This window comes from Elaeis guineensis, chromosome 8 (assembly GCF_000442705.2).
Source record: "Elaeis guineensis isolate ETL-2024a chromosome 8, EG11, whole genome shotgun sequence".
Taxonomy (NCBI): Eukaryota; Viridiplantae; Streptophyta; class Magnoliopsida; order Arecales; family Arecaceae; genus Elaeis; species Elaeis guineensis.
The window spans coordinates 50,757,469-50,829,557 of record NC_026000.2 but is presented as its reverse complement, the minus strand read 5'-3'; the positions used below and the strand labels follow the sequence as shown (position 1 = coordinate 50,829,557).

The following is a 72,089-nucleotide window of genomic DNA, read 5'->3' as shown; positions in this document are numbered from 1 at the left end:
CTCTAAACTGTCTTACTCTTTGTGAGTAATTGTTCTTGTTTTTGGAGGATTTCCAAAACAAGGGAAGGTTGATCCGAACCTGAAATTGGAGTGTTTTGGGTTGGCTTGTACCCGAGAAACAAGTGGACTAGCTTGGGATAGCTAGTGTCGGAGGTTCCGACGTTTGTATTCGGGTTGAATACAAGTATAGTGGATTGGAATTCCCAAGTAGGAGCTTGGGGAGTGGATGTAGGTGCAAGGTTGGCACCGAACCACTATAAATCCTTGTGTTTGTGGTGTGCTTTATTGTTTCTCTTTATTTCTTTATTATATCCTTGCATTCTTGCTTTAGGTAATTAATCTTGAACTAAAGTCTTTCTCCTCATTCATCAAGCTTTTAATAAATACTTTTCATAAGTAATTAGTTAAGCTTAAATTTTTTAAAAACCCAATTCATCCCCCCCTCTTGGATTGCATAGCTGGGCAACAAGTGGTATCAGAGCTCGGTGCTCTAGCCCTTCTTTGATCTAACAATCAAAGAGCCAAAGATCTATGGCAACCCATGTCGGTACTTCTCTAGCCAAGGGGCAATCTACCAACCGACCTCCACTTTTCAATGGGTCAAATTACACCTATTGGAAAGCTCGGATGAAGATATTCATACAAGCACTCGACTATGATATGTGGAGTATCATAGTGAACGGTCCTCACACACCCACCAAGATTATAGATGGTGAGGAGTCAACCAAACTCGAGAAAGAATGGGATGAGGTTGATAAGAAATTGGCACAATTAAATGCTAAAGCTATGAATGTTCTTTATTGTACACTTGATGCAAATGAATTTAATCGCATTTCTACTTGTGCATCTGCTAAAGAAATATGGGATAGGTTAGAAGTAACCCATGAGGGAACAAATCAAGTAAAAGAGTCTAAAATAAACATGCTTGTGCATAAATATGAATTGTTTAAAATGGAGCATGATGAGTCCATAACTGCTATGTTTACTCGTTTTACTGATATAATTAATGGTTTGAAGAGTCTTGGCAAATCTTATACTAACAGTGAGCTTGTAAGGAAGATTCTCAGGTCATTACCAAGAACTTGGGAAGCCAAGGTGACTGCCATCCAAGAAGCAAAGGACTTGAACATTCTACCTCTAGAAGAGCTTCTTGGATCCTTGATGACTCATGAACTTAGCATGAAGCAACATCAAGAGGATGAAGTCAAAAAGAAAAGAACCATTGCCCTCAAATCTACAGCTTCGCCTGATGATGAAATGGATGACGCTGAAGATGAAGAACAGGATGAAGAGATGGCTCTCATCACCCGGAGATTTAAGAAGTTTCTAAGAAAAAGGAAACAGGGGATGAGAAAGAAGTCATTCACAAAAGGGGAACAAAGCAAAGAGAAAGAGAAAGATCAACCTCTTATATGCTACGAGTGCAAGAAGCCGAGACATTTCAAATCCGAATGTCCACAACTGAAGAAAGGTCCCAAAAAGTTCAAAAAGAAAGCAATGATGGCGACTTGGAGTGCGAGTGATGACTCAAGCTCCGATGAGGAAACCTCAACAGAACAAGCCAACCTGTGCCTTATGGCACACGAAAATGAGGTAACTTCTGAATCTCCTAGTGAATTTACTTTTGAAGAATTGCATGAAGCATTCTATGATTTAATTGATGAATTAAAGAAACTAGGGATGAAAAACAAAGAACTGAAATTGAAAAATCAGTCCTTAGTGAAACAAGCTGAAAACCTTTCAATTGAAAAATCTACCTTGATTCAAGAAAATCAAAGCTTAAAGAATGAAATTAACAAGCTGAAACCTATAGTAGATAAGTTCACCTTAAGTTCAAACAAACTAAATATGATTCTTGATAATCAAAAAGCTGTATATGATAAGGCTGGACTTGGCTATAACCCCTTGAAGAAACAAAAATTTCTGAAGAATATTTATGTAAATTATTCAAGTAACAAGTCTACAAATATTACTTATTTCAAATGTGGTAGAATAGGACATAAATCATACACATGCCTTATTAACAAATCTGCAAACACAACTATAAAGAAAATATGGGTTCCAAAAGGAACCATTTTGACTAACCTAAAAGGACCCAAGAAAGCTTGGGTACCTAAGATAGAAACTTGACTTTTGCTTGCAGGTGTGTCTAGCATCCCAAGGAGGAAACAGGAAATGGTATCTTGACAGTGGATGCTCGAGACACATGACTGGTGATGAATCACAATTCATCACACTTGATGCTAAGGATGGAGGGATGGTCACCTTTGGAGATAATGGCAAAGGAAAGATCATCGGGATAGGTAACATTGGTATCACTCCCTCCAAATACATTAAAAATATTTTGTTAGTTAAATGTTTAAAGCATAACTTACTTAGCATTAGTCAATTTTGTGATAAAGGGTATAAAGTTATTTTTAAATCATCTGTTTGCATTGTGACTAGTCCTATTAACGATGGCATTAAATTTATAGGACATAGGCATGGCAATATTTATATGGTAGATTTGAATGATTTAGCCAAATTAGACATGCAATGCCTGGTTTCCTTGAATGCTAAAGTTAATGAGACTAGTTGGCTTTGGCATCGTAGACTTGCACATATTAGCATGCATTCTCTTTCAAAATTAATTAAGAAAGAATTAGTTCTTGGTTTGCCAAAACTGAATTTTGAAAAGGATAGAATTTGTAATGCATGCCAATTAGGTAAACAAACTAGAGTTTCATTTAAATCCAAAAATACTGTTTCAACTTCTAGACCTTTAGAGCTCTTGCATATGGACTTATTTGGACCAACTAGAACCACTAGTCTAGGAGGAAAACGATATGGCTTTGTAATTATAGATGATTACTCTCGTTTTACTTGGGTTTTCTTTTTGGCACACAAAGATGAAACTTTTCATATTTTCACTAAATTTCACCGAAAAGTCACTAATGAAAAAGGGTTTTCAATTCAAAATATTAGAAGTGATCATGGAACTGAATTTGAAAATCAAGATTTTGAAAATTTTTGTGATGAAAATGGAATTGGCCATAACTTCTCTGCTCCTAGGACACCCCAACAGAATGGGGTAGTTGAAAGGAAAAACAGAACCTTAGAAGAAATGGCCCGTACCATGCTTTGTGAAAGCAACCTTCCAAGATATTTTTGGGCGGAAGCAATTAACACAGCATGTTACATTTTAAATCGTGCTTTGATTAGACAATTTTTAAAGAAAACCCCCTATGAACTTTGGAAAGGAAGAAAACCAAATATTGCATATTTTTATGTTTTTGGTTGCCGATGTTTTGTATTAAACAATGGCAAAAAAAGACTTGGTAAATTTGACGCAAAATCAGATGAAGCAATCTTTCTAGGTTACTCCTCCACTAGTAAAATATTTAGAGTTTTCAACAAAAGAACTTTAGTAGTTGAGGAGTCCATACATGTTGTTTTTGATGAATCTAACGATTTTCCTTCAAGGAAGAATGAGGGTGTTGATGATGCAGATCCACTAATAGAAGGTATGAAGGAGATCTCTCTGAAAGATTCAGCAACTCCAGAAGACAAGGATCAAGAAGACAAACAAGATGAGAGAGGTGAAGAAATTCAAGAACAACCTCAAGGTACAAATGACCTACCCAAGGAATGGAGGTATGTTCACAACCACCCTAAGGAGTTAATTATTGGTGATCCTATGCATGGGGTAAAAATCCATTCTTCACTTAGAGATGTAGTTAATCATTGTGCTTTTGTATCTCATCTTGAACCTAAAACTTTTGAAGAAGCTGAAAATGATCATAATTGGATTAATGCAATGCAAGAGGAACTTAATCAATTTGAAAGAAATAATGTTTGGACCTTAGTATCAAGACCTAAAAATTATTCAATAATTGGCACAAAATGGGTCTTTAGAAACAAATTAGATGAGCATGGTAATGTAATTAGAAATAAAGCAAGACTGGTTGCTAAGAGATATAATCAAGAAGAAGGAATTGATTTTGATGAAACCTTTGCACCTGTTGCTAGATTAGAAGCTATTAGACTTCTACTTGCATATGCTTGCTTTATGAAATTCAAATTATTTCAAATGAATGTTAAAAGTGCATTTTTAAATGGATATATTGCTGAAGAAGTATATGTAGAACAACTCTCTGGATTTGAAAATCATGCTTTTCCTAATCATGTCTTTAGATTAAATAAAGCTTTATATGGATTAAAACAAGCACCTAGAGCATGGTATGATAGGCTAAGCAAATTTCTACTAAATAATGGTTTTTCAAGAGGTAATGTAGATACAACCCTCTTTATTAAAAGAAATCAAAATGATATGCTAGTTATACAAATTTATGTTGATGACATAATCCTTGGGTCTACTAATGAATCCCTTTGTCAAGACTTTGCTAAGCTTATGCAGGGGGAGTTCGAGATGAGCATGATGGGAGAACTCACCTTCTTCCTCGGACTCCAAATCAAACAATCAAAAGAGGGAATCTCCATCACCCAAAGCAAGTACATCAAAGAACTACTCAAAAGATTTGGAATGGAGAACTGCAAACCAATTGGCACACCAATGAGTCCCTCATGTAAGCTTGACAAGGATGATGAAGGTAAATGTGTAGACTTAAAATACTATAGAGGTATGATTGGCTCATTATTATATTTAACTGCAAGTAGGCCTGATATCATGTTTAGTGTTTATTTATGTGCTAGATATCAATCAAATCCTAAAGAATCTCATTTGAATGCTGTTAAAAGAATCCTTAGATACTTAAATGATACTCAAACTCTAGGGTTATGGTACTCTAAGGACTCACAAATTGATTTATTAGGATATTCAGATGCTGATTTTGCTGGATGTAAATTAGATAGAAAAAGCACAAGTGGAACTTGCCAATTTCTTGGAGTTAACCTAATCTCATGGTTTAGCAAGAAACAAAATTCGGTGGCATTATCTACGGCTGAGGCCGAATACATTGCAGCTGAAAGTTGTTGTGCTCAAATCTTGTGGATTAAGCAACAACTCGAAGACTTTGAAATCAAACTTAATGAAACACCAATAAGATGTGACAACACAAGTGCCATAAATCTATCTAAAAATCCAATTCAACACTCAAAATCCAAACATATTGAAATAAGACATCATTTTATAAGAGAACATGTTCAAAACAAAAATATAATTCTTGAATATGTTTGCACTGAAAATTAATTAGCTGATATCTTTACAAAGGCCCTTAGTGAGAATAGATTCTGTGAAATTAGGAGAAATCTAGGAATTCTAGATCCATATGCCTAAATTTTTCTCAATTTCTAAGAATTGATGTCAAAAATTCTTAGAGCTCAATTTTCAACATCTATCCTGGTCCCAAAAGCTCAAGTTTATCATTCTAAAAACTTATCTTTGAGCAAAACTCCTTCTCCCAAAATTTCAATTTTTTTTGGAATTTATTCACATTTTTTCTGAATTTCTGAACTTCATGAGTCGACCCCCATGAGTCGATTCAATGGCAAACTTGTTATTTCCTCAAACTTCCCACGGGCTCATTGTTTTTATATGGGATCCTGTTCGTGAGCCGACCCATCCTTTCATCTTCCTCCGTCCAAAAGCCGACTTCTCCATTTCCTTTTACTCCAAATCCAAGGATCTAGCTCGAAGCATTTCTCCCTCCTCCTCTCCACCAAAAATCGCCACCTTGGAAAGGGATTTTTGTGCTTTCTTCCATTGTTTGGCACGGTTGGAGCGTGCCCTAGCACTCTACCGTTCTTCCCAAATCCACCTCTTTTCTCCACCAAAATCCCTCTTCACTCTCTTGTGGTCCCTCTTCCACTCATTCACTTGTTCCTCCAAGTCTCCTTGCTTGCTACTGTAGTGAATATGGCTCCGAAGATGAAGCTTCCCCAGAGAAGAAAGTCAGTCTGTGAGCTTGAAGAAAATGTCCGAAAGAAAAGGCAAGCTGCTCAGTCTTCCACTGCTCGCACTCCAGCTTCAGTATCTGCTCAAGGTCCCCCTCAATCCTCCCTAAGCCCCAGTAAGAATCCTCTTTCTGATAGAAAAGTTGAAACCGGGAAGAATATAGATTTTCGGTTCTTTGAAAAAGAGGGTTTTACATTTGCAACTAAGATTAAAAATCAAGGATGGGGTTTCTACTGCTCCCTTAAGGAAGTCACCTATGTTGACCTAGTTAGAGAATTCTATCAGAATCTACATTATGGAAATGGGTCAGTGACTTCAACAGTCAAGGGTATTGATATTTGCTTGGATTCTAGTATATTGGGAGAAATACTTGATTTGCCTAGTGAGGGTTACTCTTATATGGAACTCCCAGTAAAAGAAGAGGGGATCAGTGTTATACTAGGGAGAACTTATTCAGGGAGTTTAAAGAAATTGGAAGCAAAGATTTTGTCCATTGAGATGAGGATCCTGCATCAGATGGTAACGAAGCTCTTCTTTCCTAGGAGTGGTAGGCATGATTTACTTTCCAGCAGAGATGTTTGTATCATGTTCCATGTCATCACTCAGACCCCCCTGAACCTCCCTGCACTTATGATAGAGGCCATGAGAGAGACTTTGAACAGATCCAAGGCACACTTGCCTTTTGGTATGGCCCTTACTCGAGTATTTAGGAGGTTTGGAGTTAGCTGTGAGGGGGAGGCATCTACTAAGCTCTCTCATGTGGACACTTTCAACCAACACACCCTGCACCGAATGGGATTTACAAAGACTGATGGTGGTTGGATCAAGGGATCTGAGGAGAGAGCTGAGGATAGAGCTGAAGAGAGAGTTGAAGACAGAGCTGAAGAAGAAGGTCCATCATCTCCTATCCATGACTTCAGGGCAGCATCACCAAATATCCAGTTCATTCCTGATACAGAGGCTGGCCCTTCAGAGTTCACTAGGATGCCCACACCAGTGTATCAGCCAGAGAGCAGAGCACCTCAATCAGAGTTCAGACTGACTGACGATCAGATCGAGCAGATATCACAGCGTGTGGCTTCTTTGCTGTCTAGTCAGTGGAGCAGTACTACTTTTGCACCGAACCACTATAAATCCTTGTGTTTGTGGTGTGCTTTATTGTTTTTCTCTATTTCTTTATTATATCCTTGCATTCTTACTTTAGGTAATTAATCTTGAACTAAAGTCCTTCTCCTCATTCATCAAGCTTTTAACAAATACTTTTTATAAGTAATTAGTTAAGCTTAAATTTTTTAAAATCTAATTCACCCCCCCTCTTGGGTTGCATAGCTGGGCAACACTTACTTATTATTACTTAATCCTTGTGGTTCTAAATTAACTTTAAAATTTCAAAAACTCAATTCACCCCCCCCTCTTGGGTTGCATAGCTGGGCAACATCTAGCATCCTACTAAATAAAAGATCTTTGTTAGTAAGCTTGCCATTTTTTTGAAAAATGACTTCATCTAAGAAGGAGACAGTGGGAGAAATATTAAACTTGATGAAATTCAAGACCTACAAACTAATTCAGAAATACCTGTGGTTGGATCACAAGAAAATCCTCAGCCAGAAGCACCCAAGGATGAGATAGATCCACTATGCACACCTCCTCTCTGAATATCAAATAGAGTGCATTAAGCACCTCTTAGATATGATTTTGTTATTGAGAATGATAATTCGATCAACATCATTTAAGATGATGATGCACTGACCTATTCAGAAGCTGTCATTGTTAGAATTCAGGGTTTGGTGCATGCATATGTATTTCAAAATTTTATTTTTTAAATACCACAGTAGAGAATAAGATTAAAATATTTTTAATCTGAATTATGCATGTATAAAAATATAAAACCATATGGATCTATTTCATATGCTAAAATTAATGTATGTTAAAATTCAGATTGTGATCAAATCACATACCTGTTTTGTAAACATTTTCTTCAAATCTGGATCTGAAAGAGAAGAGGTTCTCTCTTAGTCGCATAAGTATATAGCCTCTATGAGTATCTACTCGGGATCAGCCTAAAACAGCCCTCTTTAATCTGAATTTTTTTCTCCAAAAATTCAGCCTCCTGAATCTGAACGAAGCCTGGATCGCAATCAACACTTGATCTCTTTCCTTGAACTTCTTCTCCTCCTCTTCTCTAGAGTTTCTCCTTACTATATGCTGCTACTAGATACTAAAAACCAGCAAGAAAGAGTCACCCAACAGCCTTAGCTGTGGAACACTTTGGGATGCGCGTCCCAAGAGAAGGGGTGTGTAGAACACCCAAGAGAGAAGAGAAAAGGGGAGGAAGAGAGGGCATGGAGACCTATGGGCATGGGGGCTGCTAGTTTGGATGTCGTAGGAAATTTAGGGAAGGTCCCTTTAAATAGGCACAAGGATTGAATCCTATTCAATTTGATAATACAAGTCCTACTTGCATTAGGTTTCCTATTAACTCAAGTTATCCAACTTACTTTAGAAGATCCTTTTGTGGGAAAAATTTCAGTACAGGGGTAAAACAATAATTTTAAAATTTTTTTAAAATTATAATTTTACAGTAAAAATTATTAATTAATCTAATTAATTAACATGTATTGACCCTATATAAGGATCTAAATATGATATATATAGAATGCATTTAAATTTAAAATTTCGAATTCTACAGTAAATATTTTACTATTATGTATTTAGAACACATTACCTTCGTGCGGATAGTCAATCGCTGCAGTCTAATCACTGTCGAAAAGGTCTGATCATCATGATATAGCCACACAGTATGTCTGGTCTCTGTGGATCATCCACACGAAGCTTCCGATCTAATCGGCTCCTCAGAATGCTAGTTCGTTGCAGAACCCTTTCGACGGTTGATGCTGATCGAACTCCTTCGATCGATGTCTGTCGACTCTTTGAATACTCTGGATCATCAGTAAAGGTGCTTGAGAGGTTGATGAAGCTCTCCTTGAAGTTTGGTGGGCTCACGACACTCGTAGCTCACCTTCTCACCTCCCGAACTCTAGGCAGTAACCCTAGGGTACACACAGAAAACCCTGTGCCCAAAATCTTTATTTTCTTTTCTCTCAAAATTTTTTGAACTCTCAATCTCACGCACAAGGCCTTCTCATGCAACCTCTCTCTCTAAGAAAGTCGTGTGCACGCCCCACCTCCTCTTTCTTTTTTAAAATAGTGCAAGACCGCGTATTTACAGCATTTTCATCGCGTGAGAGGATAAAGCAAGGTGGTTGCTCACTTGAATTCAAATCGAATTTGAATTCAAATGCCAACCAACCAATCTTTATCCACTCTTGGCATGAGAAGAAGGGGGCGTGGGTTCTTTGTGCGTAGAGAATTTACACGAGAAATTTTTTCTCGTGTAGAGTAAATGGCGCACAAGTGGATAAGGTGGCGCATGAGATTAGTTGCCCATTCAAATTCAAACATCATTTGAATTTGAATGGCCAACCAACCATCTTTATCCATACAAAATGGTGCACATAGGAGGGGTGTGGGAAGGCTTCTGCATGGGAGAAAATTCACGAGAACTTGTTTCTCGTGAATTCAAATAGGCACAGGTGAGGTGAGGTGGCGCAGGGAGATAAGTCAAAGGTGGTTTTAAACCTAATTGAACCAACCTTATTAAAATAGGTTAGGCACAATTAGACTAAATTAAATCCAACACAATTAGGCTTAATTAGACTCAATAAAATTCTAATCAAATCAAGAATTGACTAAGCCCAACCCCTGATCAAATCAGGGATCAAACCACCTCGGGGATTAGGTCAACTCTTAACCTAATCGGGTCAAATCCAACTGAATCTAATTTAATTTGACTTCATCCAAAAATAATTACTTAATCAAATTAAGTTAATTAGCGATCAAATCACTAATTAAACCTCTCATAAATATTGAGTCCAAATTCGATGGGCAATCGGGCATCAAAATCCATTGATATGAAACCTTGATCGAAGAGTCCCAAACCAGTGGGACTCTTGACCTCGGTACCCAAAATGTGTGGAACTGTGATCAGAGAATCTGATTCTCAATCACAGAGTCCCAGACACGTAGGACTCAGAGTTTTCGAGCATTAGGACTCTTGGTCGAAGAGTCTCAGTCCAGTGGGACTCTTCACCAGCCATCAGATCAGATAGGAACTCTAATGTGTGTGACTCCGCAAGTTCGAACCTAAACCGGTAGCACAGAAACCAATTCCTGTACCAATCGAAGTGATCATCTAGCAATGATACCCGACGTCTGAATAGATCGAATAGTCGCAATCGCAACATTCAGAACCTATGCGAATATGGTTACTGTATAATTTATCCCTTTTGACCCCTATGTATAGGATGACTCAGGTTAAATTGTCAATCCTGATTAGATCATCCGAATCGTGCTCAACTCAAATAGTCCTGTGACTCCTCACTAAGACTACCCTGGCCAAGGTTTTGCTAAATTAAAATATGACTATACATAGCTCCTGAATTGGAGTGGTCAATCTCATCTTGACACACGCACCGATAAGTCAAGTACTTGACTACACCCAGCAGCCTTCCGTCACTGAATTAGAAATTCAGGTAGTCCAGTGCCTAAGTGTAGTGAGTTGCTTGCAAGTCACGTGGTGGTCTCAGATCGGAGGGACAGTTATACCCATATCCCATCGGAGCAAATCTTGACAGCAGAAAAAGCTCCGGAGTCGGTCACATTCAGTGCAGATGTACCCTTACATCTCACCTATATGCCATACCAGTATCTCCACACTCCTTGGTTAAGAGGACAACCAACCCATATGGCACACAACGACCTTTGCTTGATAAACGTTGTTGTCCTTGGTAACAACGTATCATTTGATCGCGAACAGGTTTCAGGACTAAATGATAAATCCTCCTTTGTCGAGTCTAAATAGTCCTAGGGACTTCACCACAACATAGGAGTTCATTAGAAGATGAAACAATTTATGATGAAAAATATCAAAATAATTTTTTATTAATTTATAATTCATATACTAATACAAGAAAGAGCACAACCGTCAACAGACTGACGATTGGCTTTGGGATACTATTCCCAACAATCTCCACTTGGCCTAAAGCCAATCGGTGCAGTATCTAATACCCATCTTCGACTTGAAGTCGTCGAACTCCTTCACCGCAATGGCTTTAGTGAATGGGTCGGCCAGGTTCTCCTTCCCATCGATCTTCTGAAGGTCGACGTCACCTCTATCACGATTTTTCGGATAAGATGGTAGCAGCGCAGAATATGTTTCGTCCGCTAGTGTGCCTTCAGTTCTTCGTCTGAGCAATGGCTCCAGAGCTGTCACAATATAGCAGAACTGGACCAACAAGGGAGGGTGCTACTCTGAGCTCGATGATAAATTTTCTCAGCACACCGCTTCTTTGGCAGCATCTGATGCAGCGACATACTTTGCCTCGCAAACTGAATCAGCCACAGTGTGCTGCTTGGAACTCTTCAGCAGACAGTCCCACCATTAAGGGTAGAAACAAATCCCGACACATTCTTGCTGTCATGATGATTAGACTGAAAATTGGAGTCTGTAAACCCTATAAGTCTCAAGTCTGATTCACCATAAACAAGCCACTGGTCCTTAGTATTTCTTAAATACTTCAGGATGGTTTTAACAACCTTCCAGTGATTCTCCTTGGATCAGATTGGTATCTACTCACTACCCCTAGTGAGTATGCCACATCTGATCGTGTACATGTCATGGCGTACATGATAAATCCACTGCCGAAGCATATGAAATTCTATCCATACGCTCTCTCTTAAGGTGTTGTCGGACAATCCCTCTTCGAGAGAGAAATTCCATGGCCTATCGGTAGATAGTCTTTTTTGAAATTCTCCATGCTGAACCTCTTCAGCATAGTATCAATGTACGTGGATTGGGATAAGCCAAGCAACCTTTTAGATCTATCCCTATAGATCCTCATCCTAGGATGTAGGAAGCTTCTCTCAGATCCTTCATGGAGAACTGTGACGACAGCCAAATCTTTATTCCTTGTAATGTAGGGACATCATTCTCGATTAAGAGAATGTCATCCACATACAATACAAGAAATACCACTACTGGACCATTAGCCCACTTATAAATGTAGGGCTCTTCTCCGTTCTTAACAAGCCATACGTTTTGATCGTCTTATCAAAACGTATGTTCCAACTCCGGGATGCCTGCTTAAGTCCATAAATGGACCTCTGTAGCCTACACACCTTAGACTCATCTGTGGATGTGAACCCTTCAGGTTGTATCATATACACCTCTTCATCCAGCTCTTCATTTAGGAAAATTGTCTTCACATCCATCTGCCAGATTTCATAATCCAGATGGGTAGCTATCGCAAGCATAATCCGAATGGATTTGAGCATTGCCACAGGAGAAAATATCTCGTCATAGTCCATACCATAACATTGACGATATCCTTTAGCAACTAGACGGCTTTATAGGTCTTTACCTTTCTGTCTGCCCCCTCTTCCTCTTGAAGACCCACTTACACCCTATGGATTTTACTCCTTCGGATGGGTCAACCAATGTCCACACATCGTTGACCTTCATGGACTCCATTTCGGATTTCATGGCCTCTAACCATCTCTTAGAGTCAGGTCTCTGCATTGCATCCATGTAGGTGATCGGATCCTAATCATTTTCATCAAGTTCGACAGGATCTCCGTTCGGACCAAGAAATCATAGTATCTGTCCGGTTGACGTGGTACTCTACCAGACCATCTTAAGGATGCAGGAACAATGGACTCCGGATCTGATCTAACCAAATCCGGTTCAGGTTCAGCAACTTGTGTGGTTTTTCCACCTGCCGAACTTCCTCAAGTTCGACCTTAGAGGCAACAGCTCCTTCACCAAGGAACTCCTTTAACAAAAAGATTGCTTAAAGCTGACAAACACCTTATGCTCATCAGCTAGGTAGAAATAATATCTTTTGGTTTCTTTTCAGTACCCTATGAAATAACACTTGTCAGACCTAGGTCCAATTTGTCCGTAATTAAACGTTTAACATAAATCGGACACCCCCAAACCTAATGTGTGAGAGTATTGATTTACGTCTTATCCATATCTCATATGGCATTTTGGTTACAGACTTACTCGGAACCCAATTTAGAAGGTAACAAGCCAATTCGAGCGCATATCCCAGAGGAGATCGACAGACCAGCAAACCCATCATGGTCGAACCATATCCAACAATGTTCGATTCCTCCTTTCAGACACACCATTATGCTGTGGTGTTCCAAGAGGAGTCCACTGAGAGAGAATCCATTCTCTCCAAGATATGTCAGAAACTCATTGGAAAGGTATTCACCTCCTCGATTAGATTGAAGAGTTTTAATACACTTCTTAGTTTATTTTTCTACCTCATTTCGAATAGTTTGAACATTTCAAACGACTCCGACTTATGCTTTATTAAGTAGACATATCCATACCTTGATAGGTCGTCTGTGAAGGTTATGAAGTAAAAATATCCACCTCTTGCACTTGAGCTCATGGGTCCACATACATCAGAATGTATCAGACCCAAGAGTTCACTGGCTCGCTCACCTTTTCTAGTAAAAGGTGATTTGGTCATCTTCTCAAGAAGATAGGACTCACAGGTTGGAAGTGATTCACAATCACCAACTTCAAGAATTCTTTCTTGAGCCAACCTGTTTATCCTGTTCTTATTGATATGACCTAGCCTATAGTGCCAAAGGTAGACTTCTGACATATTATCCATTCTAGGCATTTATCGGAGGTTTGAACCATATTAACAGGCTGTGATAGTAAGTAAATTCCATCATTTAGTTGTCCAACAAATATTGTAACACCATTCAAAATGATATTAAAATATTTTTTTTATTAAAATTTATAACTATACATGGCCAAAAGGCCTACAGAAATAATATTTAATAAAAAATTTAAACAATAGTGCATTCACTCAGAATTACATTACGAGAGTTGATTACAAGGTTCATGATTCCTAAAGCTAGAATTGGAACTTTGTTTCTATCTCCAACGTTCAGGAACCTCTCGCCTTCATCAAATCTCCTACTGACCTGCAGACCCTGTATCGAATTACAGATATGATAAGGATTTCGGTATCCAATACCCAGGCATAGTATCATAAATGAAAAAGTTGCAAGGTGTTATCATATAATTACCTTGCTTCTTCTTCGACCGATTCGGATCCAGGGAGGCAATGTATAGAGGACAGTTTCTCTTCCAGTGCCCCTACTTCTTGCAAAAGAAGCACTCCACCTGGCTTAAGTCAGGCTTGCGCTTCTTGGTTTGACCCTGTGCAGACGTCCCAGCATACAGCCGCACCTTCTTATTCTTCTTCTTCTTATTCTTCTTCCCTTTCTTAAAGGGTCGACGATCAGAAGAAGACCCTCCCACAACATTCACCAACTCCTTATGGAGCTGGTGGTCCTTCTCAAAGTTCTGCAGCAACCCAAACAAGCCGTGATAGTTCACTGCAGGCTTTGTCATCCGAAAATGAGTAAGAAGGGAGGAAGGACTTGGGTAAAGAATTAAGGATTGCATCCTTACCGAGCTGCTCGTGCAAGGGAAAGCCCATTTACTTAGGCGCTCAATCATTTTGATCATGTACAGTACATAATCAGTGACTAAGGCCCCTCCCTCATTCGAGCATTGAAAATGGCACAATTAGTTTTGTGCCTTTCAACATCGTCAGGCGTGCCAAAGAGTCGTTCAACATTTGAAACATCTCCTGCGACTGGGCGTTCTTGAACCTGCAGCTGAACTCATCATTCATTGCCGCCAGCATTATGCACCGAACGGTGGTGCGGTCGTTGAGCCACTTCTGGTAAGTATCTCGGACCGTCCCTCTAGCATTCGGGGCTGGCTCCTCAAGTGCCAGATCGCTACTACATAAAGGATCTACTCATGCTCAAGGATGGTTTTCAATTTTCGATACCAGCTATCAAATTAGGTCCCATGAGCTTGTCATTATCTAATAATGACCGGAGCGATAGGGTAGTAGCCATAGCTACATAAAAGAAAATCAGACCTTTATTAGTACATAAATTATTAATACTAAAAACTTGGACTTTAGTCTAAAGTTTCTTCCAGTATTTTTACGAACTGGTAGCCTCAACCTCCAATTCGAGGAATTATTTTAATTCCTTAGTGGGTACTAGAATCTACACAGACCACACACAAGCCCAACTTTGGTTGGTCAACCCATGTGCATCTATGGGTAGGTTCATAACCAGTTGTTTCTCTAAACAACTTTTAGTAATTAATTTTGCCCCAAAACCTAATCAGTAGGCTTTGGCCTCCACTGAAAAGATCTGGTTAGGTCCAACCATTAACATGATTTGATTTGGTGAATCTGACCAATAAATGATCAGGCCCGACTTTGGCCGGCCAACCTGACCACCATCAAAAGACTCAACCAAATTATCATATTATGAATGATAATTCTATTAGTCAATAAGCACCAGGCCTTTGAGCCTCCAGTGATTATTAAACTAATGGACTCATTATCACTCACTTAATGGGAGGCTATGACTTAGTTATCACTATAACTTAATCATTTTTAGGGACCTAATAATTTTTGAAGATTTTATTAAAGGATAGAAGAGAAAAAATTAACCAACCAATTTCAATCCTCCCACTGACTTCACCAAGTCAGATTAAAAAGGATTTAATTAAAGCCGACATTAGGAGCACCTAAATCAGTCACACTGATTTACCTAATGACATGAGTGAGCCCTAATCACCAAGTGATCTAATCAAAACCTAACTCACCAGGTTGGCCAGGTAAGTGAGATCAGTAGAAGGATATGCCATTAACTCGTCAGAGATCGAATCAATGCGAGTAGCTCCCAGTTAAAAACCACTGGTCAGACTGCCGAACTTACCTTAGACACCAACCGGTTCATTAGTTTTAATTTGATCAACTTAGTAAATAGGGTTCCACCGCGAGTCATGAATTAAGTCCATCTTGGTCTAGTTAAAGACATGGACCCATTCAACTACAACTATTGGAGTTGAGTCTAGAGTATCCTTGACCTAATCTAATTCAACTTTTGATTAGATTGGATCAATTACTCTAATTTAGTCCATTTCTTTAAGCTAATCTTAGGTCTAACCCAATTATGAACCTAATCCATCTAACCCATTGATCCACAAGTTTATGCAATTGTCTTAGGTCTTAATTCATAATTCTAGACCAACTAGACAACACTTAATTCTTTTAATTAAATATTTGGACTGATGGTCAAGGTTTGGCATTTCAAAAATAATTTTCAAATTTGAAAGGTTTTATTTTCTGTTCACCAAATGTGTTGACTCATTTCACAAATAGATCAACACATGAATTAAGTCCATCTTGGTCTAGTTAAAGATATAGACCCATTCAACTACAACTATTGGAGTTGAGTCTAGAGTATCCTTGACCTAATCTAATTTAACTTTTGATTAGATTTGACCAATTACTCTAATTTAGTCTATTTCTTTAAGCTAACCTTAGGTCTAACCCAATTATGGACCTAATCCATCTAACCCATTGATCCACAAGTTTATGCAATTGTCTTAGGTCTTAATTCACAATTCTAGACCAACTAGACACACTTATTTTTTTAATTAAGTATTTGGACTGATGGGTCAGGGTTTGGCATTTCGAAAATAATTTTCAAATTTGAAAGATTTTATTTTCTGTTCACCAAATGTGTTGACTCATTTCACAAATGGATCAGTACATTTCATAAACAGCAATCCTATTGCTGATTACATAACAGAAAATAACTCAATCAAAATAAATCATGAATATTCTTTAGATCTAATCTAACACATTCATAATAAATTTTACAATTGAACCTTTACAATTAAGTCCTTTCGCTGCTTCGTCTGCATGGGATATAATTGCTCGGTACCCCTACCGCCATAGGAGAACCCCATCGAATGGGAGGAGAGGATCTTTAAATCCTACTTTTCTTCTATGACCAGACGACCATGGCAACCAACCCAATTAGACTACTTGCTACTTGGATCAAGTATATCTAAATATACCAATTTCAAAATTTAAATTTCAAATTTCAAACAAATTTCAAATTTCAAATTTTGAATTTTGAATTTTGAATTTCAAATTTCAAATTTCAAATTTCAAATTTTAAATTTAAATTATAATTTTAAATTTTAAATTTAAATTTTTAGATTACTACTTAATCTACGCATGCAAATATATATCATATTTTAGAACCTCATTCTGATACCATTTGTGGGAAAAATTTTAGTGCAGGGGTAAAATAATAATTTTAAATTTTTTTAAAATTATAATTTTATAGTAAAAATTATTAATTAATCTAATTAATTAATATGTATTAACCCTACACAAAGATCTAAATATGATATATATAGCATGTATTTAAATTTAAAATTTTGAATTCTATAGTAAATATTTTACTGTTATGTGTTCAGAACACATTACCTTTGTGCGAGTAGTCAATCACCGCAGTCTGATCATTGTCGAAAAGGTCTGATCATTGCAATATAGCCACACAGTATGTTTGGCCTTCGCGGATCATCCACATAAAGCTTTCGATCTGATCGGCTCCTCACGAATGCTAGTTCGTTGCAGAACCCTTTCGACGGCTGATGCTGATCGAACTCCTTCGATCGGAGTCTGTCGATTTCTCAAATACTCTGGATCATCAGTAAAGATGCTTGAGAGGTTAATGAAGCTATCCTGAAGTTTGGTGGGCTCACGACACTCGTAGCTCACTTTCTCACTTTCCGAACCCTAGGCAGTAACCCTAGGGTACACACAGAAAATCCTGCATCCAAAATCTTTCTTTTCTTTTCTCTCAAAATTTTTTGAACTTTCAATCTCATGTGTAAGGCCTTCTCATGCAACCTCTCTCTCTAAGAAAGTCGTGCGCACGCCCCACCTCCTCTTCTCTTTTTAAAATAGTGCAAGACCGCATCTTTACAGCGTTTTCACCGCGTGAGAAAATAAAGCTAGGTGGTTGCTCACTTGAATTTAAATCGAATTTGAATTCAAATGCCAACCAACCAATCTTTATCTACTCTTGGCGTGAGAAGAAGGGGGCATGGGTTCTTTGTGTGTGGAGAATTTACACGAGAAACTTTTTTTGTGTAGAGTAAGTGGCGCACAAGTGGATAAGGTGGCGCATGAGATTAGTTGCCCATTCAAATTCAAACATCATTTGAATTTGAATGGCCAACCAACCATCTTTATCTACTCAAAATGGCGCACATAGGAGGGGCATGGAAAGACTTCTGCGTGGGAGAAAATTCACGAAAATTTGTTTCTCGTGAATTCAAATAGGCGCAGGTGAGGTGAGGTGGCACAGGGAGATAAGTCAAAGGTGGTTTCAAACCTAATTGAACCAACCTTATTAAAATAGGTTAGGCACAATTAGACTAAATTAAATCTAATATAATTAGACTTAATTAGGTTCAATAAAATCTTAATCAAATCAAGAATTGACTAAGCCCAACCCCTGATCAAATCAGGGACCAAACCACCTCGGGGATTAGGTCAACTCTTAACCTAATCGGGTCAAACCCAACTGAATCTAATTCAATTTGACTTGATCCAAAAATAATTACTCAATCAAATTAAGTTAATTAGTGATCAAATCACTAATTAAACCTCTCATAAATACTGAGTCCAAATCTGATGGGCAATCGGGCATCAAAATCCATCGATATGAAACCTTGATCGAAGAGTCCCAAACCAGTGGGACTCTTGACCTCGGTACACAAAATGTGTGGAACTCGTGATCAGAGAATCTTGATTCTCAATCACAAAGTTTTAGACACATAGAACTCAGAGTTTTCGAGTATTAGGACTCTTGGTCGAAGAGTCCCAGTCTAGTGAGACTCTTCACCAGCCATCAGATCAGATAGGAACCTCTAATGTGTGTGACTCCGCAAGTTCGAACCTAAGCCGGTAGCACAGAAATCAATTTCTGTACTAATCGAAGTGACCATCTAGCAATGATACCCGACATCCGGATAGGTCGAATAGTCACAATCGCAACATTCAGAACCTACGCGAATATGGTTACTGTATAATTCATCCCTTTTGATCCCTGTGTATAGGACGACTCAGGGTTAAACTGTCAACCCTGATTAGATCATCCAAATCGTGCTCAACTCAAACAGTCTTGTGACTCCTCACTAGGACTACCCTGGTCAAAGTTTTGCTAAATTGAAACACGACTGTACACAGCTCCTGAACTGGAGTGGTCAATCCCATCTTGATACATGCACCGACAAGTCAAGTACTTGACTACACCCAGCAGCCTTCCGTCACTGAATTAGAAATTCAGGTAGTTCAGTGCCTAAGTGCAGTGAGTTGCTTGCAAGTCACCGTGGTGGTCTCAGGTCAGAGGGACAGTTATACCCATATCCCATCGGAGCAAATCTTGACAGTAGAAAAAGCTCCGAAGTCGATCACGTTCAGTGCAAATATACCCTTACATCTCACCTGTATGTCATACCAGTGTCTACACACTCCTTGGTTAAGAGGACAACCAACCCATATGGCACACAATGACCTATGCTTGATAAACGTTGTTGTCCTTGGTAACAACGTATCATTTGGTCGCGAACAGGTTTAAGGACTAAACGATAAATCCTCCTTTGTCGAGTCTAAATAGTCCTAAGAACTTCACCACAACACAGGAGTTCATTAGAAGATGAAACAATTTGTGATAAAAATATCAAAATAACTTTTTATTAATTTATAATTCATATACTAATACAAGAAAGAGCACAACCGTCAACAGACTGACGATTAGCTTTGGGACACTATTCCCAACACCTTTAGATGCCAACAATTGAAGCCCTTGCATCCATAATTAGATACCCCAAAACACACCTAAGAGATGCCTCATAGGAGAACTAAAATTCTTCTAATCAATGGACATGCCCAACTTGATCAAATCAAGGTGATGCCCAAGAATAACTATCAAGAAAATTAATTAGAGACTTGCACCCTTAATTTATATGATCTATAACCTTAGACACTCAATAATTGAAGTCTCATGAATCTTATTCATATAGATTATTAGCAGATAATTAAGTTAAAATTATTTTATCAAATAAGTAATCCCAATGAAAAGAGGAATTAGATCCAAGCATGTGCTAGCAATGTTATCATGAACCCAATGAATTTCTCTAAATCCAATTAACACTTTATAAGCTCAATTACTTATTTCAGATCTAATTCTTTTGTTGTGTAACCCCATAGATTCAATCCTATCTGGTAGTGAGACATACATGATCTCTATCATCGTATCATTGAAACTCTTTTTAATGGATCGAAATAATTTCATTCTAACTCAGTAAGGATTGTCGATCTAGAACAATCCTAGTGAGCTCTCACAATCCATCAGTAACATCTAGTAGTATATAGTGGGAATCCAGTAGAACTGAAATGAACTTTTAGGTGTAGTTAACGTATGATTCAATCTCTTTATCGTGAGTCCCGACTAGATGGCAGGTCATGGATAAATCATCAAACCTCAGCATCAGTCATATAATAGATTCAATTAGCTCAAGTCTAGTTGTGACTTCTATGAAAACTCTTTTCATCAATCACACTGCAGTGGCCACAGACTCTTGGACTTAACCTCTCAAATTTTATAGGACTATTCATCTCTATCAAGATCGATAAATTTTATCTTGATGCACACCCTACCCCTATAGTGGACCAACTGTCACCAACATCCACTACAATGGCTCATTGAGATCCATATTTATGTGTCATCAAACTTCAGTAGCCTCACTGCGAGTAGCAGTACCATCTCAAGTCAAAGGATTAGTCACACAACTACAGCATCGAGATAATCATTAACGATCGAATAGAAATCCAAGTGATCTCTCATATGGTCACACTCAGTACTAGTTGTTCTCTAACAACTACCCACACTCGTCGTCCTACGTCTCTACACAGTAGATCATAGATTTCATCTATCTCAAAGAAAGCGATTTGTGCACCAGTCTATTCGAATCTATCACCGTCCTCATGATGATCCTATGATCGAGAGTATTTATGATTTAAATACATGTCTCTAATTCTCAACACCTTGAGAATATATATCAAAACTAATTTTATAGATGATTCAAGGACACTTCATACTTGAATGAAAAGAAACTTGTTCTTTTATTGATCATATCAATATATTAAGTACAAAATTATGTCTTAAATTTATTATAATGTGTCAGCCATATTAGCTTCTAGGACATACATCTAACAGTCATGAGTAGAGCTTCAAACAAGTGGCTGGAAGCCATAAAATTCAAATAGAATCTATGTACACCAACCAAATGTAGACCTTGGTTGATGTGCTTAAGGGTGTGACCTCAATAGGGTGCAAGTGGGTCTTCAAGAAGAAGATCGGAGCAGATGGCCAAATGAAAACCTACAAAGCTAGATTGGTGATGAAGGATTTCAGACAAAAATAAAGAATTGACTATGATGAAACCTTCTCACCGGTGACTATGCTCAAGTTCATCCGATTTTGCTTACTATAACTGCATACTACGACTGAGATCTGACAGATGGATATCAAAACTGTTTTCCTCAATAGTAATCTTGAGGAAGAAGTCTATATGACTCAGTCAGAGAAATTTATCTCAAGTAGGAGGGCAAATTAAGTATGCAAGTTAAAAAAATCCATCTATGGATTGAAGCAAGCTTCGAAGAGTGGGAACATCTGATTTGATATGACAGTCAAAAGTTTGGCTTTATCAAAAATGAGGATAAACCATGTGTATAAAAAGATAAATAAAATATTATTGTCTTTTTGATTCTGTATGTCGATGACATACTGCTCATTGAAAATGATATCCTAATGATACAATGAGTCAAAACTTGACTATCGAATAAGTTTTTCTTGAAAGATTTGGATGAAGCATCCTATATACTAGATATAAAGATCTATAGAGATAAATCTAAGAGAATGCTAGGCTTATCGCAATCTCGATATAGATCTCATTTTAAAGAGGTTCAATATGGAGGCAAGTAAGAGAGATTACCTGCTTGTAAGTCATGGCATATGTCTCTTCAAAAAAATATGTCCTAAGACACCAAAGGAGAGGAAGAGAATGAGTGAAATTCCTTATGTTTCGGCTGTGGGATCAATAATGTACGTTATACTATGTACCATGCTTGATATAGCTTATGCTTTAAATATAGCTAGCAGATTTCAGACTGATCCAGAAAAGAATCATTGGAAAGCTGTGAAAAACATTCTCAAGTACCTAAGGAGAACTAAAGATATTTTTCTAATATATGGAGGAGGATCAGAGTTGAAACTAGAGGAATATACAGATTCTAGTTTTTAATTTTATCTCGATGATAGTAAGTTGATTTCAGGATATGATTTATCCTAAATGGTAGAGCAGTACGTTAGAAGAGTTCTAAGCAGTCGACAGTAGCTGACTCAATAACTGAGGTAGAGTATGTAGTTGCTAGTAAAGCCGCTAAGAAAACTGTTTAGATGAAGAAGTTCATCATAGAATTAGGAGTCATTCCTAAGATTGAAAGACCAATGCCACTCTATTATGATAACACTGAGGCCGTTATTCAAGCTGAGGAACCTAGGCCTCATCAAAGATTCAAGCATATCTTCATATGCTTCTACCTCGTTCGAGAAATTGTAGAGCGACAAGATGTTGTCCTTGAATGAGTAAACACTAAGAATAATATAGTAGACCTATTCACTAAGGCCATACCACAGTAGCTATTTGATCGCCATCTTGCTTGCATGGAATTGAAATACAAAGACGATTAGCTTTAGTGCAAGTGAGAGATTCAAAGAAGAGTGCTCTATAAGCCAATCGCAAGTGATGGGATATTTCTTTGTAAACTTCCAACTTATATAATGATATTTTTTATTTGATAATGAAATGAAGTATTTGATTCATCATTTTAGCGGCATCTTACTTTGTTTAAGATTATAATGAATCTCAAAGATTAAGACAATAATTTTTGGAGACATAAATGAGTCATGCCTGTGAGATCTAAAATCCTAAAATTCTAATCTTAAACATTCTTGATTGTAGGAGCATTGAGTCGGAGATTAATATTTCAAAAAAACTGGCACATTCTATGTATGCTCGATAGAGAGGATGATTGATCTTACTAGCCATTTGTGTGGAACACTAATATAAGAATATAGGTGATCATTTGAAAATGAGTCCATTGAATTGACTTACTGACAGAGAATATCTTATAAAAGTCTTACTTACATATCAAAAGATGGTTCTCTAAGTGAGAGTTGAAGGATTACAGCAGGCGAATCAAACATGCATTTTGAAAATTTTTCACAGCGGATCATAGAAGCTTAAACAATTTAATCTAAATATATGCTTTAGATCAAATCTAAATCACCTATTCTAGAATGTATAACATGATACATATTGCATGAATAAAATTTGAACATAAAATCTGCACGCATATTTAAAAATTTGCACATGCTGTGGATTATATCTACAGCTACTAGGGTTCCGAACCCTATACCAGAGCATGGGTAGATGAGCACCGCAACTGCAACTCATGGATCAGAGATTCTATTGGTCGCTCGTAGTAGCACAAGGTGTCTGGGCTCTACGGATTGTTCACACGAAGTTCTCGAACGGATCAACCTTCTGCGGGAGTGCTAGCTTGCATAAACGGCTTTTAATGGTAGATCTGATTTGATTTTCTTCTTTGATCAACTTGAACCCTTCTGATATAGAAGATGGATCAACGGAGGTTGCTGGATGGTGGAGGAAAATCAGATGAATACTCTCTTCTTTTCAATTTTTCTCTCATCCAGAAATCTTAGAATGATTCTAGATCTCTCACCAAGAGAAGATTGATCTCCTCCAATGCTGATAGAAAACCATCCCAAATCTCATGCCCCACAAGGATATTCAATCCCTCTCTATCTGATTTCTTATGGTGGTATTCTTCACTTGGGTTGGCGCACAGTAAAAAACATCTCTTTTAATGATTGCCAAACCAAGGGAGTAGGATAAGATAAGGATACATTTAAGTTTAAATTCAAATTTGTTTTGAATTCAAACTAATCACTGCTTATCCCCATCCTATATTAGATAAAAGAGAGGTTGACCAGAGGTAAATGGCATGAAAAAAAATAAGAGCAACTCCTTTTTATCGCATAAATCATAAGTTCTTCATAAGGAACCGACAGGTGGGAGTTTAATAGGGATAAGGACTTTGAGTTTGAATCAAATTCAAAACTTTGAATAAAACCAACTCTACCAATCCCAAAAGGGCGATAACTAAAGGGATTTGGCATGAAATATTCAGCGCACAAACCAATTTATATGATGAAATAAGGCATGGAGAGAAGGGAAGGCGCAAGGGAAAAAGTCCAGTCACATTAGACTCTAAGGTTTAGCCAATTAAGTTCTTAATTAGGTTTCATCCAAACCCAATACATTTAAACCCAAATAAATCATGATGAACCTAATCCAATTAGGCTTCTATAATCTCAATTAATCCTGATCAAATTAGAAAATTAACTGAGACATAATCTTGATCAAATTAGATTAATTCTTCCTTAGCGATTAGATCATCTCATAACCAATCGGGTTTGACCTAATTGAATTTAATTCAATTATACTTGATCCAGATTTTAATGCTCCATCATATTGAGCTAATTAGCAATCTAATTGCTAATTAATTCTCTCAAATTTCACTAACACTTAGCGAATAATGTTATTGCAACTATTGCACAAGGTTAATCATCAATCGTATCGATGATTTTATCCTTGAATGATTCTCAATCATCGATCTGTCAATTGATCAGAGAGGAACTTCTAATGTGTGTGACTCCATAAGTTCGAACCTAAGCTGGTAGTACAGAAACAGATTTTTGTACCAATTGAAATAACCATGTAGTAATGGTATCCGACGTCTGGATAAGCCGAATGTATACAAGAAAGCAATACACAGAACCTATTGGTATATGGTTACGTATAATTCATCCCTTTGACCCTTGATGCTCAGGATAACTTATAGTTTAAATTGTTAACCCTTAATAGTACATCTATTATGTGTCTCAATCTAATAAATAATGTGACTTCTCACAAGGATTGTTCTGATCAAGGTCTTACTAAATTGAAACACAAAGTACTCTTTCTAATTTCTTGGAGTAGTCAATCACATCTTGACTCACAAACCGACTTTATAAGTACTTGACTGTGCTCAAAATTTTTCGATCTAATTAGAAATTCAGATAGTCCAGCACCAAAGTATCGTGAATTGCTTGCAAGTCATTATGATAATCTCAGATCGGAGGGATATTTATACTCATACCCCTTCAGAGTAACTCTTGACAGCAGAGTGCTCCGAAGTTGGTCACATTCAGTGAGGTGCCCTCCCAAGCACCACGTAGCTCTGCACTAGGGATAGTAGACTTGAGAAGATGGACCTTGCCAGCTACAATGAAGTGGGAATCAAGGTCATGGATGATAAAACCAACACCGCCATAGTCATCAAACATATTATCATCAAAATTGACCTTGAGAAAGATCAGTGGTGCGGGCTTCTAAGTAATAAACACCATGCAGCATGCTTCGAGAGCAGAGGGGGAGTCCTAAGCATCCCAACTCCTTAAAGTTGGTCTGGCTGATGACACATCCGAAATCTCAGCAGTCTAGGCTAAGGCCCTCTCTAGTGCGAACCTCACTGATAGCCATCTTGCCTCAAATAGCCCTGAGTTTCGAACTGGCTAAATCTGGCAAGTAACATAAGCTGCTCTGACGCCCAGAGATCTTGTAGCATCAATTTCCATGCTCTGCCACAGAGCCTCCAAGAAGGCGATGCTGGTCTGCTCCCCAAGGGTCGCCACTGGTAGGAGATTGGTTAACTGCCACACTTGGACCATCCTTGAGAAGAAGAATAGGATGTGGTCCATCATCTCATCCTCTAATCCACAGCAAGAATAGGCTGGTGAAATGTTCATCCCACGGGCACTCAGGAGAGCTTTAGTGGGCAATCGATCTCATACAATCTTCCAAATGAAGAGGTAGATTCTCAGATGGACTCCAAGCCTCCAAATTCAGACTCGTGTCTACCATTTTTTTTTTTTTTTTGGTAAGATGGTTTATTCAAACAAATCTTGTATGAATACAACCAAGAGAATAAGAAGATAAAATATCCTGAAGCAGCCCTAAGATAACTCCCATCGCAGTCCAGAGGATTTCTCTCGTGTGGTTTGCTACAAAAGACGTCATCCAATCAGCTAAAATCTCCTACTTTTTTAAGGGGTCCTTATAGGGCACACACAACCTGCCTCTTAATCTTACTCCTCCATTTGGGCCAATTCAAATTTCCAACTTTGGATTATCCCTCGCCTTTTCCACCGGTGAGTGTCCATCTTCTGAGCCTCTATTATCTTGGCTAAAATGCTAGACTGAATGGAAAAGTTTGCCACCACTGCCACTGCTTTGATCTTCGGATGGCACTCTACTACTTTGCTAAGGAGCTTCCACTCATGCACCATCCAATTAGCTATAACTCTTGCAGACTTTCGACTCAATGCATCTGCTACGCCCCTATCACTTAAAGCCTTGTCAGGATGATATTAAATAGTAAAATCATAGTCTTTAAGGAATTCCACCCTATTCTAATAAAGCCTCTGCCGCATGTTCAAGTCTTCCTGAGAGAAGATGTACTTCAGACTCTTTTTACTTGTGATGTAAAATCAACCTCGAACTACTCTCCAAAGAGGTAATGCCTCTCAATTTTGAATGCGAACACCCCTCATACCATATAAGGGCAAGCTCTAAGTCATGAGTGGGGTCTTGAATTAGTTTTTAGCTGTCTAGAAGCATACGCAACAACTTTTGCATGTTGCATCAACACACAACCTAACTCCTTACTAGAAGCCTGAATTTGCCATGTGGAAGACATACCTATCAGCACGTTGTATCCTCTTAGCAATCTCGTGGTATCATACAAAAAGAGGGTGGGAGCCCCCCAATAGAAGTACATCTCTGCAATCAAGCAATCATCATGGTTGAGTCATCCTCAACCATGAGTTGAGTTGTCCCCAAAAATTGTCTGCACAGATAATTCTTACTCAAGCAGCGTGAAGCTCCATCTCGATGTCCTCCAGCCATTATAAAATAGAGCTAGACTCTCGAATGACAAAATCAGTCTCTCCATATCTACCTCTAATATTTCATTGAAATTGATTTTCCGGTACCTCGGAAGAGGGCTTCTAAAATATGAACACTCTTCAGTCGGAATATAAGCAGGATGCAAGTTTTGGATTTTCGGAGATCTAACTATCATATTGATGACCTCCGCTGCAAGGCTCCTTGAAGATCTTCGGATCTCCACCGTCGCATCCTGTCCACCCTTCCTCGGACTGCTTTGCTGTCAAGCTGCCCAAGCAGCAGCGTAATCTACAATTCTCGACCGCCGGCCTCTTAAAGCTCGAACCAGGCTACGCCAGCTATCCCCCGAAAACGGTGGGTCGGGACCCCTCAACAAACAAAACACAAACCACGGACCAGTCGATAAAGTAAACGTAAATCAAAAGCATCGCCGCCTCCGGGTCCCGCTCCGCTTCGCTTCCAACCTGGAAGAACCCATAAGGACCCTCCCTCCACTCTTCCTCGAGATCTAAAAATACCATCGTCCGAAGAAGAGAGGAGGTGATCGCCGGTAATGGGGGCGATCGAGACGCTGACGGAGAGGGCGGTGTTCCTCCGGGAGTCGCTCCAGAAGAGCCAGACCATCACCGACGGCATGGTCTCCATCCTCGGCTCCTTCGACCATCGCCTCTCTGCCCTCGAGGCCGCCATGCGCCCTACCCAGGTCTTCTATCGTTATCTCCTCAACTGTCATGCTGTACATTCTGACTTCTAGTGGATTTTGGCGTCCATGTGTTGAGATTTTTAGTTTTTATTTTGGCATTTCTAGGGTTTCCCTTTCATTTCTTTTGAAGTGTTTGATCTTATTTTTTTGGTTATGTGTGATGCAGGTGAGAACGCATGCGGTCCGGGTGGCGCATGAGAACATCGACAAGACGCTTAAGTCGGCAGAAGTTATACTGGGCCAATTCGATCGCACACGAGAGGTTGCTCTCTCTCTCTCTGTGCACTAGTTTTACTTCAAGAATTGATTTTGTCTCTGTATTCTGTGGTCCACTAGCGAAGGGCTTGGATGCATTTTGTTTGACATCATGTCACTGAATCAAGGCACAGCCAATAGTGTTTGAGATTCGAGCTCTTCTAATTGAAATTTATTGCTCAAATGTTGCAAAACACTCTTAGTTTAGTATTAATGCTATCTAGTTTTCCAAGTTTTTAAGGTGTGTAATGGTCAAAATCTTGGTGAAAATGATCACAACATGCCTGGGTGCGGCTAAGACATTGGGTAATGTTTAATTCCGAATGTCTCTGTGTACAGTTTTTGGAAGAGAAATAAGGGGCTTTTGGTTGGGAGTATGTTATGGCATATAGTGTGGGATACATGGATGCATAGTGTACTTGCTGTTTTAGTAGTTAACAGTATTGCTGGGCATCAAAAAAATGGGCTTATTGCTCCAAAAAAAATATTGGTTTTGACTATTTCAAAGCTAAGCAACTTGTGGGTCATCTCATGTGGTGCTGGTATATTTAGAGGTTTGATTTCAATGCTGATTATCTGTCGAATATGTAGGCGGAGATCAAAGTGCTGAAGGGACCGCATGAGGACTTAGAAAGTTATCTGGAGGCAGTTGATCAGTTGAGAAGTGTCTTGCGCTTTTTTAACTCAAATAAAAGCTTCAAGAGCAGTGATGGAGTACTTAGCAATGTTAATAATTTACTTGGAAAGTCCATTGTGAAGCTGGAGGATGAATTCAGGGGCCTTCTTGCCAAGCACAGGTGTGATTCCGTTAATTCATTGGTGGTTGTTATTTTCATTCCCGTTCTAGTTCATGTTCTAGGTCATTGTTGTTTTCTTAACATTACCATTGACTGCCCGATTCTTTTGGTTTTAAGTGGGATAATTCATGTTTAAATCTATGTGAGCAATACTTGATGTGGTTATGGTGGGGATACAATCAACAATATGCCTCATGTTGTGGTAATTAACTAATTATGAAAATATTATCCATTAGGATGCATCAGTCCAGTTTCTTTTTTAGAATTTGGATCTAGGATTTGGGCATGGAACTGCATGTTCTGTTTATCGCCCTAAGTTGATGGACTTATTGCTCTAACCATTTATTATTTCTCATATTTGACAAATATAATGGTACTGTGTTATTTTAAATATCCATGCAAAATAGAACAAGGTTTAACACTAAAAGATGAATAAAGACCATTCATAGTGTCCACATCATGGCCACCATCATTTCACTACCGATGAACAAACATTCTCAATCAAATGATGCATAGGATCATATATCACTATCTTACATGTGAATCATATCATTCTAGAAGGAGATTCTACAACAATTATATCATGAATCACCACAGAAGCATAGGATCAAAGGTCTGCTCATCCATTGATGATGGATATTTGGAGACTCAAGCTCAGTATTACTTCTTTATCTGCTGGATATGTTTTCAGAGAGGCAAACTGGGCTACTGATTCGATGGCTTCCTATATGGCAGATCATACAGGTTTGGTATTGTGGGAGACTGCTTCTATTCAACCCATGAATTTTCAGAATACATTGCAGTTTGATGCAATTGGATTATTTATTCTAGGGCTTTGTATGGTAGTCGTTCGAACAAAAAAATAACATTCTCTATGGATTTTTCTGACAAGACCATCCTTTCACTGCAGTATTTAAATTCCTTTTAAGATGCAAGACAGGTACTCATCAAATGAGAGATGATCTCTGGACATTTGTTGCAAGTGACAATCCCGACAATTTACCACAGAACAATGATAATGTGAGAAAACAATTTGTTTGATGACCTTCTCAAGTCTTTTATTCTTCCACTTTCAGAGCTTGCAAATTTTGAAGCAACTTGATCCCTTGTAGAAGGATCCAGCCTGACAGACAAATTAAGTTACCAGTAACCTACTTCAGTAGAATTTTAATTAGAAAACAAACTCATTGCTAAGTAGTAGAAGTTTAATCTTGACAGCAAAATTATTATTTTTTATTTTTTAAAGTGCTTTCTGTTTGATGTGGAATGGCTGTGATTTAATACTTATGTTGGTTTAATGCCTGATTTATGTTGCACATGCTTTCAAACTATACACTTCTTTTCCTTAATGTCTGATAAGTAGTATCTTGTGCTTGATTGGAGAATAAGTGCATTCGTTTGCAACTGTTTTGCTCTGGAATCAAATTCTTCTCAATTTGGTTTCAGCAAACCAGTGGAACCTGATCGCCTTTTTGATTGTCTTCCGGACTCCCTCCGACCATCATCCGGGTCACCAGGGAAGCAGGGTGATAGCGGTAAAAATCCATCAGGTACCAGTAATTCTGAGCATCAAGCCAAAAACTCAGAGGCTGCTGTATACACACCTCCAACTCTCATTGCTCCTAGGATATTGCCTCTACTGCACAAGTTAGCTCAACAATTAGTTCAAGCTGGACACCAACAGCAATGTTTAAAAAATTACAGGTATAGATTTCACTTGGATGTCTTTCTTTCAACTATTTTTCTTCTGAGTTTGTTGAAGGGGCTTGAGATAACTTGTGTTGTATGACAACATGGTGAGTGCTTTTATGTCCACTTTATGAGCAGAAATGATCTTTCATAAATTTTTAAAAATATCATGTGAAATAAATATCTAATTGTTGTACAGAGTTTTGAATATCCATTAGGTATTTTCACTATTACAAACTATTGTTAGTTCAGTTTATGTATTATTTTAGATTTGGATTGTTTTAAAATGTGACTAGGCCAGTTATAGAAAGGCCTAGACATTGGTATCACCTGTACATGGAAACTTCAAGGTGTTTATTTGGAGGTTCACATGGCAGTATTAAGGAAAAGGTACCGATCCTTAGGAAGTGGAGCATAATGAAACATTGTCTGCTTATATAGATTACCTGTCTGCTCTTAATAAGATGATGAGAATATCTATAAATTAGTAGAAAAAAGTGGAGGGGAATGTCAGCAATGTAATTGTTGGTTTCAGTAAAAGAAAGGATAAATTGATTTCAGTGAAATTTGGATGGATGTATGTGTGAACTTTATGAGGAGGGACTATCATCTGAACATGTGTTAACTATTTCTACTTGGCATGCCAGAGACATAATTATTTTATACGGTAAGAGCAAGGATAAATTAATTTTGGTGAAATTTGAATGGATGCATGTCTTAACTTTGTGAGGAGAGACTACTATCTGAACATGTGTTTACTACTACTATGTAGAATCCGATTCCACTGCAAGTAATCCATTTTCCAGTAAGTTCAAGCTTGTATTTCTTAAATTTTGGTGATGATTCTATATTTCTTTTTATTTACCCAGTCTTGTCATTTCAAAAAAAATTCTGAAATGGTGAGATTAAAGAGAGGGGCTGGAGAGGTTTAGTTTAGAAAACAAGAACTTTTTGCCATTCTGCAGATTTCTTTTGAAAAATCCTTCTTTGCCTATAGTCAATCATCCAGATTCAGTTTCCCTGGCATCATAGGTGTATGTGATGATGTGGAGGAAGTTGTGATGGGAGATATGAGATGAAGTGGATGGGAGTTGTGTTAATGAGTTAGATGAAATCCTTATGGTTAGTTTGGTTGTATGTATTGTAAGAAATCTTGAAAGTGTGTTTTTGGTAGATAAGATCCAGTTCTGGATTTGGCACAAACCAATGGTAGGCTTTTGGAAGTTGCAAAGATGACTTAACTTTGGTCATATGTGCCATCATAGTTAGTTAGGATAATGTTGGTCAGATATAATAATAAAAATCTAGACATAGTGTTGTCGCTGAAATCTGGAATGCGATCGGAAAGGCTGGAGCGGTGGCGCGTCCTTCGGTAAGGAAAATCTGCAAACAAGTCCTGACCGGAGTTGGCTCTGGTGGGGATCCTCCGATGCTCAAGTCAGATAACAGAAAAATATGTGAGGAGTGTAGAGAGATTATGGTCGCATACCTCGGGGGTCCCCTGTAGGTCTCCTTTGTAGGCTAAAGTCGAAAAATCGTTGCGAGAAATTATGGGGCCGGTTCAGGCGCAACGTGACGAGACTTCCGGTCGAGATTGATGGGGGTGGTTATTGCACATATCTTTTCTATTTTAGGGCCAACTGTGTGTCGCGGGTGTTTTTGAATTTTGAAATGAGGGTGCAGGTTGGATCGGCCCTGTGAGAGTTTGGCTTAATCTGATGGAAGCAGGTGCTGAGGGAGAGAAATGGCTGGGAGGGATTCTACTCAATGAGATGAAGATTAGTGGAGGCTGATGCATGCCTACAACCGAAGTCAGAACTCAGCATGTTCGGGTGTTCCGTTATCTGCAGACGTTTAGGTGTTAAAGGCCAGTTGCTGTGGAGACAGAAGTAAGTCTGATGCTGAAGTCAGGAATGGCTGATCTTAGGAGTTTCGCTCAGGATGGTTGTCGGACCTTGAGGATCATTACGGACTGAAGTTAAGATCAGATCATACTATCGTGTCCATTAGCCCATATCTAGTCATTAGCCCATGTCTTTGGCCCAAAGAGGAAATATCCCCCAACACATACCCCCTTACTCTCGAGTTTGATTCGGACGAAGAGAGTACTAGAGTTTCGATTAGCTGAAGACACGTTATTCTTCTCGTAGAAGTACATGTGCTTTTTAGGTGAATTAAATAGTCATATCAAATCATAATCATGACTGAAGAGCAATCGATAGAGCAAAGAAAATGGTGCGCCTCATTTCCTGTGCATATCATCAATTGGCTGATAGATGCCTTTGCCATCGATGGGTTATGCCACGTGTCGATTATCGGATGGTAGACAAGATTCAATATCTGGACTGTTACACCCCTCCCCCTAGACTGCGCAAGAGTATGACAGTCGAGTAGAATTTTGCTAGCATCTTGTGCCCAAGATCACAAGCTACTAGTAAACTCTGTCCGTCTAGCTTAACTTGCTATAATTCAGATTATTATATCTCAATCTGTATAAAAAAAAATGATGATCTTATTTATCTCAAAGATATGCATAACACTTTACTTTTTTCAATATCATTCAAAACATCTTATATTCAACTTCAAAGTACTCTACATGAAGTCTTACAATGTACACACAACACTCTATACATATAGACAATCCCAAAAGCACTTTGAAGTCTTACAATGTACACACAACACTCTACGCATATAGATAATCCCAAAAGCACCTCTCCAACCTATAGTGGCCCAATCTCAACTAGTGCTGAATGTTGATGGTGTAGTGCTTTTCACTAGCACGCTCTAAAACACCTCAAATCTGTAAAAAAAAAAAAAATGGAGTGGTGAGACTTATGTCCCAGTGAATGGTCATTCTATCTAACAGTTGAGGAAATAGAACGGTTTAACTTTAATGCTCAAAACATATGTGGGAAACATACTTCTTTCATAATTCATAAACCTTTCAAACATTTATATTATAAACAAGAATGAAACGATGTAGTAATCTCTATGTTTATCTCGTCAAAAAACACCACATACTTTTTGAACTTTTCATAAGTAAAATTCTGCATTCACATTATTCAAACGTATTATATCTTTCTTTTAATATAACATAAACCATATTAAAACATTTTGCTCAAAACCTGCAATCTTATTCTTTACCTCTGGAAAACAAACACCACGTACACCCGTTGAGCCTGCTAATACTAAGCATTAGCTAAAACCATTTCTTACCGAGCTAGTCAAGCAAGCAAAAAGGGTTTCTGGCTCTTCTTTGCTGGTCATACGTGCATGGAGACTTTGTTTCTCTGATTATTTGATCCATTGGGCACTATTCTGGCTACGAGTGGCTCACACCATAGAGCACCACTCCCATGGGCAGCCTTGACGCGTAGCATTGGTGCTTTGCCCCCCTCGCGCTTCTGATTCTTGTAGTCCTACCACGGGTGGCTCACACTATAGGTTGATCATCCCCATAGGCAGCCTTGATGCGTGATTGCCCAATAGATTTCCGGGTGGTGGTGAACTTGCTTAAACCATTTTTCGAAACCAAATATACATACACATATGCATATACATTTATAACATAACCTCAAACATTCATCACATCCTGTTTCCACACTTTGAATAGAAAATACGGTATAAAACCAAATCTGATTTTCTATTTTAAAACAAAGCATTTTCACAGTTCTTACATAAATAGAAAACACCAAAGCTAGAAAGAAGACCACTCACCGGTTAGGCTAGCTACTACACCTCCTTGGTGCTTGATTCTCCGAAAGCTTCTCTAGGGTTATTCTCTTCTCCTGTACATTTGTAAGTGCACCTTGGTTAATGCAATGCACTACATGATGTGTGAATGTAAGAATGCATGGTATGCTTCATGCTTGTCCATTTCCATTGAGTTTAACCTTTCACGAACTTAACAAAATTTGCTATTGCTAAGCTTTCAACTATTCTCACAATTATCGCTTAGATTCTTCCTCATGGCACTAACACATTTAACATCACCTTTTATGTCTTATTTCTCTTTCTTATAGCTATGTATCCTTCTTACTACTTAGCTTAATATGACCACAATTGAACCCTCAAACAGTCCACTCAACACACAGCACAATTACCATTTGCTCAAACACCACACAGCACACACTTCATTCTAACCTCTACACCTCATGTCAATTGTACACACCATAAATATCTTCATTCACATTCTGCCCTGTTTTAGAGATGTTGATAAATCAACGAAAATCTATTGTATTTTAGAAGCTAAGTTCATATTCCAACTCCCTTATCACACCCAAATTAAACTAGCTCAATTTAGCCTAAACAAACCTAACTTCCATGAATTTCTTCACATGGCAGCAACATAACATCAAGGTCCTTAACCCTAAATCACATAACTTGATCAAAGGAATGATGATTCATGTATTTTACATCCAAAACTTCAAATCAAAACAAGTTACAAGCTGGAACTCTTACCCCTTTTTGCCAAAAATGCAAGAACAATCACAAAACAGTATGCTGCCTTCTCCCAAACCCGGCAGTACTCTCCTCCAAATCCTCCAACTTCATTTCAATGGTATTAACCAAGTGTTCTAAGCTTTGTTCTCTTAGTTTAGGACCTGAAATTCTCTTTCTTTCTTCTGATTTCACTCTCTCTTAGTCTTAGTCTCTCTCTCTTTCTCTCTTTCATTCTAAGTGTAAGAATGAAACAAATGAAAGGAGAAGGAATGAATGAAGCTAGTGGGCTGTTTTGGGTGATGAGTGGTTGCAACCTGCTGCATGGCACAAAGAGGAGGAGACACCAAAAATAGAAAGGAAGAGGTGAGGGGAGGTGTGGACATGTGGCAATTTTGGTGCTTTGACCATTTTGCCCTTCCTACTAACACAATTTTGCAAAATTGCAACTCATGCACACATGCACTTTCACATGAATTTCCTACATTCCTCTTCTTGTTTATAGCATGACATCCCAACACTAGGCCACATGAATTCTCACCAATATTTTGCTGTGCATATCTTGTAATGTCTCTCTTTTAATCCACTCTGTACTATGCTCATATACTAATCATTAATTCACTTTCATTTCTACTCATAATACTGACATTTCATCTCATTCTTCAATCACAATCACATGTGGACCCTACCTCATTATCATTAGTCTAATTAAAAATTTAATGTATGTTCATGTCATGTTATGTGATGAAATGTTGTGCAATGCATGTTAAAGAAAGATTAAGTTTCTTAGGCCCCCTGAGGTTTGGTAGCTCAGCTTAGGCATCTGCTATCTCGGTTCGAGGTGTTACTTGGACGGTTTTGGTTTCTTGCATTTAAAAAAGGAGGCGGTGTCCTCTGATTTTTCTGAATGTTCTCAGACTTTCCTTCTCTTCCGATTCTCCTTTCTATCTTAAGGATTTTCTGGTCGCCGATGGTTTTCTTTCGAATAGTCGTCCTCATCTTTTGAAGAATTGCCATCTTCTTTCTCTCCATTGTGCCATTGCAGGTTGGTTTTCTTTCCCTCCTTTTGCTTCTTTTTTATCTCCTTAGTTTAGTTGTCCCCTGTGTCTCCAATGGTTGATTCTAAGAGCCATAGCGAAAATCGCTTCTCCGAATTGTCTTCTTCTTCTGGGAGAGTCCCTGCTAGTGGAGGTGGAGAGCATCGCCACATCTTCCTTTGCTCCAGACACGATTGAGTCTAGATTGGGGGTAGAAGATTTGAATCGCATCCGCATCCGATATAGGATCCCAATCGCCTTTGAATTAGAGTCCTCCGATCCTAGCAGTTGGGTTAGGAATCCTTCTCCTAGTAGGATAAGTTTGTACGAAGAAGCCTTTAAAGTTGGACTTAGGCTTCCTGTCCATCTTTTTGTCATTGAGATTTTTGCTTTTTTTTTTGCTCTGTCATCCCTAACTCCTTCGATTTTATCATCGATTTTGTGGTTCTTTATTCTAAAGCTAGAGTTTAGTCCTCTGTCTCTTTTTCGATCCTTCTATACCGTGAAGAGACGTATCGAAGATTGATGGTACATCTCTCCTCCGAGGAGAGCTTCTGCTTTGATAAGGAGGGTTCCTTCTTCGGTACATGGTTGGAAGATTCTATTCTTTTTTGTTTCTGATCCTTCTGTAAAGGAATGGAGGTGTTCACACTGGAATCGGTCGAGGAATTCTGCCTTCCAGGTCCCGAAGTTTGGAGATGAAGATTTAGAACGCTCTGCAACCTTGAGGGGATATAAGATTCCCCCATTATAGGAGTTGCTATCGGAGCAATCTCTCTTCAATGCCGGTATCAGCCCGACCGATCCCAAAGGTGAGGAGATCTCCATTCCTCCTGATGTCCCTTTTTATTATCTTTCGCCGATGCTAATATTTTCATGGTAGTGATGAAGCCTAAAGAGGTGAAGAAGTTGCTGAGGGGTTCGTCGAAAAGGGCAGCACCCTCTTCGTCTGTCGGTGCTCGGAAAAAAACCAAAGCTTCATGCGAAGGCAGCAAGGAGGCGGTTCCCTCGACCTTAACTCAAGAGGGGGTTATCTCGGTTCCTCCCTCTGAAGTCAACTTCCTAAATCAGCCGTACTCTCTGCGCCCTCTGTATTGGCGGAGTGGAATTCTGCTGGAGGATTGATGAACTAGGAATAGGGTTCGGGTTCGTCGATCGCCAAGGATGCCTTCGACAGTTGGAAAACTTCTCATCGTGCTTTTCGGAATATGCTCTTTGATGCTGGTCTGGAGGAAGCTGAGAAGGAGAGCTATACGAAGCAACAAAGACAGATGATCTCCACTATCGTGAAGGTGAGTTCACTTCTATTCTTTTTTTTTTATGCGTTTATTCCGTCTTGGGGGTGTAGGTAGGGCACTATGGCAGAGAGGCGTTTGTCAACCAATTGCGTTTATTCCGTCTTGGGGGTGTAGGTAGGGCACTATGGCAGAGAGACGTTTGTCAACCAATTAATGATATGCATGGGAAACGAGATGCGCCATTCTCCTTGCCCTATTGATTGCTCTTCAGTCATGATTACGATTTGATATGACTATTTGATTCACTTAGGAAGCACAGGCACTTCTGCGGGAAGAATAACGTGTCTTCAGCTAATCGAAACTCTAATACTCCCTTCATCCGAATCGAACTCGGGAGTAGAGGGTATGTGTTGGGGGATATTTCCTCTTTGGATCAAAGATATGGGCTAATGGTTAGATATGGGCTGATGGACACGATAGTATGATCTGATCTTAATTTTGGCCCATGATGATCCTTGAGCCTTGAAAACCGTCCTGAGCGGAACTCTTAAGATTGGTCATTTTTAACTTCGGCATCAGATTTACTTCTGTCTCTACAACGACTGGTCTTTAACATTTAAACGTCTGTAGATAGCGGAACATCCGGACACACTGAGTTCTGACTTCGGTTGTAGGCATGCATCAGCCTCTACCAGTCTTCATCTTATTGAGCAGGATCCGTCCCAGTCATTTCTCTCTCTTAGCATCCGCTTCCATCAGATTAAGCCAAACTCTCAGCTAAAAGAATAGGTCTGATCCAACCTGCGTCCTTATTTCAAAATTTAAAAATACTCGCGACATACAGTTGGCCCTGAAACAGAAAAGATAGATGCAATAACCATCCCATCAATCTCGATCGAGAGTCTTATCACGTTGCGCTTGAATCGACCCCATGATTCTAGTAATGATTTTTCGACTTTAGTCTACAAAAGGGGCATATCGGGGATCCCTCAAGGTACGCGACTATAATCTCTCTATACTCCTCACCTGTTTTTCTGTTATCTGACTTGAGTGTCGAAGGGTCCCTGTTGGAGCCAACTCCGGCCAGAACTTATTTGTAGGTTTTCCTTCCGGAGGACGCGCCATTGCTTTAGCCTTTCCGACCGCGTTCTAGATTTCAGCGGCAACACATAGTAACCCAACGAACTTTAGTCACTCAGGTATCTGATAAAACGATAAAATTTGGGAGGCAAATATGCAAATTATATTAGCTACTTAGGTTTGTATGCAACGTGGACTCCATGGCTTGTGTCACTTTGGGTTCCATTACGTGCGACCTAACATGTCTCAATATGATCAAATGATGACAACTGAATTATAAAATCAATCCTAAATAGTTGAGGTTATGTTTATTGGGCTTTTGCTTATTCATTTGGATTGAGATTTTTGCATCATTTATTTGCAATAACATGCCATTTTTCAAGGATTGCAACCATATAGAAGAAACTCTAGTTGAATTTCATTTAGTTCACATTGAATTTATGTTGGCTTAGACCTACCTCATTATAAGGGTGTGCACGATTTGGGTCTGTCGGTTTAGAGGTATTTTTGAAACCGAATTGATTTAAATTGGTTTCCTAAAACTGAAATCAAAAACAAACCAGCCTAATATGAAAACCGGTTCAAACCGATCTGAAAAATTCATTTCGGTTTATCAGGTTGAACATTGGATGAGGTGGACGAGGTAGGCGATGATGCGGAAGAGGAAGAGGGGAGGGGAGGGAGAAGAGAGGTTTGGTGGCTTCATTGGTTGCAGGGGATGCGGCGGTTGTGATGGTGATGGGGCTCGGAGGCACCGATGTAGCAAGGCCATGTATGGGACTAAAGGGAAGTAGGCCAAGGAACCTGCCATTCGATTACCTCGGCTCACATGCCAGATAGACACGGCAATGGATAGAGGATGAGGTTGGTCCAATTTCTGGTGGCATAGAGGGTTTAGCAAGGTTGGAGCTATAATAGGCGAGCAAGGGTGAAATAGGGAGAGGGGAGGGAAACATCGGAGTTACTTTGTGGTTTGATTGGCGGCCGATGGTGATCGACTGTAGTCTTAAGGCTGTGCGAGAGAGAATGAAGGGGAAGGTGAGATATGGTGATGGTGGTGCTTGGATCTCAGCAGTGACCTCTTGAACTAGAGGAGGGAGGAGAAATAGAGGTGCCTCTCCTCTCGATTTGGCTGATGCCTAGGTTGCCAATGTATAGGAGGTAGAAGTAGAGGGGGTCAATGAAGAGGGTGATGAGGCATCAGGGTCGAGGATGCATCGGGGCTGCCATGGCTTGTGGTGATGGGAGCGGATGGAGGGGAGAGGATGAGGCAGCAGCCATGGGATGTGGGCAAGGGAGATCAAGGAGGGGAGTCGGACAAGGGATCAACCTTAGATGGTTGGGGGCCTCTCGGGGAGCCATGAGAGGGGAGACACGTAGTGATTTCTGGAGGGAAGGGGGCTGAAAATGGGGGAAAGGCAAGAGCGGTGGCTAGGGTTAAAGACTTAAAGGCTTCACTACAGTTGATATTTGATTGGTTGACTCAAAAATGGTGGGATTAAAAGGGGGAAAGGTGTTGGTTCCATTTAGTCCCACACCGACTATTTATATAATATTTTTTTCTCGCTTCAAAGGGAAGAATTGTTACAAGGCCAATTGCTCAGCTCAGTGGTGATAGCCTGGTTTGGGTGTGACTGGTATGTTGAGCTAGCTCGCCTATTGCAAGTTGTATAGTACATATGTGGATCAGTTCGGTTCAAGTTTATATATACATACATACATACATACATACATACATGACTTGAACCAAAAGCCAACCGATTTTTTTGGTTTCAAAAAATTCCCAAGTGAAACGAAATCGAATGTGGGAAAGTCCAAACTAAACCAAAATAACTAGTTCAGATCGATTTTGTGGTTTGATTGGTTTTCTTGCATACCCTTACCTCATTATCAAATGCATATGGATTTGATGTGAGGATGCCATGCATTTGGAGTGGCCTCACTTGAAAATCAAGTAGGTTCGCAATCATGATGACCACTCTAATGGCTGATATGCTTGTTACTTTTGTGGGCACTAGCTGAAAATCTGACCTATTTGATGGCCTCACTTGATCAGGAAATAGCTTGTGATATGCCCACATATATCCAAGTTTTTTGTGGGCCTACTTGAAGATTGAGTAGTTGAATTACAGTGATTATGCATGTTAGCTTTGTAAACCTTAAGCATGTCTTTAAACAGATGGCTTCCCTTGATGATCAAGTGATATGAACATATCTTGTCATGGTATTATCTCATTTAAAAAATATTACTTTTTTATACCTGATTGTGTCGTGTTTTTAATGTAAAGATGCTGTTTTCTAGCCTTGCTCAATGTATATCTTTAGGAGTAACCTTAACCATGTGACTACATGAACTTAATGTTTTGCCATATATCCCTGTTCATGAGACTTTCTATTTTGATTCAGTCCAAATTCTTTATGTCAAGGGCATTATTCTTTTGCCATTCAGGGAAATTCGTGCTTTGGCTTTAGAAAAGAGCCTTTCAAGTTTGGGAGTGGAAAAACTCAGTAAAGATGAGGTACAGAAGTTGCAGTGGGAGTCCTTAGAGGCCAAAATCGGCAATTGGATTCACTTCATGCGAATTGCAGTAAGGATCTGTACAAAAATCAGTTCCAGAGTCTGTTTTTTTTGTTTCTTGAGTATTTTGACCATGCTGGAAACAGGTCAAGCTTCTGTTTGCTGGGGAGCGTCAAATATGTGATCAAATCTTTGAAGGCATGGCTTCTCTTAAGGATCAGTGTTTTGCTGAAGTAACTGCAAACAGTGTAGCAGTGCTACTTAGTTTTGGAGAGGCTATTGCTAAAAGCAAAAGGTCGCCAGAAAAGCTGTTTGTGCTTCTAGACATGTATGAAATACTGCATGAACTTCAATCCGAGGTATAACATATGTTTCTTTGAACACCACAATTTTGGTGTATTTTTTCTCCTGACTGGGGTGCTGGTGATCTTGACATAAGGAAACTCGCTTATTGTAACTTGTAGTCACATTGAGCAACAGCCACTTTTATGTGACAAAATTTATACTGTCCTTATAACACATGACATTCACATGATGTAATGCTTTTTGAAGCCTTGTCTCTTCCAATTTGTTATGTGTATAGTTCAAGTATCTGTATGCACTGCATTTATCATTTAAAGCTGTGCCAGTTGTTGAACTTTATGGTATGATTCAGATTCTTATGTGTTTGGGAGCCCACACTTGTCTTCACGTGGGGTCTGTCAGCATTATTCCATGCCATAGTCAAGATACTCAAGGTGCTTGGGCATTTGAAAAATCTTGATGCTAGTTTCATCAAGTTGAGTTTCACTCTATAATTCTTGCTGTTTCATAGATTCTTTAGAAAAGTTTCAGGAGTATGAAGACTCAAAACAACATGTTAACCTACCATTGTTATATGTTACACTATGCAGGTACTACTACCTAATATTGTTCATTTAGCTGATGAATTTTTGTAACTTGTTTGACTCATACAATTTATTAGTGGAATTTTCGAAGTTGGAAAACATTGCTTGTTTGTTCTAACTAAATACTATTTTTGGAAATATCTGTTAAAAGGTTAATAGATGGTGAATGGGTGTTCAAATGGTCCCCTATGTGGCCACATAAAGATTGAAACAGGTATTGAATGAGACACTTTCGAAGCATACTTAGGTGGACTGTCCAAGTGCCTGCCTAGATGATTGCCAATGGCAACATTGATTGTAATCCAACACTGTCATATTATGATATTTTTGACATTAACCGAGATGGGCAGTACTTTGAAAATATTGTTTTTTATGTTCTGTATAAAAGCATTTTAAATGATAAAGGTTTTTCTTTGGAATTGTTAGTACTGCTGCTTAGCTTTCGATGATGTTCTCTAGAAGCAACAGCACATATATTGTAGGTTCTGTAAAACAAAGTTGAAAACGAAAAAAATAAAGAAAATGAATATGGCAGAATCAATAAAATAAAAAATGCACTGAGAAATATCATGATGACATGAAAAATGGCACAATTATGAAGTATTCTCCAAATTAGGTAATGAAGATGAATATATAACCACAAAAATGACTAATGAATATACTAGATTAAAATATACATTGTGGAAAAAAAGAGAACAAAGTTAAAAGTAGATAAAATATAGTACAACAATGTTAAGATGTTGGAAAAAATGAAAATTTACAAATTTAAAAAGCGAAAGAAGATTGGAAATGCATGTAATCGGGACAAGAATATCAATAAAAAACTAAGTTGTGGAAGAAGAAAAGTTTACCTTGTGAATTGCTCCCCTTAAAATTAGGAAATATAGTGCTTTCAGGCACCATATTGATAAAAAGGTTTGAGTTTTATCAGAAAGTCGAAATGTTAGGGAGTATATATATATATTAACTTGTCTACCTTGTTGGCAGAACATAGATTGCATGAAGTTACTTTTTCAAATGGAATAGTGGACCACCAGGGTTATATGTAGAAAGTTTTGAATTTCACAAGAAGGGGAAAAGAAATGCAATAGAAATGCCATATCTGGACAAGCATGTGGATAGAGAACTATAAAAGGCAGAGAGTTGCAAGGGGAAGACATGGTTTATTACTTTATTTATATGTTTACAGAAGGCTTTCTTATATAGGTCTTAATGGTCTTTTGGGAAACAGCGAGACAGATTAAACATATTTAAATGTGTCGAGGACTTTTTTTTTTTTATGTACTAGCAACCACATGTGCCATGCATGTTTGAAATAAAAATAAATATAAAATTTTAGATTATATGATATATAACCTTTAAAAAGAATAATGCAATTTTTCTTTTTTTTTTCCTTGTGTCGTCACCCTTGAAAGAGTGATTAGAACACAATTTTTAAATGTTTTTTTTAGATTAGGATTTTGATTATTTAATTTCTAAAAAATAAACAAATTTATTTGAATTGGAATTACTTATGTATTGTAAGATAGATGGAAGGGCATTTGGGTAGAAAAATGACAGATGGTATTGGAATGGAATGTTCTTCAAATTCATCTTCAAATTCAAAACTGTTGTTGTCATATATAATAGATAAATATATTTAGTAGGTGAGTCTTGGTGCAATTGCAAGGTTGCTGCTTGCTCCATTATGTGGTTCGAAACATGGAAAGAGCCTCTTCGCATGCGGGGTAAGGCTGCATAAATCTGACTCTCCCTAGACACGGCAGTTGAGGGAGGCTCTTGCATAGACTGCCCTTTTTAAGAATATGTATAGGTTTATGCTTATGTGTGGTTCAATTTGGGAAGGGGATTAGGGCTATGATAGGGCTAGCTCATTTTAACAGACATATAATTACTTATAAAGGATGTCATGTTAGATTGATATTCCCTAATGGAACTTTTGCAATTGGATTTGCTATTGCTTTAAACCTATGGGAATTGACATTTTGGGTAATTGGTATGAGCCTATGAGGCTATGTCGTTTACATGCTGTACCGGTTCACTTCACTTTACATTTTTTAAGCTCATCCCAGTTATTTGATTTATTAGCATATGTATGAGAGCTGTTTATATTGTAAACTATCATTCTTTTTGATAAATACTTAAATAGTGATGATAGAATTCATGACTATTGCCTTTAATTGATTGGTTAGTTTGAAACGATATTTGAGGGCAAAGCTTGTTCTGAAATGCGAGAATCTGCATTGGGTTTGACAAGGCGCTTGGCTCAAACTGCCAAGGAAACCTTTGGTGATTTTGAGGAAGCAGTTGAGAAAGATGCAACAAAAACAACTGTTGCTGATGGAACTGTCCACCCTTTAACTAGCTATGTCATTAATTATGTGAAATTCCTTTTTGAGTAAGTCTTTTCATTTATTCTACCTTTAGATACCAAATTTTTCCATGGAAATTACATAATTTATATACAATAACAGGTGCAACTCTTTCATAATTCACGTGGTTTCCTAGGAATTCCACTATAGTTATTCCTGCCCTTGCATGTGGCTGTATTTGAGTTGAGTTTATTTGTTTATGGTCTAATTGTTATTACAAAAATGTTTCTTTAATTTTTTTGCTAGTCCTTTTTATTTACTTGTTATGTAGCTTAAATATGATTGAAGCCGTTGCTTTATCTGTAAAGCAGGAAATATGAATGATCTATTATCTTTCAATATGATGCTGTATTTACTTACTATAGAGCTATATCTTCAATTACATTTTGGAACATGACTATAGGCATAAAACAAAAGCATTTTCTGTTTATTGTAGGTCTGGTTTATATGAATTATAGAGGCCTTATCTTAATTCTCAACCATGCACTGGTACCCCATGTCAAACATTTTAAAATGAACTCTTCAAAATCTTTTTTCTTTTTCCTTTTTTTTTTAGTGCTTCTCACACATCCATTGAAGTCTTTTTGTCACTCTTGATAATTCAACTTGAACTTGAGGCCCCTCCTGATCCTGGATGTTGCATATGCCAAATTCATTTTAGATTATTTACCCTCACTGTATTGTTTGTATAGTTGTTAAGCATAAACATGCTCCAATTTACTCATATCTACATATCTTAATTTTTGAGTTTTGACAAGAGGTCCACTTTAATCAAGAAGCAAAAGGACCTGTAAATCTACTTTATCTTTAAATCACTATCCTCATTGGAAGCTTTGGAATGTGGCATATGTGTTTATGCCTTTAAACATTAATGTATTTGGTCTGAGTGTTATCTTTCAAGATATAGTTTAGTTTTCAAAAGATAGTTGGAGATGGTATTATTATCAACATGATTCACCTTTGGAAGGTTAAAGATATAACCTTAGGAACAGGCAAGGATTGTCTTTGGCACATTGTGGAGAAATAAATGGGGAAGTTCTTTGTATATAGCTTTGAGAAAAAGGTGAAGGATTAGAATTCAAGATATAGAGATTTTGCTAATGGAAACACTCTCGTGCCAACAGCAAGATAAAAATGTTGTGACATGACATGCACTCACAAGAATGTTAACTTTGTAGGATAAGGGGTGCCAAAGGTGTTGTCACTAAAAAGAAATAGTGTGAAATGTTTGTCTTACTATGACTAGTTGTATGCTTGTTAATGCAAGTTCAGATCTCCGCTTAATGATGAGGTTAACTTTGCCTTGTCTGGTCAAACTCAAGTTTGGTAACTTGATATGTAACTTTGGAAGTTAAAAGGAGTACGATGAGTCTGTCGAGATTTTTTGAATCCTCAGGGTTTATGGTTCAATGTTCAATTCCAGACCTAACAAACTCAAAGGGTTCCATTAATAAATGCAAAGAAAACGTGCATTAGTGTGTGTGTCCTAGTCATGATTCTGTAAATATTATCAACTATGCATCTCAGAGGTGTCTGAACAAGTCTCATTTGAATGCTAACACCAAATCTACTAGATTTGATTATATCTGCAAACTTACTTTCTTGTGCCATCACATCATATTGAATTGTGCTAGATAGGATGACATATCAAATCTAGAATGGAGGCAAGATCTAATAACTTGTATATTATCCACACAACCAGTGTAACACTAAGTTGCTGAGGTCTAATGGATTCAATTCTACATGTGGCATTGAAGTGCTGAAACTATCAAAGTGGGTAGCATAGTTCTACTAAAAACTGCCACAAAGTGCTGGCATCGAACTCAGCTGTTATGATAGGATTTGGGTTCTTGGTCTGACATTGGCATCATGACGTATGTGAATGATCAGGTCTTTATTTGTTTCCCTAGTGGGTATTCATCATTACTTCTTCTATTTCTTAGTGTACAGCATAATTAAATGAAGTCCACATTGTCTGTCATGCAACACTGCTAGAAGATATCAGCCTTCAGATCTTGATAAGTCAGATATGGAGCAGCAAGGGTTGAGATTCAGTGCTCTAAACACTAGATCAAGCAATCGATCCTCCTCTGTATATTGTGGCCAAGTACTCTCTTTGGGCACTCATTGAGTTCTACATTGGATATTATTGTGGCGATGTTCTCTCCTCTCTTTCCTTTTCTTGGAAAACTTTGTGGGACAAATGGATGTGGATATTTTGTACATTCAGGTTCTTTTTTGGGTGAGATTTCTTTTATCTTGGATTCTTTCTTTCTGACTTCTACATCTTTCACTTCCCTTGATTCAAACACACCTACCTTCTTACCTGTCATCATTACTTGTTTTCTAGGGCCGGAGAGAACATATTGTATTCTTGTTTGAGCAGTTTCTGGCTGTCAGTTTAATTTTTAGATATGATTTTCATTGCTCGGCCAAGTGCTTTAGTGGATTGTAATCCAGTTATTTCTCTTGAACTTGTTTAATTCATGCAAATCTATTAATTTGTTGTTCATGGCTGATTTATGCGGATTTACTGGATCTGGGCCAGTTGAACTGGTTCGTGGTTTCTTGCTTCAGTTATTGCATGCTGATTACCTCTAGTTTCAATCTGTTGTTAGTATATTTTGCTGCTTGGATTCACATGCTTGTGTTTCAGTTAGGATTAAAAATTCTCTGAAATTGGACATTTGTCCATTCTGAAAACTCTAGGATGTATTAGGGTCCAAGCACAAAAGAGTTTGCTGGACTTTGAAGATGAATTTGAAGAACTTGAAAAATGAAGAGGTGGAATTGCTACTTAAAGCTTCACATCAGACTAACTTGAGGATAAAAGAGAGTTGGGTTGGCGGCATATGAAAGATGTAGACTGAAAAATAAAGATAAGAAGCTCATAATTAATGGAGATTTATGTCCTCTCAAACTCAACCCTTCTCTTCCCTCGCTCTCTCTTTATTTCCTTCTTTCATCTCTTTAATTCACTCTCTCATTCTCTATTCTATTTTTTTCCTCGTTCTCTTCTTCTCACCCATGAGCCTGGTAATGCCTGCCCACATCAAGGAAAAAGGAAATAGTGAATGTGGGGCACCCTCTTGAGTTGAAAAGGCAAGGGGGAAGAGTGTAGGTATGTGGCATTCACATTCAAGGCAGACCAAAAACCAAGGGAGGAGAGAGAGTAGCACAGTAAGGTCTGAAAAATGCATCTGTAGTGGATCAGGTTATATCTTTGAATGCAAGTTGATTGGGGTGCATGCAAAAAAATGTCAATGCAAAGATGGTGATGTAAGAAGCAAATAAGTTTCTAAGGATTTGGTGGTATAGGACATCCAAATGAAATGTTGGTTTGGAATCAGATAGCATGCAGAATTTACTGACAATAATCCATCTTGCAATGAAACATGATCTCTTATACATGATGCGTTGTTGAAGTAATCTAAGCGAATGTTGATAGATGGCACACTTCAGCATGAAATCTTCGTTAGGCCAGCTGGCCATGTGCAAGAAATATTGCTGTTGTGTTGATGTCCTCTATTGGCTCTCTTCAAGATCCAATCTTATCTTGTGGTGCTCTTACAAGGTCTAGGGTTTGAAGGCATTTTACAGAATTGGTTGAGATCAATAAATGGGTTTTTCTTGGGTTGGGTTTTTTTGTTGAGATGATTGAGGATGTTTAGGTGGTTTTAAGGCAGTGTTGGGGTGGATGGGTAAGTGGACTGTGATCTAACTTAGGTATGTTTGGGGAAAAAAAATATTGTGAAGCTTTGCAGGCCGACCCAGTACTGTGATCCTACTAGTTTCCCACTGGTTTGGTACTGTATGGCCTGGTGTGTCGATTCCAAACTACCACACAATTATTTTTTGTTGTTTCAAATTTTTTGATATATAATGAAGTTTCATGAACTTTTTTGATATTTAATGATGTTTATGAAATTAGTATTAATTTTATATTTTTTGAGGTGTTTTGATGTTCTTTAATGCATTGCTTCTTTTTTTGCATGTTTTTTTGTTTATAAAATGATTATAATTTCAATGATTGATATAATTAAAGTACATAAATCATTACATTCATTAAGAAAATTAATAAAATAAAGAATATAAAGTTAATTTAAATACATACTGACATCTAACATCTCATTGAATGGCGATGTCTCTTGTAGATGTCGGGGTTGTCTTCATATGCAAGGGGCTTAACCCAATTCTCTATCCACATGGCCCCTTGGTCTTCTAAGCTCATTGGGCCACCATAAGGTACGTAGTCTAGATAGTCCTTGTATGTGCTATGGGTGATGGTATCATTTTGGAGGGAGGCATCTACCTAACATTGTGGCTTTGGAGTGACCTATTTGAATATGCTGGTAGCAAATTTTGGCCCATAAGGTGCTTTAGGCTATGTAGGATAGTAGCTATTGGAGGATAACATATCCATAAGGGAAGTAGCCAGCACCATATCCATAGAGATCTTGTATAGAATTCAGAACCTAATACATTATGGATCCTATCCTACATGCTATGTCATCTGCAACAGCCTCATATCGACCACGACCTCAAGGACCCTATCTCTGGTATGCAATCATGTCCTCACGGTCTCTTGGTCGTGCATTGTGGTCCCTATATTGCATGGCATGGATGAATTGGATCTCGTTGGTGAATTGAAGATCACTCTGGTGCAGTGATGCAATGGTCTGACATCCTCCCTGGCTATCAGATACATCATCACTGCTACTCTCATGTGATTGTGAGGGCTCCCTGGTGTTTGAATTTGACTCCACTCTCCAACAAGACCTTGCCTTTCCCTTTCTTCCCAGCTGCTTTCTTGCCCCGCTTTGTCTGACTCTATTGCGAGGATCAACCATGCCCTCCTGATTGACTGGATCGAGTTGCAAGGCAGTCTCGTCTAAGCATCTCTCGATCAAAGCATTGGGAGGGTGTCTTAGACATGGAATTAGTGATGGTCTGCTCCCCACTAACCCCTTTGCCTGGTCTAGTGGATGTGAGCGTGGGATTTGATGTTTTGCCCATTGCTTTGTGTCGATCCTAGCCTCACTGGTGATAATGCTAGCTGATCATGGACGCAATTCTGGCTCGTCGAGCTTTGGCTCCCACTGCTGCCTTTCAAACCAGCTAATCATGGTATCCTTATCATCTTGGACAAAGTCGTTCTGGAGCAGATCATATTATACTTCAGCTTCACTTTCTTCTCAATGCACTTAAGCCTCAATCTAAGATTGTAGTGTACGTAGGTGAGATCGTTGAGGCATGTCTTTGTGAGACAATTCTTTTATTTGCTGTGGATTAGGACGAACGTGCACGAGGTGCGCTCACAGCTTTTGAAGGGCGCTATTTGTGAGAGGATCTAGATAGCATGTTGTTGAAGGTTTTGAGTTGACTCCTTGAAATGAAACCACCACTTAGCTGCTAAGCATTGAACAAACTTACATAAGGGTGATAATTATAAAATGTCAACCGGTCAAGTAATAGCTATTGTTCATATGTGATATATCTGGATTTATCATGATGCTACCCTTGTTAAGCATAGCTTCTTGTTCATGAAAGCTATGGAAGCCCTCCCTACTTAGTTTTGTCTGTGCGAAAGAGACATGGCACATGATATTATAATATATTGAATAAATTATTAATGATTGAAGGTGTACCCCACTAAAATTTACTAACCTCAAGACATTGCGAGGACATTTGGATTAGGCTCCATCGTGTATACCACACCGCACAGGATGGATAGGAGTTTGTCGTCCATTATAATACCAGGGACATTGTAATGGAACTTTGGGTTAAAGCAATAAGTTGCTAATGCAATTTACAATTGTTTTAGTACAACATGACTAACTAGAAGACTAGACAATAAACAACTATTTTAATGTAGATTCTTACTTGCTAGATGCAACTCCTTACCCATTTGGTAGTTCCATCTCTGCTTAATAATGTCTATGTACTCATAGGTATCAGTTGGATTTGCCTGCTTGATCTGTTCCTTAGCAACCATCATCATGCGATAAAGGAAGCCCATTTGTAGATGTCTCACGGTCCATGGTGCACTGCATGATGTGTAAAGGCTTGATAGCCTTCACAACCGACTTGGCTCATGTCTAGAACTACGGCTTGTCACCAAACCCTCCACTTGGATCCCCTCAGTATCGGCCCTTATATATCCACTCTGTTGCCATATGACATTCACAAACATTTGGCGCATGCTTGCCTTCCTCTCAAGAAGCCTATCAAGTGCAATAATTAGTGGCAAACTGTGTAACAACTGGTCTCAATATTTCTCTCGCAATGAACTTCCTCATCGGAGCTAGAATCCGCCTTTCTATCAACAACTGACTAGGCAGTCTTATACTGTCGCCCTTTATTAGTGATCACCTGCACGATGTTTTACTCTCCCATGTGATCTATCACCTCCATTAGTTTTAGAATGTACATGCATCTTGCACCTTATTTGAAGTATCAATTGATTTGTGGATGATCTTTATATTCACAATCAGTCAGGAAGTTGATCAGGAAGTTGATGATGCTTCGTTTGCTAGGACTTATCCATCCATCACACATCACTGTCATTCCATGGGTGCCCCACTTGCTTTGATATGAAGCTAGCCAATTCTCAAGCTCCTCGTTGTTGTCAAGGAGCTCATCATAGATATCTTTCGATTTTGGGGCAATCCAAATGCTGTCTTGCTCTCTATATTGAGGCAATGAAGACCGGTAGCATATGTTGCCTGTCATGATATCTCTCCATATATCTTTCTTCTTATCCTTCATTAGTATGGTGTCAATCCTTTATTGCTTCGCATCTTTACTGGGGAAGGCATGTAGATTAAGATCATAGATGGTGGCCCTTGCTGGTTTCTCTTTGGAGGACTTGCGGTCTTTGCTGGCGAATGCTCTCAGCATGGATGTTATACCTCTCCCACCTCTACTAATAGCCTCCCTCATCGAGGAGGCCCTCTTGAAATCTAGCTTTGCTCTACCAGCCCCAAAATTAGAGCGACTCATGCTGAGGGTCCAAATGGAGCCTTATGCTTGGCCATTGCTTGCTGCCACTAGTCATCTAGACTTGTCTGGATGGCAGCCTTGATCTATATCTTGTTGTCTGGAACGGATCCATTTGACATCTCGGAATGGTATGAAGGTGGCCTTGCTGCTTAACGATCCACCACCCTTTTTTAGGCTACCTCTCCTTTATTGCTTGAAAATCTGCAAAGTACTTCGTCAGCTGTCGAACCTCTTAGGGATATTTTCGGCACATCGACTTATGGGGTTAACCATTAGTAACATGCTATTTTAGTCTGGTTACCTGCATTCTCTGAACCAAGATTCACCATCTCGGTGTCAGACCCCATACTAGTGAAATCCTACTATAGTGTTGGTACACGGTATGGTACGGTATGGTATGCCTGTATCGGTATGGGACGGTTTGGCGTATTGGTACGGTATGCCCCATATTGTTTGATATGAGGTGATACAGCGAACCATGCGAGTTTGAACTCTGTCGTGCAACTTGCACCTTTGATGGTGTTGACCGAAGAGTATGATACTATGATCCCAATTAATGTCAGGTTTTGGCTCCCTCCTAGATGGACAGCGCATGTCAAACATTTTTACATTAATTGATATTTAGATAATTAACTATGTATTGTACTAAATTCTTATAATTCTCTTAGCCTGTGGGCATGCATGGAAAGCCACTTATTTTTCAATTTTGTTCAAAGTTGGGCCTATGTCACTGTTGATGTGTTCATGTCCACAGTTGAATAAAACAGAATGAAATATTCATGGAGATCAGCATTCATATCCCTAAACATACTTTTGATTTTACTTTGATTTTTTGAATTTTATTCTATTTTATTTTTTTTAATTTTATATCCAAAAATATATTTTTAAACTTGAAAAATTATAGATTGAATAAAAATTGAGATCTTGATGTTATCGTATAGGTCTTCCCTAGATCTATGACATATGATCAAATGACACCAAAATATAAAAATTTTATATGATCTTTCTCTATCTTTTCAATTTACTGCTAATTCTTGGCCTCAAAATAAAAAAAAATATAAATGAAGAGCGAAGAGTGGCATTACCCAATTTCAGCAAAAATCCATGCTAAAATCAAAGAAATCGCCAAGATCCGGCTTATTTTCATTTTTTTTTTCTAAGAGTTCAGATGGGACTGAGTGCTCATGGGAGAGTGCTCTCAGCACCCCCAATTATTGGGCCTGATGGGGGACATGGGTATGTGAACAAACCGATGTGAACTGCTTGGTTCCACTGATATTGCACTGAACTGCCCTATTCAGTGTGGTTTGGGCTAATTTCCGAGCCGTGGAGGGGAACCATTTTGGTTCTCCCTCGGTTCGATATGGTATGCCTGAAATGGGTGATTTGGGATGGTGCCACTGACACTGTTGTGAAGGCCCATTGTTGAGAATCCTGAGAACCATTGCCTTCTTTTGGAACATGCTGTTTTTAAATTAAGAATGATCCTTGACAGCCTGTCATGTGAATTAGACACAGCTTTGAGGCTATGTAATGGATGTTTGTGATCTCATCAATTATTGAAATATATACATTTATTTATTTACTTTTTTGGCCTTACACGTACTCATTGTATATGAATTTCAGACTTCTGCTTTCATTTTTGATTGATCTTGTTTCTCTCTCTCTCTCTCTAAATGATATCTGGAGAGAGAATGGACAAAGATGCATTTATTACAGAAGAGGGTGTATTCATAGAGTTAGCTCTAAACATTCTCACACAACTATTCAATGATGTTGGGAGCTATTGCTAAACATGAAAAGGACTGATGTATTCGCTCCCATGTTCTTATCATGAAAACTCGTGTTCAAGTGATTTGGATATGGTTTGTGCTTAAGAATAATGCTATTATTGCAATATCTTTTAATTTGAAACAAATGATTGTTACTAGACACGGCTTCAAGTGCTGTCTTGCCTGTCCATGCTGGCTAGTTCTTAACTTTCGGACCCAACACCAGCATGCAACATTGGGTTGTCTTCAGTTGATGGTGATCTAGTGCGCAAATGAGTGCTCCAGCTCAGCAAGGCATGTGTCTCGGCTTGACACGTCATGAGATATTTCACACAATCATGTGCTGTGCTGGCCACAGGTTAACATGTCAGACATCATGTCACGACTTTTTAATTATTGACTGAACTACCCTTAGATAGCGGCAGCAATTTGATATTTGAGTTGGGACTTGTAATTGGGAGTTTGTGATGTAACATAAATTCCATCCAACTCTTTTTCACAGTTGCACTTTTAGGAGGCCAAGTACCTGAATATGGAGTATGAAATGATTGGAGATGTCTTGTCATTTTTTTTCTTTCAGAAATTATATTTTAACTGATTTGGACGTTGCTTCAGGAGGGGGTGTCTTTAGCTATATTCTAATTGAGACTCTTGGCATTAGAGACCTTCTGGGTTCACTCTTCTTGCCTTTTTGGAGCTCTAAAGATGAATGAATCCAATGTTCGTGCAGCAATTAAATTTCTTAAACAGAAATTAGTCTTATACGGTGATCTAAGATCATGAGTAATTGAGTTATGGCTAATACGACCAACAGGCTGATGATATGATATAATATAAAACTTAGTGCTAATGGAATTATTGACTTCTTGCTTGGGATGGTCATTTTGGAAGAAAAAGTTTCCATTTTATATTTGTTTCTGGATCTTTTCTCCTCTTCTGGAAAAATTTCTCTTTGACCTGTTTTAAATGTATTCAAATTATTCATATGCATGCATGTTACCTAACATATATCTTGTGCTTTGCTTCTGCTCCGTAGATACTCATTTTTATGTTGAATCGTGGATTATAAAATTATCATGTTGCTTTGATTATTTCATGACCTTTCATCTTCAGCAACATTAAATGTATGATGTAACTAATTGGGAAAGCTACTAACTAAACATTTACAGCTATCAAACAACACTGAAGCAGCTTTTCCAGGAGTTTGAGCCTGGGGATGATAGAAACTCACAACTGGCATCTGTAACAATGCGTATTATGCAAGCTCTTCAGACTAATTTGGATGGAAAATCCAAGCAGTACAAGGATCCTGCTTTGCTGTACCTATTTCTGATGAATAACATCCATTATATGGTTAGATCTGTGCGCAGGTAGGTTATACAATTAGATGACTACAGCATTTAATGTAAGATAAAAAACAATGCCTCTTTATTATTTCAGGTCGGAAGCAAAGGACTTATTGGGTGATGATTGGATTCAAAGGCACCGAAGGATTGTGCAGCAAAATGCAAATCAGTATAGGAGGGTTTCTTGGGCGAAGGTTTAGTTTCATACACCCAACTCAACATACAATTCAGCCTCTTTGAAAATGTCATGTATTTTTGTTCAAACACTTAAGGTTGATGCTCTTTTAATGTCCTTGGCATTCAAAATATCCTACTTTATGTTCATTGTTGATTTTATGGTAGCACTATCCTACATGCTGGTGCTTTGTCAATTGCTGATTTTTTTTATTTAGTTCCATTTTCTTAAATGGTGATTTGTATTTTCTATTTTGGTGCTTTGGGTGCTTAAAAATTATCATGCAAATCGGCGATGTTGATTTTTGTTGACTTAGTTAGAGATGTCTGCAGTTCTAAATATTTTCTATATATAATCATCTTTGATACAATGGTGCTGTGCAACTTGAATAGCAACCAGTTTAAGATTGGTTCTTGTTTCTAAATGCAGCTTCGAGTCTTGATATGGTATAGTGACATTAATGCTATTGGAAGCAAATGTAATGGGTTGTAAGCAAGCCTTAGTTGGATTGGATTGACCAACTTCCAGTGAGGAACCAATCCCAAAATAACCTGGTCTAATCTGAATCACTGTAATTTGGCTTAGGCTGAATATGATCCATTTTGAAAATGAACTGGATTTCAATCATTAGGAACCACTATTATATTAGAACCAAACCCAACTGGCCTGAAACTAATACGCTACATGTTTTACAATCCTCTTTGAATTTGAGAAAAATAATTTACTTTTAAAGCAACTTGAATTTTGTTAATCATTAATTTTTGTTGTTGATCATAATAACTGTGGTTATCAATCAAATCTTATTGGAATGAGTTGTTGGTAATGTTTACATGCTGTTTAATTGTCACTTTCTTGCGTAATACTTCGGTATAATTAACAAATTTATGCATGTCCTTTATAGTTGTGTTTGGATTCTCCTCAATCAATTTGACTTAAAAAAAAAAAAGAAAAAGGTGATGGATCAATAATATAAAATCCATCCTAAATGGATATGATTTATGCTTAGATTCAATTTTTTTGACTTGATTCAAATATGGATTAGATTTGGGGTCTGCTGGTACCTATTAAAACTGACCTGCTTGCAACCCTAATTGTTGACCTGGATAATATTTTTTTGAAAAAACAATTAGCTAGTGATCTATTCATGTTTTTGAGCCATAGTGAGTTTTAAGTCACAATAGATTTTAATTGAGGAACACGCTAGATGTTGAATTATTAGCCACACTTGGTAACATTATATGTACGATGCTATTACAGTGTGTTATTATATACTTATACTAAATCACTATGCTCTTGTATATGTTGAGATATAATAGTTCTAAAAGATGCAACCATTTCTTTGAAAATATAGAGTAAATTTTGAATTTTGCATGATTTATTTAGCAAATTTCTAGTAATTTGCAATAATCTGCTAAAGTAACTATAGTGCAGAATTTTAGAATTCTGAGTAAGTCAGAGAGTTTAGTGATGCATCTCATTAGAGTGTGCTGGATGTGTTTACTTTATCATTTTCCAAATCCGTTAGTCATCCACTGATTCTGAAGAGCAGAATTGTACAGCCTAACAACCCTGATATGTATGTTCGACCTACAAATTGATCCACATGATGCTGGAATGGAGAGTGCATGTGCTTTGGTCCTTGCATGTGCAACAATGTGGATATGGAAATCATTAAGCACTAAATATTCTCTGATGCAATGGGCTACTGGCTGGGCTTAGTTGTATACAATCTTGTATTGATTGCTTATTATTTTCATCATACTTAATATATCTATTTATTATCTCTCTAATTAACATTTTAAATAGAAATAATGGAATAAATGTGCTTATTTTTCAACAAATCCATAATCCTAACCAAATAATTTAATATTAACATGTCTAGATGCTGCAAAGAAATTTATTGTATATCAAACTGCATAAAGATTATGTGGGTTGAAGATGCGACTACAATGAACATATGCTATAGAGATGGTTGTTCTGAGGCTGTGATCTTTTATCTTGTCTTCCACCTGATGGCCTAATCATGCACATGCTTAAGTCTCATTTGATTCTTCTCAAATTTAAATTATTGATTGATTTATATCTGTTGTTAAGTTAATGTGGGGTTTCCCGAGTTACAAAATATCAATGGTTTTATCTCAAGGATCTTCCATGAGACATAAGTATTGGTCACCATGGTCAAACAGAATATCTTCATATATGGAACAAAAATACTTTTCAGGCTGTATAACTGTACCTTTTTCATCAATTCCAGGTATTGCAGAGCCTCTCTGGTCAAGGTTTGACTTCATCAGGAGGTAGTAGTGTGGCTGGAAGTGATGGAGGCGGCAGCAGTGGAGTCTCAAGAGCAGCTGTGAAAGAGAGGTCAGGAATTAGATTAAGCTTTCCAGCTTGCTAATATTGCTATAATGTATAACAAAGCTGCCCGCCGTTGCTATCATCAGGTTTAAATCTTTCAACACTCAGTTTGAGGAGCTCCATCAAAGGCAGTGTCAATGGACAGTCCCAGATCAAGAGTTGCGTGAGTCTTTGAGACTTGCAGTTGCTGAAGTTCTACTACCTGCATATAGATCTTTTATTAAACGATTTGGGTATGTTTTTCTCTATATGTGGCCTTATTATTCTTGAGTATTCTTAGAGTCATTGCATTCTTACTGATTCATTCTTTATTCTGTTAGACTTATACTATCAAAAGTATCCATATTTATGCTTATTTTCATCTGTGCATGTAGACGTGCATATATCTTACTAGGATTAAACTTGGGGCTGCAACCATATCGGATTTGATATAACATTTGATATCCAAAATTGGACTTATAGGAAGATGTTCATGTATATCCTTCCACTGTATGGTTTGTAGTTGGATAGATCTTGAATAGTTACCCTAGATTCTGGTATGGATATGGATATTGAGACACAGCTCTGCCCTTGTTTTTGAATTTATCAATTTGTACTATCATATTAAAAACATAAGGCTTGTCTATGTATGCATGAAATTGGTATAGACACCGTAAAAAATGAAATTAATGTCTCATCTTGCTTAAGAAGTGATGAATGTTGCAGATGTACGAAACATATTTACTAATATGCAATTCATATTCATACATATTTAGATTAGTAAGGGATTGACTTTTATCTGATCTGCATCTTTATTTTTCAGAGCAAATACAAATATATTATGGTATCTGATTGTATCTGTGTCCACACTTGTGTCACTTGAGTATAGGTGGATGTGTATATGGATTTGGACATTATCAATGCCTGATCCATATCCATTTAACCCCTTTGTTATCTAGGTATTTCTATGACAGCTCTTTGTTATTTATGTTTCCTCATGATATCTTAAACTTGAGAAGAGTGACAGGCCATCATTTGACATTTTGTTGTTCGAGTCCCTTTTGATTAATGCAAACAGTAAAATTGACCATCCAGTTGATTCATCATACTAGGAATTGTGCATATTGCATGAGTGATGGCTGGTTTGGTTGACTGTCATCATTTGTATGTGTATAAAGTTGCTTTGATATGGTTAGAGTGTTGGTTTTTTATTTTTTTAAAAAAATAAAACTAAAGGTGGATGTATTGACCAAAAAGTGATTGCTTATTATACCAATTAATAAGTTTCATTATTGAGTGAATTTGATAATGATTCGTCACAAATGCAGAGATCTGTAAAAAATTGTGCTACATTGTTGATAAGTGGTAGATTATTGACATCTTGATGTCCAAAAGGTTTAACTTGATACCTAAAAGGTTTAAAAAATAACTTCAGCCAGCTATAGGTCTTGTTGTGTGAATTTTGTGTCAGGAAATTCAAGTGTAATTACCACGCATGCTGTTGCATGTAATAAGTCTGATTCTGTCTTACGAGGTTTAAATAGAAATTTTGCAGAAAGTGAGTTGCATTTTGAGATATCTTATCCATACAGATTTTTGAAGCTGTGAAATCATACTTGGGAAAAGATTTTTTTTTCTTTTTTTTTAAAGAAGATTAACTAAAACTTTTATTTTATCATGTGAATTGCCTTTTAAAAAAGGCCTATTGTTGATAGGTATTTTATCTCTTTCTTTTAAGATAAAGGAACCAGTCACTATTTTGTGAAAGAAATTGATCCGCTAAGTATATATTGCTAAATTTCTCAGTATTCATATGAAATAATTTTGTACTATTGTCTTTAATTGATACTATTGTTTAAAAGACAGTATGGAATGATGGTGGTAAAGTTATTCGTTTTGTACTCTCAGTGGCATTTGCCTCTACTCTGTTTTTGTGATATTGATTCTTAAAGAGTGCATGTTCCAAGTAAGTTGGATACCTATGTTGAACATACTAAATAACAGATGGCAAAACTAACCAAGGTTCCAAGTGTTGTGGTGTCATGACAACCGGGCACTGGCACTAGCATACATCTTGCCCTGTGCTGTGCCATGCATACACATGCACTGACACACGTGCCACATATGCCAGGTTGAAGCTTGGCACAGTACATTATAAGCAGCATGAACTGGCAGGGCCAGTACATTAATCCTTCAGCCAGTACTTTAATCCTTAAACTAATATGTATAATATGCAGTATGCAGAATATTCTGTATAACAACTTATATAGTTTGCAGTGCAGTACTCTTGTGCCAACTGTTAAGGAATTTATATTATCAACTTATGGGAGAAGTCAACAGAAGTGTAGAACAAGTACCCTTGTACCAAAAGAAATCAATACAAGTTCCTTAGGCCCACTGATGCCACTTTGGAAACTTATTGTTCAACCATCCTCATGTATCACATTAATTCCTGTGAGTTTCACCAATTATGTTTCTCCACATGGCTGGAGAATCTTTAATGTGCACATAGTGGGCATCTCTAGCATTACTACTTTAAAAATGGATTAGAATATTTTGACTTGATGCTGGGAAGGTCAACCTTAGGCTTATTTCTTGCTTGGGCATTTGATGGAAAATTCAGGGATTAATGTTCATGAATGCATATGCAATTTATAGAATCATCCTAATTGAAAAACTGGGTCCTTTTTTTTTTTCTTTTTTTTTTGGTACGAAAAGACTGGATCTTCTACCAGCACTTCTTATGCAATTCATAGAATCGTCCTATGACTGGATTATTGACCAAGCAGTTAATTGTGGATGCTCAACATCCAAATGAAAACCTTCCAAAGGGTGATTCTGCATATATCTTGATTTATGAAGAGGTACATATGACAACCTGGAACCCGGCTTTACCAAGTCCTGAGTGTGACAACAATTTCGATGAATCAATGAATCAATGGCCTTAATTCAGTTCACTTATTTTTTGCAGAAGTGTACCATTTGCTTATATAGAGCAAACTAAAGTCTCATCCAAAATAGATTTGCAACACAAAACCTTGAAACACAACCAAGATTCACTTCATTCCATCATCTTCATTTTGGAGACCAGTATTACATCCTTCGGCATAGATACATATTACAAAATCCTCTCTTTACTTGCCTAACACAGTCACTTCTATAGCTATAAGCCTTAACTTAATATACACTAAAAAAGATTTGACTTTCTTCTGTAGTAGTAGCTTCACTATGTACACCAAAAGTACTTTAAGCTTCCTAGTAGCATAATATCGGTCAGTTTCTCACTTTGAAATATCATAGTTTATTGATGAGCTACACCACTCAGCAAGTACCCAAACATAGTGAACAGTATAAAATTAAGAAAAAATAAAGTATTAAAAGCAGCAAGAATCAATGCTTGTTGAAATAATTAGTGCCATCATTGCCATTTTGTGCAAAATTGTTGAAAACACTCGTTTACAAACATTGAAATACACTTAGAAATACTTGAATACACTGGAATACATTTGAAAATACTTGAATGCACTAGCAGTTAAAAAGGAAATATTCAATCACTTCAATACCAATTAGTCAGTAACTGACTATTATACCGTTGTTATGGGTTCACTGATTAATAGGCCCATTAGCTAAGGGTTCATTTAGACCAACTATTGTACTTGCTGGTCAAGGGTTCATTGATGCAAACTGCTGTACCTGCTGGCTAAGGCTTATTGGTAACCAACTATTACACTTGCTGGTAAGGGGTTCATTGACTGACCAGAAGTTTCATTTCATTACAATAATTCACAGATATTCCATATGATTGAGTAAAGATCAAAAGCAATCTCTTGAATACAGTAGGATAGATTTCTGTTGAAAGAGCTCAATTTTGTTAGCTTTAGATGTCAAGTAGTTATTAGAAAAACAAAGTTTACAAGATTAACTTAGCAGACAATTATTACAGAGAAATGATTAGAAAATCATGAAAGCAATTATTCAATCTATATAAAACAAAATAGATAGCATGTAACTTTCATTAGTTAAACAAGTTGCTGAAATTCAAGGCCATGATGTGCTTCAAACTTCAAATAGGAATGCAATTTCAAAACTGACTATGGACAATGATGTAGACACAGAATTCCTGAACTGGTGTAACATTAAATAATCATTTACAAAATGGATTATTAACTATGGAAGGGTGCTTACAGTTGTAGAAGGTTTATAAAGGTTCAAACCATCACACAATACCCTCCTCTTGCTTCTCTTCATTACTTTCTTTACTTCATTAGCTGCTTTTTATATGTGGCTATGATTTCTAAAGTCGCATAGTAGAAAGAGGGCGACACCCTGCGATCTATAGGTGTCTTGGAGCATGAGGTGTCTGGCCACAATGTAAGAGTTGCTAGGTGTCATACTAAGGTTCAACTAGGTGGTTGATAGTTAAGCATGAGATGGCTCTTTTGGTAGTCCTAAGCATGAGGTGTACAAATATGAGGTAGCTGCCTAAGGTAAAACAGCATAAGATGTCAACTTAATACTAGCTTGACGTAGCAAGTCAAACATGAGGTGGCAATTCCTAAATAAGAAAGAGGTGGCAGCAAGCGTGGGGTGGAACTTTGTGGCTAGAAGTGAGATGGCACCTAATTGGAGAAAGCCTGATGTGGCCAAAAGCATGAGGCGTCCTAATCTGTTGATCTTTTCAATCTAATCCTTGCATTTCTCTAGCTTACACTTAAAGGCCTCATTAGCAATTTTTTTCCTTTTTGATCTTCAATATCTCCTATGTCTCCTAAGGTAACTCCATGCAAATATCTCTGCTTGAGTGAACCATATGTGCACCAATAGCTTGCTTAACTATACAACCTTTTGAATCATATTTGAATAAGAAATCTTTGTCAAAAAAAATATGTGAATAATGAATGGAATGTTGTAGAATTGGGGTAATTACATAAAATGTCAGGTTAGTTGCTGTATAGGAACCAACCTTTTGAATTGTCATGTTGAACTCCAATTGGAAGCATGGTTGGGCTCTCAAGTCGATGCCATCAAATCCATGTTTTTCTGGTCCTCTGACATGAGTTGGTTCCAACTTAATCTAACAATCTGGTCCCAACATGCTGAGACAAAAACTTATCAGTGTCTAAGACAGGTGCGGACTCAAGGAAGGGGTTGGTCTATGGCAACCACCCGTCCCCACCCCAGGCGTCCCTTCGATTCTTGGAACTTGAGGACTCTTCTTTGTTTCAATATATTCATCCACTTGATGTTAGAGGCTAGTCTTTTTGGAACTTGGTATATTCCAAATGTCTGGTACAAAACTGGAAAAAATTCATTGGGTCGTGGAATTGATCCTTGCCTTAGATTTTGGCATCAGGATCTCAACCCATAAAAAAGTCTTTGCATCACAACCTGGTTAGTTCTTTTTGAGAGAAGATCACAACCCATTAGTAAATTACAATTACCAAAAAGTAGAGAGAAATGTACTTGCTTTTTCCTATAGAAATAGGCTTGCTGTTTGTTCCAAAATTATTTCCATTTGCCATGTTCTCTCTCCCATTATTTCATCTCTCTCTCTCTCTCTCTCTCTCTCTCGTACACACATATGCACACGTGCACATGCTCACACATGCATACAAGCACACATCATAAGCAGCTCATATCTCTTTATATTTCTATATATAAGGTCTGCTGGACTAGTATTGGGGCTCGTATTGAGTGGCAACCGGTACGGTATGGTCTGGATTCGTATTGTATCATTGGGGTATTGTATCGAAATAGATAAGAGGGAGGGGGAGAGAGAGGAAGGGGGAGAGACAGAGGGGGATAGAGGGGAAGGGGCTTTACTTGGGCATCGATCGATGTTGGTCAGCATTGAAGAGGAGCGAGACAAGTGACCAACGATGCATGTGGCGGAGCTTCGAAGCTTCAATCATGGTCTGGGGGGGATGGAGCGTCAGTGGCATGGAGGGAACTTGGGAGTGTTCTATGGGACTGAACTGTCCTGTTTCTTGACTGGTTCAATTCAGTACGGCTTGAAGTACCTGTTTTCTGGCAGTTCGGTTTATCCCTTCTATATAAATATTCCTAGATTTGTCTTACAGTGCAAACAATTTTCATTTGTATTATGAATCAGTATTTTCTTCTTTTTAATCAAGGGATTCAGATACCAAGAAAAAAAAGGCAATTCCTCTCCAATCCCAATGGTTGTTAAACTCATTTACAAGTCTATCGCGATTTCTCCATCCTTTCAATCCTGCCAGGGTCATCTATAGCATGTAGCAAATACATATTGCTCGGTTTATAGGTATGGAAACATTTATAGCAGCTTGTTAGCATGAATATTCAAGATTATAATGCACCATACTAGGAAGAACTTGGTTTTAGCACTGAAGGTAAGCAAGTCCATCTCACATTCTCTAGACATCTAACTAATTTTTTAACTAAAGATATGACTAGAAGAATTAGATTTCTATACAACATGTCTCAGATTCCTAATTTACTGAGAAGATGTAGTAGTCTTTGTATTTGTTCTTTTCTCCCATGTCATTTTTATTTTGAGAATAAACCAGAATGGTCAAAATTGTGTATTTAGAACAACGAAGTGTGTACTAAGATAGATATCTATAAAATTTGGATATGGTCATAATCTTACTTCATATTAGCAGACTTCTTACTTTTATGCCAGCGTCCCCACCCCACCCCCCACTCCCCCCCCAACCACGGAGTGTAAAATCCTAGCTCCACCTCTGGTCTAAAGACTATCTTTCAGATTATCCCTGCTCAGATTTGTTGTACAACGCAAACAAGCTTGATTTGCATTATGAATCAATATTTTCTTCTTTTTAATGAAGGGATTCAGATACCAAGAAAAAAAAAGCAATCCCTCTCCAATCCCAATGGTTATTAATATCATTTACAAATCTATCACCATTTCTCCATCCTTTGAATCTTGCCAGTGTCATCTATAATATGTAGCAAGTGCATATTGCTTGGTTATGGTTATGGAAACATTCCAAGCAGCTTGTTAGCATGAAAATTCAAGATCGTAATGCAAGATACTAGGAAGAACTTGGTTTTATCACTGAAGGTAAGTCAGTCTATCTCACATTCTCCTGTTATCTTACTCCTTTTATTAGCTAAAGATATGACTAGAAGAATTAGATTTCTATACAATGTGTTTCAGATTCCTAATTTACTGTGAAAATGTAGTAGCCTTTGTATTTGTTCTTTTCTCCTCTGTCATTTTTATTTTGAGAATAAACCAGAAGGATCAAATTTGTGTATTTGGAACAATGAAGTGTGTACTTGGATAGCTATCGATAAAAGTAGGATATGGTCATTGTATGATTCAGTGAATCTTACTTTCTATTAGCAGATTTCTTACTTTTATGCCAGCCTCCCCACACCACCCCCACCCCCAACCAGTGTAAAATCCTAGCTCCACCCTTGGTCTAAGACCATCCTTCAGATTACCCCTCCTTAGATTTGTTTCACAACACAAACAAGTTTCATTTGCATTATGAATCAATATTTTCTTCTTTTTTTAGTTAAGGGATTCAGATACAGAGAAAAAACAAGCAATCCCTCTCCAATCCCAGTGGTTATTAATCTCATTTCCAAGCCTATCACAGTTTCTCCATCGTTTCAATCTTGCCGGTGTCATCCATAATATGTAGCAAATATGTATTGCTTGGTTATGGTTATGGAAACATTTAGAGCAGCTTTTTTGTATGGATATTCAAGATCGCAAGGCAAGATGCTAGCAAGAACTTTGTTTTAGCACTGAAGGTAAGTCCATCTCACATTCTCTAGTCATCTTACTCCTATAAGCTAAAGATATGACTAGAAGAATTAGATTTTATACAACATGTCTCAGATACCTAATTTACCATGTAGTAGTCTTTGTATGTGTTCTTTTCTCCTCTGTCATTTTATTTTGAGAATAAACCAGAAAGGTCACATTTGTGTATTTAGAACAATGAAGGGTGCGTTTGGTTACACTTTTTGATTTTTGTTTTTTAAAAAATATTTTTTATTTTTTTTGATTTTTATTATTGAGTAAAAGCAAAAAAAGTAAAAAGTATGTTTGGTAACTACGTTGCTATAAAGCAAAAAGCAATGTTTGGGGACGGCAGGTGAAGAGCTCGACGAGGGAGAAGGATTTGGGCTCTTTACATTTTGGTTTGGCGTTTTAGATATGTGGAAGCAAAAAAAATAGAGAAGTTTTGAAAAACAAAATTTTTTTTGCTTTGTATATAAAGCAATTATTTTGATTTTTTTGATTTTTGCTTTTTACTTTTCATGGTGTTACCGAACATTGCTTTTTGATTTTTACTTTTTAAAAATCAAAAAGCAAAAAAAATATTTTTTTAATGACTATCAAAACGCACCCGAAGTGTGTACGTAGATAGCTGTATATAAAATTTGGATATCGTCATTGTATGATTTAGTGAGAATCTTACTTTCTATCAATAGTTACTTTTATGCCAGCCTCTCCAAAACCCCCCCCACCCCCCCCATCCCCCACCACTGGTCTAAAGACCATCCTTCAGATTACCCCTGCTTAGATATTCAAGATCATATGGCAACATACTAGGAAGAACGTGGTTCTAGCACTGAAGGCAGCCAAGTCCATCGCACATTCTCTAGTCATATTACTCATCTTTTTAGCTAAAGATATGAGTAGAAGAATTAAATTTATATATGACACGTCTCAAATTTATAATGTACAGAAAATATGGTAGAATCTAGATGTGTTCTTTTCTTCTATCATTTTAATTGTGAGAATAATAAACCAGAAAGGTAAAAATTGTGTATTAGAACAATAAGATGGGTGGTTAGATTGCAATCTGTAAATTTGGATATGGTTGTTGTAAGATTCGATAAGAATCTTATTTCTGTTAGCAGAAATAAGATTTTACATGCCTCGTAGATATAGAGTACTTGGTTTTGTTCTGTTTATATTCCTGGAACATTCTATCATCCAGTTCTTTTCGCTGGGGCTGGTCTAAGCAAATGATTTTACCTTTCAGGCCACTGGTTGAGAATGGCAAGAATCCACAGAAGTACATCAGATACACTCCAGAAGATCTTGAGCGAATGCTTGGTGAATTTTTTGAGGGAAAGACCTTGAGTGAAACAAGGAGGTGACGGGTAGCGCCACCCCAAGCCTGGACTTTGTAAGTTAGGCGTCCTTTGTACAACTCAGGTTCAGAAGTTTTAGATGTGATGCGGCAGTTCGTTTGAAGTTCGTATAAATAAACCTGTGCGAGATTTATATCCACCATGCTTGTACTAAATGTTTTCGTGTTATATGTTATTGATGAAACCATATTGTGATGAAGGTTGATGTGAGGAAGTTTCCTGTTTGATTTATTTACTTTTAGTTCACGCGTTTACCTACTGCAGATTTGGCATTTTGTTAGTTTCTGCTGCCTTTTCGTTTATTATTTTTCAATAAAGATATGTTTGGGCATGCTTATCCCAGCTGCTGCTTTGGTGGTGCTCTATTGTTTGAGCATCACCTGTGGGCATGTGATATTCGGTGAGGTATTTGCATTTAGAGTCCAATTTTCTCATATCACTTCCAAACGGATTCTTGCTAATAATTGTGAATTCACATGTTTTAGCTGCTATGTGATAGCGAGATCCTTGTAGACTTAATTTTACTGTTAGGGGGTGTTTGATATGGGGTGATCCATCTAAAATTAAGGTGATCATATTTAGTAGTACTCTAATGATTTATGTAGCAGTTATTTTAGAATGTTCCTATATTTTAAATCACCACCTGATTCAATGATGGCAAACCTATCTTTGAGGATAGATTTCCAAGATCACTTTAATATAGTGTTTTGGGGATAAAATTTTAGAACAATTTTGTCTCCATCTAGTGATTGAGTATTGGACAAATCTTCATGTGCTTCATATAAGAGACTTCAACAAAGTGTCGTGCAGCAAAAAGCCATTTCAGAAAAGAGCAATTGTTAGGAAGTGCTGCCTGTGTGAGTTTTCGTATGCCCATCTTGTTTCCCTTCCTTTTGTTTTGGGTTGCAGGGATTCCTTGATCTTGTGACATTGATTTTTTTTTCCTTGATGTCTAGATATTTTGATCTTTTTATTTCTTATGTTTGATTGCATCCTGTTTGTTTTCTTGAATATTAATATTTATGTAGAAAATCATATTTGTGTGTTGTAGATTTGTCTGTATGTCTAAGGTGTATAGTTTCTTTCTTTTTTTGTTTTTTTATAGGATTTGAGATGCATAATGTTCTTTGATAATTTTATTTTATAGATCTGACTATTTTTTAAGATGTTTAATTGGAATGCTTTAAGCATAAATTTCTTGGAGCTATGTCCATGCATTGGATGTTGGATTCATCTCTAACTTTTGAAATAGTAAGCTTTACATATTGAAGCTAGCTATATGTTCATAGGGCATAATAGGCTATTAGATTGGTTGGCCAAAAGGACTAGTATTATCAAAGAATATAATTTTTAATTGGTTGATTTCTTTTGTGATATCATTTGATTTTTTATATTTGATTGAGTCCTTTGTATTTTCTTGAATATTGATACCATATAGAAAATTATATTTTTTTCTATCCTATAGATTTGTCTATACATCTGAAATGTATGTATGTATGTATGTATGTATGTATGTATGTATGTAATGTATGTAATGTATGTAATGTATGTATGTATGTATGTATGTATGTATGTATGTATGTATTGTATGTAATGTATGTAATGTATGTATGTATGTATGTATGTATGTATGTATGTATGTATTCATATCAGCGCCTCTCAAGCGGTCTAATTGTTATGGTTTATCCGATTCTTGGTCGGCAATATCTGTTTTGATCCTTAATTGGAGGCTATTTTGTTCGATCTTTCGTCGGTATGTTCTTGATCTGACTTCTAATTTAAAAAAGCTAGTTGAAATATACATCTTAAGCAGTGCAGTCGCATGATTGATTATGATTCGTTCGACCTCTAGTCGGCATGTCCCTGGTCCGACCCTTAGTTAGTCAGTCTTTGATCCGACTCTTAGTTGGATGGTTCTTTGTTCGAATCCTGCATGGAAAAGGTTTGGTCCGATCTTTGGTCGGAGAATTTGCTGGTCGATCTCCAATCGCATTCGATCCTTACTCGGCTTGCATATCGGAATAATCTCTGATTAGCATAACAACTACGAGTTAGCTAGTCATTCGGATCAATTCATCTAATCGAGCCTTGATCGAAAAATTATCAGTCCCAACTCTTAGTCGATCGACAATTGGTTTTGAGCCCTAGTTGGCATACCACACTCTTTGATCTTTCGGAAGCAGATTGATCAAGCTCAGATTCAAAAGACAGGCACCAATTGATGATAATTGTTAATCCTATCTAGATGCAACAGCTTGATTCTGAGAATCTTACAGGTGTAATCGCTTGATCTTGAGAATCACAATCAAATAACCGCATCAGATTCGGCTAGCCTGTCTTTCAAGAATGGTTATACAGCCGTCTTCTTTATAAATACTCAAACCTTGAGGATCCAAGTAGTCCATCTCAGAGAGTTAAAAATTCTGCTTCTCTGTTTGTGCATTCTGACTTGAGCGTCGGAGGATCCTCATCGGAACACAATTCTTCAGTTTTGATTTTTTTGCTAGTTGCTCAGCGCTGTGCCTCCTTGTCTTTCGGCGTCAATCAGAAACAAGCTGCAACTTCGTCGGCATGTTCTTGATCCGATTTTTGATCTAAAAGAGCTAGTCGGAGTGTACACCTTTGAAGAGAAAATGGATAGTTCAAAGCATGTATTTTTAAAATTTTACAGTGGAATATTAAAAGATTAAACATTTTAATCTTCTAAACATGTCTTAGATCAGATCTAAACTACCATTAAGGATCTATGATATGAAAAATTTACATATAAAATCTGATATAAAATAGAAAACTGTATTGATCACATTGATGCCCTGAATCTGATCTAACTTTTAGATTTTGTCGGTAGAGTTCAGAACTCATCACCTTTTCACAGATCGATGATCTCCACTGCTGTTAAGTATGGTACAAAGCTCTCGCTGATGTCGAACAGTCGGACAGGTCGTCCAGCCTTTACTGATCGTTCACTCGAAGCTCTGATCGGATCTTCCTTTGCGGGAGTGTTAGCTCACGTCAAAGACTTTGGATGGCTGATCCAAGCTCCTTTCTTCGGATCTCCCGGACTTCTTCAGATCAGAAGACGAAGCTTTACGAGGAGATGGTGGTGTAGAAGATTGGACAAGACTCACTCTTGTATTTTTCTTCTCACAAAACCTAGAGATGAAACCCTAGAACCCACAGCTCACGCTCGAGAGGATGAACACTTCCTCTGTTTCTCACGTATGGAAGCCCAACCCACTCTCAACTTTTTACGTCCCCTCTCTCAGGTTTCTCACGTCAAAAATCACTTCTAATCTCGTACAAAACTGATTCCCTTTTAAGGTTAGCGTCCCATGGAAGATAAGGATAAGAATAAGATAGTTTCGGTTCAAATTCAAGTGTTGGTTGATCCTTATCACTAATTCAAATCAAATTTGAATTAAATTTTGAACCAAACTTTATTCTTATCTTATGAATTCAGAGAGGGATCGACCAACATCAGAATGGTGCAAAAAATCTCATGCAAAAATATTTTGTGTGGAGAAATGTGGTGGCGTGAAGAAGAGAGTCCAACTCAATTTGGACTCTAGGTTTTCATTCAAATTCAAACCAATTTGAACTCAAATTTAAACCAATCAATTTTTAATTCAAAAGGACTCAGATGAGAACGTGTGAAAGACTTCTGGACATGAGAAAAAATCACGTAAAATATTTCTCATGTGAAGAATAAGAGGGCGCAGATAAAGGAGGCGCAAGGGATTCAAATTCGAATTATTTTTCTCATCCAATTAGATTCTTAATCCAACTAAATTAGGTTAAACCCAATTGGACCATTAAACCCAATCTAATTAGATAGCAAATAGCTTTGATCAAATTCTAATCAAATAAAAAATTAATCAAGCTTAAGTCTTGATCATATTAGGAATCGAACACCCTTAGTGATTAGGTCATCTCATAACCTAATCAGGTCAAACTAAATTGAATCCAATTCAACTAGATTCGATCCAAACCTCAATATTCAATCAAATTGAATTAATTAGTAATCTAATTACTAATCAATCCTCCTGTAATTCATCAACAATTAGCGAATTGATTTTTGTAACTTTTGCATAGGGTTAATCATCAATCGAATTGACTATTTTATCCTGGAACGATTTTTAATCGTTGATCAGCCATATGATCAGTCAGAAACTTCTTTTGAGTGTGACCCCATAGGTTCGAACTTAAGCCAATAGTATGGGAACAATCTTTCTATACCAATCAAAGTGACCATCTAGTAATGATATCCGACATCCGGATAGGTCGAAAGATTGCAAAGCATCATTCAAGAACGTATTGGCATATGGTTACCGTATAATTCATCATTTTGACCCAAATGCTCAAGGTGACCTAGGGTTTAACTGCCAACTCTGATATGGTCATCCACATTGTATTTCAATTTTCAAAATCTATCACATGGATTCTCGGTCAAAGTTTTACTGAATTAAAACACACTGATACACTAACTCCTACTTATTCGGAGGGGTCAATTCTATTTTGACTCATACATCGACTTCACAAGTATTTGACTATGCTCAGAAATCTTTCATCACTGAATTAGAAATTCAGATAGTTCGGCACCAAAGCACAGTAAGTTGCTTGCAAGTCACCGTAGTGATCTCAGATTGAAGGAACACTTATACCCATATCCTTCGCAAGCTACTCTTGACAGCAGAGTGCTCAGTAATTAGTTACGTTCAGTGAGATGTACTCCTACATCTAACTTGCATGCCATACCAGTGTCTCCACACTCCTTGGTTAAGAGGACAACCAACGTACATGGTACACAACGACCTATACTTGATATAGCTATCATCCTAATAATAGTATATCATTTGGTCATGAACTTAAAATTTAAGGACTAAACGATATATCCTCCTATATCGAATCAAATAGTCCTAAGGACTTCATCACATAACAGGAGTTCAAAATGAGATGTACACGGTGATGAAAAAAATCAAATAATATTTATTAATTTAATAATTTATATACAATTACAATGATAAGCATAATCGTCAACAAGCTGATGATTGACTTTAGGACACAATTTTCAATAACTCTTACTTGGACTAAAGCCAATCGGTACAGTATCGTATACCCATCTTTGATTTGTAGTCTTCAAACTTTTTGACGTCGAGGGCTTTAGTAAATGGGTCAGTCAGGTTCTCCTTTTCATCGATCTTCTGAAACTCGATGTCACCTCGATCCACGATCTCATGGATCAGGTGGTAGCAGTGTAGAATATACTTGGTCCGCTGATGTGACTTCGATCCTTCACTTGAGCAATGGCACTAGTACTGTCGCAGTACAACAAGATGGAGCCATCAAGGGAGGGTGCCACTCCAAGCTCGTTGATGAACTTTCGTAATCACACAGGTTCCTTTGCAGCATCGGATGTTGCGATATATTCCGCCTCACAAGTAGTCAGCCACAGTGTGCTGCTTGAAATTTTTTCAATAGATTGCTCTACGTTCAGGGTATAAATATATCTCGATACGCTCTTGCTGTCGTCATGATCCGACTGAAAATTAAAGTTTGTGAACCTCATAAGTTTTAAGTCGGATTCTCCATAGATAAGCCACTGATCCTTAGTATTTCTCAGATACTTAAGGATGGTCTTTACGACCTTCCAGTGATTCTCACCTGGATCGGATTGGTATCTGCTCACTACTCCTAATGAATATGCCACGTCCGATCGCGTACATGTCATGACGTACATAATAGATCCCACGGTCAAAGTATATGAAATTCTACTCATATGCTCTCTCTTGAGGAGTTGTCGGACAATCACTCTTTGAGAGAAATTTCTTGGCCTATCGAAAGATAGTCTTTCTTGAAATTTTTCATGCTAAACCTTTTTAGCACAGTATCAATGTACGTCGATTGGGATAATCCAAGCAACCTTTTAGATCTATCTCTATAGATCTTCATCTCAAGGATGAAGGATGCTTCTCCCAAATCTTTTATGGAGAACTGTGATGACAACCAAACTTTTATTCTCTGTAATGTAGAGATGTCATTCTTGATTAAGAGAATGTCATCGATATACAAAATAAGAAATACTACCACAGAATTATTAACCCATTTGTATATGCAGGGTTTCTCTCCATTCTTAATGAAGCTATACGTTTTGATCACTTTATCAAAATGCATGTTCCAACTCCGAGATGCTTGCTTAAGTCCATAGATGGACCTTTGAAGCTTGCACACCTTAGACTTATCTGTGGATATGAAACCTTCAGGTTGTATCATATACTCC

The 72,089-nt window shown here is 37.7% G+C and overlaps 1 protein-coding gene across 1 annotated transcript; it reads left to right on the top strand.

Annotated features, from left to right (window-relative positions):
* The first annotated feature begins 27,116 nt into the window (after positions 1 to 27,116).
* On the top strand, positions 27,117 to 66,043 carry LOC105034659 (exocyst complex component EXO70A1). Its single transcript, XM_010909899.4, has 12 exons — positions 27,117 to 27,744; positions 27,911 to 28,006; positions 28,591 to 28,796; positions 30,243 to 30,500; positions 40,730 to 40,868; positions 40,945 to 41,157; positions 43,878 to 44,083; positions 54,001 to 54,201; positions 54,272 to 54,371; positions 56,607 to 56,716; positions 56,797 to 56,943; positions 65,701 to 66,043. The coding sequence occupies exons 1-12, from the start codon at positions 27,595 to 27,597 to the stop codon at positions 65,816 to 65,818; spliced, it is 1,944 nt and encodes a 647-aa protein (XP_010908201.1). The 5' UTR covers positions 27,117 to 27,594; the 3' UTR covers positions 65,819 to 66,043.
* Positions 66,044 to 72,089: the final 6,046 nt, after the last annotated feature.

Coding starts and splice junctions, on each gene's coding strand:
- LOC105034659 (XM_010909899.4), top strand. CDS start 27,595: ATGGGGGCGATCGAGACGCTGACGGAGAGGGCGGTGTTCCTCCGGGAG. Junction 30,501..40,729: donor CAATGTTTAAAAAATTACAG/GTATAGATTTCA, acceptor TTTGCCATTCAG/GGAAATTCGTGCTTTGGCTT. Junction 54,202..54,271: donor ATGGTTAGATCTGTGCGCAG/GTAGGTTATACA, acceptor TTATTATTTCAG/GTCGGAAGCAAAGGACTTAT.